At 48.3% G+C, this 71,026-nt stretch overlaps 1 protein-coding gene and 2 long non-coding RNA genes across 5 annotated transcripts; 1 reads left to right on the top strand and 2 right to left on the bottom strand.

Annotated features, from left to right (window-relative positions):
* Positions 1-13,069: 13,069 nt before the first annotated feature.
* On the bottom strand, positions 13,070-20,137 carry LOC139046272 (uncharacterized). Its single transcript, XR_011506115.1, has 2 exons — positions 19,931-20,137; positions 13,070-14,111 (listed from the first exon to the last, which is right to left on the bottom strand). It is a non-coding gene; the product is annotated as an uncharacterized lncRNA (long non-coding RNA).
* A 6,838-nt stretch (positions 20,138-26,975) lies between these two features.
* LOC106843138 (uncharacterized) lies at positions 26,976-49,398 on the bottom strand. Of its 3 annotated transcripts, XR_001401121.3 has the most exons (5): positions 49,290-49,398; positions 48,889-48,964; positions 34,588-34,765; positions 33,535-33,645; positions 26,976-33,100 (listed from the first exon to the last, which is right to left on the bottom strand). It is a non-coding gene; the product is annotated as an uncharacterized lncRNA (long non-coding RNA). The 3 variants fall into 3 exon arrangements; XR_011505717.1 differs by having other exon boundaries at positions 33,535-34,765; XR_011505716.1 differs by having other exon boundaries at positions 26,976-34,765.
* An 8,505-nt stretch (positions 49,399-57,903) lies between these two features.
* On the top strand, positions 57,904-63,696 carry MSX2 (msh homeobox 2). Its single transcript, XM_014860045.3, has 2 exons — positions 57,904-58,384; positions 62,290-63,696. The coding sequence occupies exons 1-2, from the start codon at positions 58,006-58,008 to the stop codon at positions 62,712-62,714; spliced, it is 804 nt and encodes a 267-aa protein (XP_014715531.1). The 5' UTR covers positions 57,904-58,005; the 3' UTR covers positions 62,715-63,696.
* The last annotated feature ends 7,330 nt before the right edge of the window (positions 63,697-71,026 follow it).

The raw sequence follows: 71,026 nt of genomic DNA, 5'->3' as shown, positions 1-71,026 counted from the left end.
CTCGGCATGTGTGGAAGGTAGATTGTCTGACATGGCTGAGGCTGGAGGCAGGGAGGCCGGTCAGGGTCCCCATCAGCCCAGGGGAGGGCAGAGGCGCGGGTTACAGCACTGCAACTCCAGAGAACAGAGGACAAGAGTTTCCAGACAGAAGAGAATCGACGTGTAGCGCATGTTAAGTGGAAGAAAGGGAGCAGCAGGCTACCTTGTGGAGGCTGACTCCCGGGTTTCTAAATCTAAGGCGGTGGAGGGAATGGGCTGGGGGCGTTCACTGAGAGTGATGCTCTGAGGGAGAAGAGTCAACAGCCTCTGCTTTCTGGAGACCTTGGAATGTGTTGCCTTCTTCCTGTTGGCCGTCTTTCTGACATAATGGTCTCTCTTTATTCTATGCAAAAAAGGGGCCACCTGTAGGACAGCTGGTTCTCATGGTCCAAAGGGAAGGGCTCCAAGGAGACAGGGGGTCTCTGGGGTGCCAGGGCAGACCCTCTGGCCTAGGAATCTCAATAGTGTCTCTTACCCAAGAGTTGTCCTCTCCGAGTAGTTCTATGAGCTGCCAACAGGTGACAGTCACCCGGCCTGTTCCCCTGGGAGGCACCCAGGCCGCCTCCCTGTAATTGACCTCTGGCTACTTCCCAGCTCTATGATACCCAATGCAAGGTGGTGCCTGCACCCCATGGTCACTCCTCCCAGTTGTTGGCATGTCCACAACTTAGCTCCCTGCCTGGGTCACTTGACCTCTAACTTTATGGACAAACTTTCTTAGGTGTGACCTAAGAGTGACAGTGCACCACTCAGCTCTTTAGCTGGCGCCTTATGCGGGAGGCTGCACGGTCACCTCCATGGAAGGGACAATGTAGAACACAGAGTGGCTAGTGGCTTTGCTTTTCTTAGTAATGTTTATAGGGTTCCCCCTTTAGTAACAAATGACATACATGTTCTTCTTTCCAGAAATAGTGATAGCTTTGTGATCAGTTTTCAAATTCCAGATATAGCCAGCCATTCACTGGTGTCTCTGTGGGAGAGCTTCTCAGATACAGCCCAGCCCAGGACAACAGATATCAGTTGAAGTGAATAACCCTTATTGCCGAAGTTGTCAAGTGTATGTTAATGTTGAGACTAACCTGCCCTGTGTCTTTTGAGTTCCCAGTCACATCATTGATCAACTCTAATATCTAGGCTGCAACCAAAGCTTTATCTTCTCTGAAAACCCACAGGCTATGAAGTTTTTGTTAAGCTGATGTGAAAGAAAGAAGGAAACCAATAATTCTGCAACCTCCAGCCCTGCTGAGTTGTGCTAGCTGCTTTTTACATGTTTTCTCATTTAATTAACACCACAGGCTTGTGATGGGGGTACTTCTGGTTCCATTTTATGGATGGGGAAACTGAGCCTCTGAGAGGGTGAAGTGACTAAGTCACATGGAAAGTTGGTGGCAGTAAAGTTGCAGGCCAGTCCATCTGACTCCCCACTTCCACCCACGGACTTGTGGGGTGGCAGGGAGAAGGGGGGGTGTGTGTGTGTACGCACGTGCGAGCACACGCGTGCTTACACAGACTTCTTGAGCATGCTGTCTCCCACTGGCCCACGGTGGCTGGCTCCTCCAGCCAGAGCTGCCTGGACATCAGCACACACTGCCCGCCACCACCCCGTGGGTTCACAGTGATGAAGTCTCTGTTGGCTAAATTTGCTGGAATACAGACCTGTACTTGGTCCTCTCATTCTGAGATTTTGACTAAGAGGCCTGGGGCTATGAAGGACATTCAGTCCTCCAAATGCCCCCCTCCAGGAGGACTATCTGCTGCCCAATCTGTGGCCAAAGCTGCCGTTGCCCTGCAGTATTCATTCTTCCCTTCTCCTGCGGTGTCAGAACTTCTGATTGCAGCTGGGCGCGTGGAATAAAGACAGTTCTCAGCTTCCCTGGCAGTGGAGTGTGACCATGTTACTAACTTACAGCTAATGGCACAAAAAGAGAAGTGTTTTCCCTTTCTCTTCTTCTCCTTGCTTCTGGCTGGAATGCAGACGTGATGGCAATAGCTCTAGAAGCCGTCTTGGACCATGAGATGGAAGCCACGTGGTGAGAATGGTAAAGAAGCAAGAGAGCAGGGGCTGAGGGCACTAAGAACCATGGAGTTGTCCAATGATTCTGAACTGTCTGCCTGCCTCCAGACTTCCCTTGTGAGAGAGAAAGAAACCTCTATCTTGTTTAAGCTACTGTGTTAGGGTTTTCTGCCATCTGTAGCCGATAAATGATAAACTGATAAATGATCTCGTGTCAAGAGCTCCTGGAGGGTAGGGTCCTGGCATTTAATACCTTGTGCTCCCAGATTCCAGCCCAGTGCCTGCCCTGCAATCGAGGCGCAAACAGTGATGGAGATGCAGAGTCGGAAGGGGCCTACAGGAAGCACCTAGACAATCTACTGCCGCGGCCTAAAGCTGCTCTGTCATCTCCCCCTTAGAATGTGCTGCCCACCCTGTGGACCCGAGCTGGTGAGTGGCTTCCCCATCCTCACCAAGGTACCAAGTCCTGGTGATTCTACCACCCAAATATCCTAGTGCCTACCTCCTCCTTTCATTCCTCACTCACTCCCTGCCTCCATCTCTCCCCAGAGAGATCTCCGAGGGGTCTCGTCACCTCTCAGGTCTGGACCAGTCCCTCCCCTCCTTAGGAATCCATCCATAGCCCAGTACACACACTGGCTGCCTGAGGGCCAGTTGGAAAAAGAAAAGTTTTAGCTTTCATAACTCTTTGAAATTTAAAATAGTTTCCAATATTTGCATATGCAGAGATTTCCCATGTGATTACAGATGTCTCAATTCCCTTGAAAATCAGAAGATGGCGTAAGTTAAGACCTGTACTTCCACTTGGTCGTGATCAGCTGGAACTGGGCCACGTGCCTGCTGCTGGAGCTGGACCCGAGCTCTCCACCTGCAGCATACTCCATGGCTCACCTCACACGTCCCACTGCCTGCTAAGCCCTGGCAGGCACTTTAGTGTGCCATCTCTCCCGGCAATAGTGACGCTCATTACGGTGGTGGTGGTGGTGGCGGGTGCAAGTTTGGGGATCCATTATATTCAAAGATGGCATTTAAGTTGCACCTAAAGGAGGCATGGAATTTTCCAAGTGGAGTCAAAGGGAGAGGCAGCAACATGAGCAATGGCATAGAGATATGAAAGGAAATGACATTTTCTGGGAATAGAAAGAAACCACTAACCCTGCTTACCTAGAGTCAGTGGGGTGTCACTGAATGGGTAGGACGTTGTCCTCTTGCTCATAACTTCCCATCCTGACTCGTCACTCATTTATGTTGCCTGCATGGTCCCTATAGGGAACTTGACATTTTGACCCCTCGGGCCACAAAGTCAATTCTAAATTCCTGAGATCAGCAGATGTATGCCAGGATGGGCCCATCATGCTGTGACAACAAACAAGCCCCAAATCTCCGTGAAGCCAACAGGCTCATTCTTACACATACTACTGGTCCATTGTAGGTTGACGAGGGTGTCTTCTCACAAGAGTCCTTCAGGGACCCAGGCTGACACAGCTCCATCTCCACAGACGCCACGTAATGCTGAGGCAGGAAAGCGAAACGTAGTGATTCGAGTACTGACTCAAAACTTTCACTCAGGGGTGACATGTGTCACTTCTACTCACATTTCACAGGCCAAAGAGAGCCCCATGACCACTCCTGTGTCAGAGAGGGCAGAGAGGAACAATCTTACCTGGAAGGAGGAGAGCCCCGGTACTTGTGAACATCCCTCATGACAACCCCGGCACACAGGGCCATTTGCCATTGTCTCTGCCCCTTTCTCCAGCCTCACTGTTGGTCTTCTCACCCTTGCCCTGGCCTCGGCCATACTAAACTAGTTGACGTTCTAGGAGCTTCTCATGTATGTTACTTCCATGTCTTTCACATGCTAGTGTGTCTGCTTGGGGGAGTTGTCCCCCAATTCTCCAGGAAAACCCCTTACATCTCTCAAGACTCCACTCAAGAAGGTCCTTATTTGGGAAGCCTGACACCACTCCCAAACCCTGCATGCACCTGGGTTGAGTTACGGACTTCCACAGCCCCGGCCATACTGTTGACATTGCTGAACTTATCTCCTGCCTTGTAACTGACTTCATGGGTCTGTCTCCCCAGCTAAACCGTGAAATTCTTGAGCGTGGCCTGGAACCTAGCTCAGGAAGACTAAATATTAGACACACGACGGAAGCAGCGCGGCACCTGCAGCAGAAAGACTGCTGAGGAAGCCCTGGCGAGCAGGAGGGAAAACGTCCCCCGAGGAGGACAGCAGCCTCTCAGTTTGAGCTGATTGTTGTCATGAAGGGGTGTGGCCCAGAACTGCTGCATCTTTCAGTTTTCCCAGAGAAACCAGACATCTGTATTTTCACTTGGAAACTCAATTTCTTGATGTCTGGATTTGCACCTCCGGGACACGTCCTGGAGCACTTTGCTAGGCTTTGGGGGGCAGGCAGCTCGCCTACTAATCCTGACTCTGCTACTAACTGGTTGTGCAACTTTGAGCCAGTTGGTTAACCCCTCTGAGACTCAGTTTCCTCTTCTGTGAAATGACAATAATAATAATACAATAGTACTTCATGGTATTGTCATGAGGATTAAATGATGGTGAACTCAGGATTAAAGCATCTAGCACCATACTGGGTGCCTAATAGGTACTTATGAAATGCAGATTATTAATATCATTAGATAATTGCATGTGTAACTGTATAATTACGGCTGTGATAAGTGCCAGGAGAGGATGAGTGCGTCTAGGGAGTTCTGAGAAGAGCTAACAGGAGACTTGACCTAATGGAGAGCATCAAGAGGAGTTCCCCAGAAAATCACATCGGAGGTGAGGAGATAGATAGAGTGTCAAATGGTCTGGGGGACCTGGGGTCCAGGTAGAATCTACGGCAAGTAGGAAAGCTCTAAGGTGGAAGAAATCAAAGCCGAGAAGGGAAATGACCTCTGTGGCAGGCACTAGGATGGGCCCTGTTGAACCCTCTACAAAGATATCGATCAACCCAAGGTCCAATATCTTCATTTCTCCACTTAGAAAGCATCTGTGCTTACTACACTGTCCGACACTGCCCTGGGTGCTAAACAGATGTGATGAAGAACCAGCCGACAGCAATTTGATATCAAATTGTGTAATGTCCAGACTCAGGGCCAGGAAGAGATGTAAACGGTACTTCAGTAGTTCTCCAGGGAGCTAAGCTGAGCTGTGTCCAGTTCTTAGCCTTCCAGTGACCTCACTGGGTCCACGGAGAGACCCCAGAAGGTCCAGATGGAGGATCTAGAATCTGACTGACGTTTGTCCCCATTCATTGTTTTGCCTCGGGCAGACCTTTCTGTCTCACACTGCTTTCTTGGACCAAGGGCTGCAGCTGGGGAGTCCTGAGCTGCTGCCTTAAGGGGAATCCAAATGATGTCAGCACCCAGAGAACGGGCAGAGAGCTGTCTCCTCGGTAAGGACCCGGGAGGCCGCTTACACCCTCACCAGAGGGAGGGCCTGGACCGCCATGAGCAGCCCTCACACCACCAGGAAACTGGCTGTCTCTTAGAAATCTTTGGTGGGAGGGTTCTTTCCAAATTTTTTAATTTCCCTATTTTAAATATGAAATTATATATGTTCCTTATAGAAAAACTGGAAAGTACAGATTAAACTAAAAGAGAAAGAAAGAGAGAGAGTGAGGGAGAGAGGGAGGGAAGGAGGAAAGAAGGAAGGATGGAAGGAAGAAAAGATGGAGGAAGGGAGGGAGGAAGAAACCCTTCAAATTCCCCAACCCAGCAATAACAGAGGCAGGTACAGCTCCAGGCCTCTCCTGAATGCATCTGCATATTGTACACTGAGTAGCCTGCTGTTTCCCTGTCCTCTGAACAGGTCATTATGTAAACCAATATGTATGTAAAAATTGTATGCATTGGCCATAAAGTGTTCCATTTTATGACTATACTATAATTTGCTTAACCAATCCTTGACTTTGAATTGTTAGTTTCTTCCCAGGTTCTCCCTATAATAAATAATGCCTATCTGGGGAGGTGCCATGGGCATAAAGTGGAGGCAAAGTCTATTCAGATCCTCTGCCCTTTTTTTGCAAAGTTAGGACCCTGGCTCTTGTTAGCAAATGAAATGTTGTCATCTCATTTCATGCTCAAGCATGCCTTCTCAACGACGACCCTGATATCACCCCCAAGGGGATGAATACTGGTTCTTGGAGCCAGAGAGTGAAGAAAATCTTACTGTTTTAGTGTGTAAAGCACAAATATATGTAGACTACATAAAATAGATGGACAGGATATCTGTGATATTAAAATTGCATGAGAGTTGCGGGGAGGATTGGAGATCAGGAAAAAAAATATCTAAAAGTCTCCTTAGGGGAACAATAATGAATAAAAGGTTGAGAAGCACGGTGCTACAGGGGTTCAAGTTCACTCAGACCAAACTGATGCTCCTCCTGAGTAGATGGATTCTTTCATCCTGACCAATGAACTCTAGCCTCCAGATGTCAGTGTGCAAGGGGCAAATTCTGGACTGAGGTAAGCGATGTGTACCTTTTCTCCTCATTTAATGATGAAGGATCAAGCTCGTCTATGTGAGACGAGACTCAGAAGACATGAAAGGTGTAATTCCTTCCCTCAACACATGCACGCCTGTCGGGCCGCTGCGTCTCCCCCGAGGCTGCAGCCCCAGCCCTTCCCCTGGAGAGCGTCAGGGCATCTGAACGGGGCCCAAGGCACCGCCACAGATTTAAGACCGGGACAGTCATGCTCCTTCTTATCTGGAACTACTCCGTAAACGAGCAAGTGAGGCGGTGAATTTATACTCATAATATCCTCATTAGCTCCTTTGAGTTATGATTAGGTTTTCCCATTTGGACTTTTTTCCCACAGATGATAGAAGTCTTAATATGCCAATAAAATACATCTAAGAGACTTTCAGAGGGAGATCTCAAAGCCCTTTATAAACATTAGCTCATTAACCCTCCTCACACCCTGAGAGACAGGCAGCTGTCACGTCTTATTTTCCCATTAGAAATGAGGGAAGCTGAGGCCAGGAGATGAAATGCTTCTCTCCAGGCCTGCGGGAGGGAGTGGCGAGAAGAAAGGCTTCGCCCTGACTTCTGTCCAGCTCACTTAACACGCCAAGGGAAGGAGATATGTGAGGACCTACTACGTGCCAGGCGTTGGCTTGCGTTAGTCAATGTTTAATCTTTTTCACATTCCTTTTCAGGTTCACAAAAACCCTGCGAGCTGGGCAGTTGAAGTGATTTGCCCAGAGTGACACATCTAGTCAGAGACAAAAGTGAGATTCAACCCCAGGTCTGCCTACATGGGGAAGACAGTTTGGCCTCAAGGCTGGTGTTTTGAACATGTGGGAGCCAACTCTGATTCAAAGAAGGAGGTGACATTGACCGCACACGCTTCACGTCGAGATCAGCTGCTTAGGGAGGTATACAAGATGTCAAATTGGCAGGGAGGCAGCTAGACTGGGCTCCAAGTAACCAAAGAAATGTCATTGCTTCTCAGTGAGCTTCAAGGAGGCTCAGCATCGTGAAATCTCCAGCTCCAAGACACCAGCCCTTCCTTTCGCCTTGGGGAAATGTCAACCCCTTTAGTGGAATTATTCTTACGATTACTGTTATTATTATTATTATTATTTTAGGCTTTTACATGAATGTTGTTGCATGATCCCTCCCTGTAAATAAGCTTTTTCACATTCTCATGGGGAAACGGGAGGAAAAGAAACCCACTTACCAATTGCCAGGCTGGGGTAGTTAGAGCAGCTTCCAGCAGGAAGACGTGCTCCAAGCACCTATGTAAACTGATCATCTCAAGTTACCTTGGTATTCATCTATAGAATTTTTCAATTATGTATGACTAATTTTGCACAAAGTTATTATTTAAAGCAATTTGTCTCTGTGTGAGAGGCAACACCTTCCCCTTCCGGAAAGGTGGGCGGGGAGACCGTCATAACCCGCCATGCTGCAGCTTGAGTTATTAAGCGGTTACAGGAGTTCAAAAGAGAAAAATAATGAACAGGTAAGTCATCACATGTAAAAATCCCTCCTCTATATTATCAAAATACAAATTAATTATAGATAAGATCAAACGGCTTCTCTTTAATGTATGGTTTTCCCGGAGAAGGAATGAAAACAGTGCACTTACTTGCCTGTGGGAGGGGAGTTGAGGGATATATAGAGGGATCTTTTATTAACGTTGGCGGCGTTTCATTGGAGACACGGTGCCTGTGAAGGCTGCAGAAGGGGCCTCTGGAGAGTTCTGGGACATGCAAATAAAACCTGCTTTATGGCACTAGGTGCTAACTCCCGTATGATCTCATCCCCATAGGGTCCCTCTCCAGGTAATGGTAAAACCACCGTGTACAATTACCCCGCCAGCCTGTGCAATCAACAGGTTGAGAAGCTGGCAGCCCACAGCCTTGCCAGTGGAGCTTGGCAAAGACCAAGCAATTGCGGTCATGGCCTTCACAGGGCTTTCATTCTTGATTTTCCAAGCAAGGACCACAGCTGAAGTAAGGCCATGATTCACCTTCCTTTGGGGGTGGGAGGGGGGTGGGGGGGAAAGAAGGAGAAGGGAAAAGAGGATCTCCTCCTCTCTACCTTCCCAGCCCCAGCCCCTTCCCAGTTGTATGTAATGCTAATATTCACATGACAGCAAACATTTTCAAAATAATAGTCCTATATACTTAAGGTTAATCAGAACGGGCGCCATCCAACTTGCAAAGGTAGCAATTTTCCTTCATTAAAGCCAAATCAAGAAAGAGAACTTTGGGATTCCTTAGGGCTAATTACAAGGTGTTAATAATAACAATATAATGGCAGCAATTTTCCAGCTTTGCTCAAACCCATAATCTGCTTGAGTGCCTTATAGGATTGTCTGTGAGTTTATATAAAGCCAAGTGTTAGTCCAAAAATGTTTTCAGTAATTTCATTTTTACATCATGTCTCTCCCGAGTGTTTACGATGATGTGGTAATTGTTGGTGAAGAAGGTTCTCTTTGGGCGAAGAGCAAGTCGCAACTTGACACTTCACAGGACCTTTCTTTTGTTTCTCTTGCAGTGCATCCTGGGAAGGAGTGATGGGTCAGCAAACAAACCTGGTAACTTCTGAAAGCTCAGAAACTAAGGAAGCGTGGATGTTGACATGTCCCCATGTGGTCACTCAGAGAGCTCCCTCTACTATGACCCTGTGAAAGAAATAAAAAGCCAACAATATCTTTGGAAATTAATGAGCAGGCAAGATTTAGGCAGCCGTCTGTGAGCAGGCGGGGACATGCCCCAATGTCTCAATGCTATGGGATTTCCTCAAAGCCCGTCCGCAGTTGGTGGGGATTGGCTGCTCCACAAAGGTTAATAAATGCTCGGTTTACTCAATGTGACCATTTGTTTCACTATCCCATTCTCCGTATTCACTGGGTGCACAAGACCTTTCTTCTTAGGATTTTGACTCCACAGACATGGGATCATTCATCCTAAAACTCAAAAAGCCAGGAAGATAAGTTGGTGAGGGCTGCTTTATTTTTTCCTTCTATTCACTTATTGGCCTCCTCTCAGTACCAGTGGAATGACCACATACTCATTTAGAAGAGAAAAACCTTTTAAAGGCCAAGAAATTTAGCCTCTCACTCATTTTCTTTCTCTCTTTAGACTGCCTAGGGGGGAATTCTTCTAACTTTTGGACAGGAAAGAACTAAATGGTCTGGTATTGCCAAGTTGGGGGTCTGAAGCCAGTTTTTTACAACCAGTTTCTAAATCTGATCATAAAAGTTGCTGATGGAAAAGCTGAAACAATATGAACTCCGTGTGGTTTTTGTTGACTGTGTAAGGATGCCCAGGAGACACATCAAACCAAAGAAATGATAATTTGTCCTAATTGGGTTAGAACCACAGATAAACAGGCACCATCTGGAATGCTGTTCTTTTGAGAGATTACGAGCAGGGACAGTAGGATCTCCACTATTTTGGAATGTATGACTTTCTTCTCTCTTGGTCCTCCAGGGTGGAGAGCCTGCAGGCAAGATGCGGCAAAAAATAGGGAGGCTGCTGAGTTTCAAAGTCCTCCTCTAGAAATTGGACATTAATTCTACGCTAAGGGGTCCTTCTGCGATTCAATGAGATCATCTAAATGTGCACAATTGGAACCATGAAAACTCAACACCCTTAAATATCAGAGAGGTCTTCTTGCCCCACGCAATCAGGTCGAGCTAGGGCTGCTGGGAGAACCATGGTCCAGAGAGAGGAACAGACTTGCTCAAGATCATCATTTACACATTAGAAGAAAATGGATAGAATTTTTTTCTCCAGGTCTAGAACATCCCTGGTTTGTTTTAAGAGTCTCTAAGGGAAACACACAAGCTTGAGAGGCCGCAGAGATGCCTGAGAGGGGAATGTTGAGTAATCCATCGCCCGCGGCAGTTCAGAGAGCTAAATACACAGAGCTTCAGAAAAGGAGATGTCCAATCTGGGCAGACACTGTTAGTTACCTCCCAACAGCCATTCCTTGTCTTCTTTATTAACAGAACCTTAATTTTGTTTGAGTAGCAATATGTCCATCCCCAGGGGATGAATCACAAATGGTCTAGGTCAAGGGTCAGCAAACTATTGACCAGATTTGACAGGTCGAATTTGGCCCACTGCCTGTTTTTGTACAGCCTGTGAGCTAAAAATGTTTTTCATATTTTGAAAAGGTTGGAAAAAATCAAAAGAAGAATAATTGTGAAATTAATGTGAAAACTACATGAAATTCAAATTGCAATATCCCCAACGTTTTATTGGTAGGGTGACCAACTGTCCTGGTTTGCCAGGGAACAAGAGGGTTTCCTGAACTCTGGACTTTTGGTGCTAAAAGCAGGAAGGCTTCCAGCAAATCAACATGAGCTGGTCGTCGTGACCTCTATGGTTGCCAGATACAATACAGGATGTCCAGCTAAATTTGAAGTTCAGATAAAAAAAATGAATATTTTTTTTAGTGTAAGTGTGCCCCAGATATTGTATGGAACATAGTTATACTCAAAAAAGCATTTGATGCACCATCCTATATTTTTGTTGGATAAATCTGATAGCCCTGGCCACACCTATTTGTTTACGTATTTTCTATGGCTGCTTTCTTGCTACAGCAGCAGAGTGAGTAGCTGCAACAAAAATTATGTGGCCCACATAGTCCAAAATATTTACTATCTGGCCCTTTACAGAAAAGCTTTGCTGACCCCTGGTCTAAGCCAATCATGGTAACTTAATTCCCTTTTTTTTTTTTTTTTTTTAAAGATTTTATTTTTTCCTTTTTCTCCCCAAAGTCCTCCGGTACATAGTTGTATCTTCTTCGTTGTGGGTCCTTCTAGTTGTGGCATGTGGGATGCTGCCTCAGCGTGGTTTGATGAGCAGTGCCATGTCCGCGCCCAGGATTCGAACCAATGAAACACTGGGCCACCTGCAGCAGAGCGCGCGAACTTAACCACTCGGCCACAGGGCCAGCCCCACTTAATTCCCTTTTGCTGGTGGTTACATACAAAGGTGACCACGTGACCAATGAGCGAAAAGAAAAGATCCCCTGGGTACTTCCAGGAAAGATTTCACCCCTGACAACAGGTAAAAGCAGTTCACAAAAAAACTTCTTTACATCTTGTTCTCCTTCTTTCTTTCCAGCTTGGGAGGCTGGCATATAAGAATGTGATGCTTGGGGTTGGAGTAACCATCTTGTGGCGGGAGGAAAACTCTGTCTACCCACCAAGGATGGGGTAGCAGATGGAACCTGTTGCCTCCCAGGGACAGCCTCCTCCTAGTCAGAGATTTTTTTTTTTAATTGGCACCTGAGCTAACAACTGTGGCCAATCTTTTTTTTTTTTTTTTCTGCTTTATCTCCCCCAGTCCCCCCGGTACATAGTTGTATATCTTAGTTGCAGTTCCTTCCAGTTGTGACATGTGGGATGCCACCTCAATGTGGCCTGATGAGCGGTACCATGTCCGCACCCAGGATCCAAACCGGTGAAACCCTGGGCCGCCGCAGTGGGGCTGGCCCCCTAGTCAGAGATTTTTAACCTGAGAGTTTGTGAAGTTGGCTGGGAAAAAAAGTTACATCATTTTCGTAAACTTCTCACTGAAATTTGGTATTTTCTTTAATGAGGAACATACGCAACAATCTACAGTAGCATTAGCAGTACCTGGAACTTTCTCACTGTATTGTCCATTCTCTGACCCCCAAAGATTCACCTCCATCCCACATGCATTCATTCAACCCATCCCAACATTTCCAAATGGCTCAACCCATTACAGAATCGACTCAAAGTTCAAAATCTCATCTCAATATTATCAGCTCAGAAGTCTCATCTAAATCAGGTAACGGTAGACTACTGGTATGATCTATCCTGGGACAAGATTCCTCTCCACTTCTGGAACTGTGAAACTAGAAAACAAGTTATCTGTTCCCAAAATGCAATGATGGGACAGGCATAGACCATTATAGACTTTTCTGCTCCAAATGGGAGAAAATGGAAGAGAAAAAGGAGTCACCAGTCCCAGGCAATTTTGAAATCTAGCTAGGAATACATTAGGTTTCAAGGTCTGCAAAGAATCCCCTATAGTTCATGGCTCTGCCCTCTGAACTTTGTGATTCTGCTTTCAGAATTACTTTTCCTTTTTCTTGAAGAGTGACAAGTATTTACAACTGAGCAGTTTTATCAGACTATATCCTGCCTCTAGAATTTTGGGAGTCTGACAGCCTTCTTTCATTTCATCCTTGCACTGCCAGTCCGAGATGGCAGTGTTTCTGCTGATATAAAATTTTCAAGACCCCTGTGGGTCTCCTGTGTATTTCACAGGGACTTACTCCATTAGACAAGAGGCTCCTTCAAAGATCCTTCTTGGATAATTTGATCTTTATTCCTGGCTTCTGCTGTGATAGTTCAGGGGGTCCATGAGTCACACACTTATTCTTTTCAAAGACCTCTCTGTACGACTGTATATGCTGATAGTTTGATACTTCAGAGGCACTAGCAAAAGGCTGGACATATCCTTGGCTTTCTCTTCAGAGCATGTTTTCCTGACAGCAAATCTAATTTTTTTTTTTTAAAGCTTTTTTTATTTTTTTCCTTTTTCTCCCCAAAGCCCCCCGGTACATAGTTGTGTATTCTTCGTTGTGGGTTCTTCTAGTTGTGGCATGTGGGACGCTGCCTCAGCGTGGTCTGATAAGCAGTGCCATGTCCACGCCCAGGATTCGAACTAACGAAACACTGGGCCGCCTGCAGCGGAGCGCGTGAACTTAACCACTCGGCCACGGGGCCAGCCCCCACAGCAAATCTAATTTTAGCATCTTTGGCAGTGTCTTTTGGCATCTAGATAAGCTGAGAATTTCCCAAATCATCAAGTCTTGGTTTCTTTTTTGCTTAACAGTTCTTCCCTTAATCTATCTGTTTCCTCTCACATTTTACTATAAGCAGCAAGGAGAAACCAAGACACGCCTTCAACACTTTACAAGGAAATCTCCTCAGCTAAATATCCAAATTCATCACTTGCTCGTTCGGCTTTCCACAGAAATGTAGGATGCAATTCTAAGCTTTCTGCCACTAAATGACAAGACTCGCCTTTCCTCTAGTTTCCAGTAATATGTTTCTCATTTCTCCCTGAGACCTCACCCAAAGTGCCTTTATCATCTACATTTCTACCAACTCTCTGTTTATGATGATCTAAATATTCCTAAGACAATCTAGTTTTTCTCTACCATGCTCTTCACTTCCTTCTGAGTCCCTCTTAATGTCCATATTTCTACTCACAGCCTTTCCAAGGCAATCTAGGCTTTTTCTAAAACTTCTCTTAGCCTCTGCCACTGCCCAGTCCCAAAGCCACTTTTTTAGACATTTTTACAGCAGAACCCCACTTCCAGGACTAAAATTTGTATCCGTTTTCTACTGATACTGTAACAAATTATCACAAACTTAATGGCTTAAAATAACACAAATCTTACAGTTCTGGAGGTCAGAAATCCAAAATGGGTCAGCAGAACTGTACTATTGAAGGTTCTAGAAGAGAATATAGCTCCTTGCTTTGTCCAGCTTCCAGAGGCTGCTACATTCCTCGGCCTGTGATCCTAAGAACTTCTTACTGAAAAAAAAAAAATTAAAAGCTAAAATGAAATGCATACAAATACAAAGAATATTAATTATATTGAAATAGAGTCACCAATATATTATATCAGATTGCCACAGTGTAAAAAAGGTCAAGAATGCCAGTGTGAAGTGTACAATAAATATCTTTATGATTTAAGCCACTTGTAGTCAATTTTTCTGTTACTTGCAGCCAAAGGCAATCCTAAATGTACACAGCTACAGGTTTCCTGACTCACAGGTCAGTATAGACCCTCCATCTGGTTTTCTGGGTGTGGATCTGGAACTCATAACAGCCCAGTTCATGAAGCTGGGATATCTCATTTTATTTAGCCAAGCCCATTATACTATGTGATTACATGATGTAATTATTATCTTTCTGTGTGTGCATGCATGTTCGTGTGTGTGTGTGTGTGTATGGTAAATGGTTCATACATCCATTTCTTTATTCTACAAATATTTCTTAATGCCTGGTTTGTGCCAGGACTACAAAATCCAGACCTTCCAGCAGACTGGTTCCTTCTGGTTACACGTTCCTTCCTCCAGCCGGTCTTCCTCACCACCCTTGCTAAATTAGTCCCCTCCTCCATTCCTATGTCATCATTTATCATAGCTTCCTGTTTTACGTTATTTACAGACCTTAACTCTCTCTGAAATAAATCTATCCATTTACTTGGTGACATTCCCCCACCAGAATATAAGCTCTAAGACAACAAGGACCCTGTCTTGTTCACCATCAGTGCCAACATCTGGGACCTACACATTGTAGGAACTCGACACATTTGTGGAATGAATGAAAAGCAATGTTCCTACCCTCAAAGGACTCACAGTCTAGGAGGGAAGTCAAACAAATCCTTATACTACAGTCGGAGAAATTAACACAGGGCCCTGGGAGGGAGATGTACAGAAGACGGGGGACGATAGTCTTCCAGGGGAGAGGTGAGCCTTGAAGCTGAGTTATTCACGAGTGCCGAGGAAGAAGGGGCCGAGGGAACAGCATAAGTAAAGGCATTCAGGCGCAGAAGAACACAGTGGTTCACGGAGAACAGGACCTAGACAGTGAACTGGGTGAGATGATGCTGAAAAAGTAAGTTGAAGTTAGGTTAGGTTAGGTTAGGGTCACCAACTCCAATACCTACAAGGATCCAGACGGGCAGCATAAATGAACAAAGGGCACCAGGTGTCAAGTGGTAAATAACATCTATATCCAGCACAGTGTCAGTGGACAAGGCTAATCAGCTCCAGCGAATTGTTACCATGCAGGAATGCTGGCCCAATTTTGCTAGATCTTAGAATTTTTTCAAACGAAGCTGGAAATCCAAACTTTTGGGTAACATCTTCCAATATGTAAATATTGGGAACTGATTCATATCTTAAATATCTTCTAGGCCAACATTATGCACACCAAACAAAATCTGTCTGTTGGAAGATGTAGGCCTGGGCCACCTGTTTTCACCATCTCTGATCATTGTAAAGGATTGATAATTTACACTTGGTTCCGTCGGTAAATAGGCAGGCATTGGCCATCTTAAACTGGGCTGTGATATCATCAGATTTGAATACCAGGAAGATCATTTTAGAGCTGTATGGAGGATAGATTGGAAGAGGAGCCCAAAGACCAGCTAGGAAGGATTACAATAGTCCAGATCAGGAAAGCAGAACTCTGATAATGGCATTAGAAATGGAAAGAAGAGAATTACTATGAAGCACATCTAGGAGGCAGAATAAGTAGAAGTTGTGTTTCTCCTCCTGGAATGTGAGTCCCACAGGGACAAGATCTTGTTCTGCCTTGTTCTCTACTGGATCCCTGATACCTAGAAATGGGTGCTCCACAAGCACTTGTCGGTCTCGTGGATGCTTCTGCTCCAGGTGATCAGATGGATGTTGGGGCCAATTAGTGAGACGAAAATGCTGGGGAGAGAAGATGATGAGCTCACCAGCCAGAGATGCCCAGGAGACCTCTGGATAAATCAGAAGAGAGATCAGATCTGACTAGACATTTGCCTTTGAATCCCATGGTTGTGGGTGATATCGTCTTCCTTTCTAGTCTTTCTGGAACTTGGGGGCTGCCAGGCAGGAATACGACCAAAGCTCATTCTTCTCCCAGAGCTGGTGGAGACATAGTGACGGGCTGAGCACTGTCAACAGCATCAGGATGGAGCTCCCCGGCTAAGGGCACCAGCAATGTTTCCATCAGACCCCACCAACTAACATATTCTCTACTCCACTGCACTTGACTCAATGCAAGTCTTACAACTCTTACTTAGAACCAGTGCTGGAGGGACTGTCTTGCCCTGACTGATATTTCCCAAAGACCAGAACTATGTAAACGTAAGGTGAATTGAGAATTGCCCTCTAATCAACCTGCAAACATTTAATAAACACCTATAATGGGCAAAACACTGTGAAAGGCCCCAGGACCCAAAGTGCTGCAAGGCAGCTGTGTTGTCATGGCCAGGAAGGGGAACACATTCATTTAAATGCCTGCCTTCTGCAAACTGGACCCAGAGCTAGGCACTCTATGCACATCCGTAAAGGACAACAACCCTGCATAATTCCTATCACCCGTGTTTTCCAGGAAAGAGAACTGAGCTTTGGGGAGATTCAGAAACTTACTGAAGGTCACTTAAATAGGTAGCTGCCGAGATTTGAACCTACATCTGCTTTACTCCAAATCCTTGGCGTCCTGCTACACTCTGCTTCTTCCCATCCATGGCATCTTCTAACTTAGGCGTGCTGTCCTCTGGGGTCTGTGATCAAAGCGTGTCAGTTTTTAGGCATTATTTCTCCTCTCTGGCCTCTTTCTCCCCTATTAGACTTGATCACAATCCTTTTCTTCCCAATAAACTCATGATCCCGACATTGATTTATGCTCCCTTTGTAGGAGTAGCTGGCGCATGAAGCCATCACTGCTAAAAGCCTTCTTTAAATGTCTCTTCCCGTCTTGGGGCTTCGGGAGGAAAATAGCAGAGGTGGTGCCCACCTCATCCGCCTCCCAGCCCCTGACTCAGACCATCCCCGAATCACTGACGTCAACACCAGAAGCTCTAAGAAGTTCACCCACGTTAGCACCAGGAATGGAAATCAAAGGTAGCTATTTTTGGACCCAACTTCAATCACTTTCCCTTGGAACCACCTCAAGGCCAAGAGAGCAAATAATTTAATATGATTAGATTGAAACAATCCCAGAAATTGGTCTGTTTATACACCTTGGCACCATTTTTGACAAAGGTATGAGAGTAATCGAAATAAATGGACCTGGCCGAGTGGGTGTGAAGTGTTCCATTTACTTGAGCCTGGAATGCCAGCCCAGGGTGGGGGACAAAGGCTCCATGCTGAGAAGAAACTGCAAAGGAAAATCTGGAGTGGGCAGAAGTGACAAGCCCCCACCACACTCTTCCCTCACCTGCTCTGAATCTGATTTGGGTGCAGAGGCCTGGAACCTGGTGGAGCCGCCTCCAAGATCTGGGCAATGGATGTGCTCCCTACTTGGTAGGTATTTTCTGGCTTTTTTGCTCACAGTGACTGCATCCCCACTGACCTCTCAAATCTCTTCTCACCTCCCCCTTCCCTGCCTCCAGGGTCACTGAGTGCATGGGGCCTCAGGAAGATTCAAGAGGGATTCTTCTGGGGATGGCCCCCACGCCTTTATGGTTAAGTTCTTGTGCTCCACTTTGGTGGAGTGGGGTTTCCCCAGTTTGGATCCTAGGCACAGACATGGCACCTCTCATCAGGCCATGCTGAGGCGGCATCCCACGTAGCACAACCAGAGGCACTCACAACTAGAATTTACAACTATGTACTGGGGGGGCTTTGGGGAGAAGAAGAAGAAGAAGAAGAAAAAAAATAGGTTGGTTGGCAACAGACGTTAGCTCAGGAGCCAATCTTTAAAAAAAAAAAAAGTGGGAAGATTCTTCTTTTCTGCTCCTGGTGCAGCTGCCACAGCTCTCGGCTCCACATCTCCAGCTTGGACCACTGTCATGACTTCCTCATCACAGCCCCACATGCCTCTCCCTTCCAATCCACCCCTCCCCAGAGAAATCATCTTCCCTCTGCTAAAGGCCAAGCTCCTTCCTCGTGGATCTGTGTATTCAAGCCCAGGAGCATCGTAAGACCTGGGGGTTGGGAGTCCGTGGGCGTTGAAGCTGCATTGAGACTCCTGCCTGTGTGTCTAGCCTGGGTCCCACGGTTCTCCAACCCCGCCCATCTCCCCATCAGAACCTGAACTCCACACTGAATGGTCTCTTGCGGTTCCCCAGATGTGCCAGCCCTGTGCTCAGGCAGTCCCGGCTTTGTCTTGGAAGATGTTTAAAAGTACAGTAAAACCGGGGCCGTCTCTGTGGCCGAGAGGTTAAGTTCACACGCTCCGCTGCAGAAGCCCAGGGTTCGGATCCTGGGTGTGGACATGGCACCACTCATCAGGCCACATTGAGGCGGCGTCCCACATCCTACAACTAGAAGGACCTGCAACTAAGATATACAACTGTGTACGGGGGGGGGGTTGGGGAGATAAAGCAGAAAAAAGAAAAAAAAAAGTACAGTAAAACCATGAAGAATAATATGGAAACATCCCATACTCCATAACCTTTTGTATTTGCTTCCAGTCTTTTTCTTAAAAGAAATAAATCATTCCAGATAAAACTAAATTCCCCTTAACCATCTACCACCCATTTCAATCTCTTCTTTCCCCTCAAGAAGCAAAAACCAGCCTTCCAGTTCACTTTTTAAATAATCACATACATGTGTATATAAATAGAATCCATTGCCACATACACATATATACAAGTGGTGTATTTTGTGTATTTGTAATGTGTATTTATGAAGTCATTTGCATGCATATCATCCAAAGTTTAAGACACAAAATGATAGAGAGAGGTGAGGAAGTCTTCCTCCCGCTCTGTCCCCAGGCAGCCAGCGCCCTGAGACCATCTACCTGCCACTTCCTTTTTGCCTGGACTCCTCAGCCTCCTTTAGAGCCGCCTCATCTGTCCAGCCCCCTGTGATATTTCCCTCATTACCCAGCTGACTCTCAGCCCCTCCTGAGTGTCCACACAGCACCCTGGACCCTGTGCAGGCTTCCACCCAGCCCCCATCACCCACACCGCTGTCTGGCAATGGAGACGGGCCGACAGCTGAACGCAGCGTAGGAAGCCGGAGCCTCTCCCAGCCAGGCCTCTACCCTGCCTCTAACTGAGCTCTTTCTGACACTGGCTTCCAACCCGTTTGCCAAAAGCCATTCATTAGTCTTAGCAAATTGCTTTGCTGACACTTTCTGAGTGTATCTCAAATCCAAATGGCATATGTCTGTATTTGTGCCTTCATTAAATCTGGATCAAAGATTAGTTTAATCCAGGCAAAGTTTTTGAGCTCAACTTGCAGCAAGCAAAGAAATCATTTTTAAGAAATTTGTTTGTGCTGCTGTTGCTGCCATCCAGGAACGAGCGGGCAGCCTCCACGGGGCACCCGTGGGAGTCTTTGCTGGAGATGGGACTTCTGGCATAAAAAACCTAGGGAACGTGTGAAAGTAAATCTCCTCCCGTCTCCCCCACCTCCTGGCCTCCTATGTTGCCCTGAATCTTGAGAGAGATTGATTTTCCACTCTAATGCCAAAAGAGAAAAAAATATCCCTTTATATTAGATTTGCCAGAGTAGAATTTGGTACTGTTGCCATGACTCCTTCGGTTAATGAGAATTGTTACTCGATCCAATGCAGCAACTTTTCATGCGCATCTACCATGTGCCACGTGCTGGGACGCATCCCTCATAACAACCTAAGGACAATATTGTTATTATCATGGTCATTATTATTACTATTACCGTGACTAGAGACCGACTGGTGTAGTCAAAAGAGTCTGGACCAATCTCTTCTTGTCTGTGCCTCTCCACGTCCTCCCCGGGGACAGACAACTGTGGGCATCACTCAGGTGGGCACACCTAGCCTTGTTCTCCTTTCTGGTCACAGCACCTTGATTTTCCTTTTGAACACTCTTGTCCACCTGCAGTCCACCGCTTTGGGTTGCAAGAGTGACTCAGGCCTGTCCAATCAGAGAACATATTATAATTACATATATAGAGAATCTATAATGCAATATGTAATATTATATATATAATTACCAGGGGCGAGAATTCTAGCCCTTCCCCTGGAAGCTTGGGCTCCTTCCTAGCCCGGCACAAGGGCTCACGTTGGGCCAATCCGGGCCGAGTGAGCCCATCTCCCACCTTCTCAGTGTCTGTTCCGGAAGCCGAACAGCTTGCTCAATCTCCATTCCTGCCACTGAGCTGCTGACGGTGGCAGTCACCTGGTGAGTGACTCTGATTTTCAATTCCCCTTTCTAAGAAAAAAACAAATAAAATGGAGGAAATAATCTCTCACCTGCAGCTGCCTAAGGCATCTGAGGCTCACTGTTAGCTGCTAGAGGCGTCGACTTTGTCAGACTCAGAACCATGTTCCTAGCTTGATCCCCCTTAACCTCCTGAGGCCTGGAGGAAGCTCATGGCGGGACTGAGGCAAGGCGGGCACCCTAATGGGGCTGGAGTTTATTGGTGAGAAAGCGGGCCAAAGGTCAGGCTTTGTGTATGTCAGGGTACCAGACAAACAACCCCAGAGGCGCCCAGGCATCCTAAGCAGTCTGCTGAAGGCAAATCCAACCTCCCCCGTGCTGGAATTCATGCATGGGTTGACTGTTTGTGCTCGTCCTGAACGTCACCGTGGAAGGGTTTTATGAAATGTGAGCCGACAGAGTCCTCTGTTGCCCTCGCAAAGGCCTGCCTCAGCTCACCCTAGAAATTAGCTCTCGAGAAAATGCCTGAGTCAGCTCTCAGCTTCCTCCCGGGAGGAAGGGGCCTGGGATTCGAGGGTCGTCCACGCATTCGAAGTGATGGTGGAGGGGAGCAATTATCTGGTGAATCTGATTAATGTGGACAGCTCGGGCAGAAATCCAGGCTCTCTGCCTAACGTGCTGGAGCGAGGACATGGTGAGGATGAAATGGACGTCACACCTGGACACCTCAGAGCGTGTTCTTTCCCATGGCCCCGTGGGACTGTCTTTCCTGTACACAATTTCATGGTGCACACTTGGCAGTTTCACCATCATTATCACTATGACCGAGAACCCCCCATGCCCCAGGCCCCGGGCTAGGCAATTTGCATTCATTATGGGATTTCCAGTCCTATTCCAAGCACACTGGGCAGGGAGGAACCAGCTCCCGCAGTCTCTGGATCAGGAAACTGAGGCCAACCCGCACTGCAAGCACGTCACAGAGCGCAGGTCTTTGTTTGGGGTTGCGCTTACACTGCGCTTTTATTTTGCTTTTTAAAAATCACGCACGCATAGGCTTTTTTTCCTCCTCCCCAAAGCCCCAGTACATAGTTATATATTCTAGTTGTATGTCCTAAGGCTTTTTTTTTTAAGTATAAAAGTACAGCTCCCCCTCTCTCCCGACCTTCCTTCCAAAAATATGCTGTGTCTATACCAGCATCTATACATACATATATCCCCTTTTTTTACACAAATGGCAGCATTCTTTAAAAACTGCTCACCTCTTGCATTTTCAAAAACGTGTTAGGGGCCGGCCCCATGGCCGAGTGGTTAAGTTTGCGCACTCCACTGCGGCGGCCCAGGGTTGCGCCGGTTTGGATCCACGGCACCGCTCGTCAGGCCACGTTGAGGTGGCGTCCCACATGTCACAACTGGAAGGACCTGCAGCTAAGATATACAACTATGTACTGGGGGAATTTGGGGAGATAAAGCAGAAAAAAAAAAAAAGTGTTAGTATTTGTCAAACCTGTGCAAAAGTAGACAGGGTAACAATGCGAATTCCCATGTGTCCATGGGCGAGCTTCAACAAACACCTATTCCTGGCCCATCTTGTTTATACCTCCACCCACTCCCTGCCCCAGACTATTTTGAGGCAACTATTTGAACTCCAAATAGTTCAGGTTGTGCATCTTAAAAATAAAGATTCTTTTTAAAGTGTACACGTAATACTATTATCATGCCTTTAAAACACAGCAAGTCCTTAATATGTCTTGGCGATAACGGTAGAGCCCGTGCACCTCCCGTGAAGCTGCTCATCCATATGGAGCCCACAGCGATCAGCTCGCTGTTGATCCCCGTAGGTCATGGCCAATTTTTGCTACTATTAAATTGAAGCATTTGAAATTATCAGTGTTTGACCATTTTTGACCCATAAAAATATCAATTTCATATGGTTCCATCCAATATAGGCAAGGTTCCAAAGAGTACTCATGTACATACCCCATATAGGAGTTTGGTTATAAGAAAAATGCCTGAAAATAGAATATCCTTGCCAGGATACTAGCTCTTCTCCTGAGGACAAGGATCACCAAGGAACAAACAAAATAAAACTCCCAGCACTCTTTGCCTTGGCTTAATCTGTCTTCCTGCTTCCAAACTCTCTCCATGTCCCGTCAATCTGTCTGTCAATGTGATCGTCTCTACAGGGCAAATCTGATTCTGTCACCTCCCTGCTTTACACCTTCCATGGCTCCTCATTTCCCTCAGATTAAAAAACCAAATCTCCTTAACCTGGCATTCAAGGACGTTCACAACCTGGCCCAACCTGTCTTTCTAGACTATTCTAGCCACTTCCCTATATTTCAGCCATACCAGTTGACTCACCATTGCTTAAATAAACAAACCTTACTTTAAAATGTTTGCGCCTTTGCCCAGGCTGTTCCATCTACTTAAAATGCCCTTCCCCTAGTCTTTGCCTGGAAAACTCCTATTCATCCTTCAAGACTCAACTCCACTGTGCCTTCCTCTGTGAAACCTGTTCTGAACTTCCAGGCAGAGTCAGGCCTGCTCCCCTCTGTGTGTCACTCTATGTTCAAGAGATGACTCTACATTAGCTCCTAGGTTTGCAGGTCTGTGATATCCACTAGAGCATTTATCTCTCTCCTAAACAGCAGATCCATACACCCAACACTTCTGTAAGAAGGTGGCGTATATCTGCAAGCCAAAAGATGAAGAGTTGTGTGTCCTGGATTCAAAGAGGAAATTGTGGAAATGTCATTGAACTGTTCCTTCGAGGGGTGTATGGGTTGGCAGTTATTAAGCACATCCTCATTCCCTCAGGATGGGCGCCCGGAGGGCTAGGACGCAGGGCCAGGCAGGAGCTCATCAAGGAGTGTTGGTTGGTTGAGTTTTGTTAATCAGTTGGCTGTTTGTGCCTTTCGCCATTCTCTGCTCTGTATCTCAATATCTCTCCCTAGTAATCCAGTCCCTGACTACCTACCATTCTGCTTTCCTGCATTCCTTCTTTTTCGTTATTCTTTAAATCACAGTATGACACTTGTTAACAGGAAAAGAACACTATCAATTGCCTAAGAGACCACTCGGAGGCGACTACTTAAATAAAGACATATCCATGCCACGGAGTTCAGTGTAAAAAGAATCAGGCAGCATGAAGCTCCAAATAAGTGTGTGTAGCATGATACTATTGTGTTAACACACACACATAAGGTATCCGTTTTTATTATGCTTTGAATTTTTTGAAGATAACACAGAAAAAACTGTCAAGCATATTTAGCTCTGGAGAATAGGAATGGTGGTTGTGAAGGGAGGAAAACTATCTTTCATTTAACACTCTTTGGGTATACACTTTGGATGTATGGGGAAAAGTACAATATATTTATTGCACTTTTTTTTTTTTTAAGGAATATTAGCCCTGAGCTAATTGCTGCCAATCCTCCTCTTTTTGCTGAGGAAGGCTGACCCTGAGCTAACATCCATGCCCATCTTCCTCTACTTTATATGTAGGACGCCTGCCACAGCATGGCTTGCCAAGCGTTGCCGTGTCCGCACCCGGGATCCGAACTATGAACCCAGGGCCGCCGAAGCGGAACGTGCGCACTTAACCGCTGTGCCACCGGTCCGGCCCCCTATTGTACTAACTTTTGAAAGCATAGAAAAATAAAAAGAAGGTAATAAAAATCTTCCGTAATTCCACTATTGATTGCCACTGTTAATATTTTGACAAATATCTTTCCAGACGTTTTCCTGGGTTTATATATTTTACTGAAATAATGAGCTTGCCCTGCCGTAACTTGCATTTTTCAATTACAAATGGCATGTGGACATCTTCCTATGTCACTCTGTGTTCTTCCACGGCATCATTTTTATTGGCTGCTAAGGATTCCATAGTTTCTTTCCTCCCTCCCTCCCTCGTCCCTGCCCCCCTCCCCCCAAAGCTTTCAGCCTTTATTCTTTCCCATATCTGTGACAATCTCTGAGTCTAGCTGCAGGCGGTACAGTCAGCTGACACACAAGGATGCTACTTGTAATCAGAAGAGTGTACCTTATGTGCTCGCACGCACACAAGCTCCCAAACCCCTCCCTGAACGAAGGGCTCAGTAACCACCCCCGTTTCATAAGGAAGCGTTGCCATGAGCACTCGTGGAGTACTGGGTTTCAGGGGGCTTACAGGGCTGACCGTGGAATTTTGCAGCCTGGCTGGACCAGGAGGTTTGTGAACAGTGTTCACCATGCAAACATAAGGAGTATCCTGAAAATACCAAATGACATTCAATCCATGAAAATCAGGGGGTCACTCCTGCTCTTCTGTTCAAAAATTAGCACCTCATAAGAAGGGTTCTCATAGTTGAGAGGAAGACCTCCACCTCTGCAGGCTTCTAAAAGGCTTGGGAAGCCTCAGTAGGAGAAGAGAGTTAGCGTTTCTCTCTACGGATCTTCGGGAAGACCTCAGCTTCAGAAGCTATAGAAGGATGGAGTCAGAAGAAAGAAAGGGGGGAACCCACGGGCAGGGGGTGGTCGGCTAGGATTAGCCAGGTATCGGACCCTTCCAGGTCTGCTGCCAGAGGCACATGAGCTTCTAAAACGGCCCAAGTCTTGATATCAAGCCCACAGAAAAGGGTGAGTCACATGACAGACACAAGCCTGAGGGTCTGGGGAGACAGCCCTGTTCACAGGATCCGCCAGTTCTTCTGGTGGAGTCTGGAACGTAAGTATGTTGATCCTTTAACCTCTTCCTTCGGCCTTCCAGACCAGGCACCCAAAAACCTTCCAGTGACCCCATTCTCCCTCAAATAGTGTTTGGACTGCATAAAAACCAGTCGCTGCTACCTCCTGGCCAAAGTGACTCCTTGTCACACCCATTTACTGAATACCTGTTGTATGGCTGGCACCTGTCCTTCTCCAAAGTGGCAAGTCTTTACTGTGTGTCTCCTGTATGCCTAGACCCTAATTACCAAGCAGAAATAATAGTTAATGAGCACCTACTGAATGCCTAAAATTAAGAAGCATCAACCAAGGAAATAAGCCTGAATTGAGTGTCTACAGTACGCCGGGCAATCTCTGATGAAACTGAGTCCTTTCATTCCTCACAGCCCACCCTGATCATGCCCACGTGAAAATAATGTCAGTGATAAGCAGCCCTCTCTCTGGGGCAGGGTTTTTCACTTTGGAGCTGGTTCTGTGGACCACCAGCATCAAAATCATCTGGCATACTTAAAAATGCAGACTCCTAGAGCCCCCCATAGTCCTGCTAACTCAGAATCTCAGGAGGTAGGGCCGGCCATCTTCCAGTTAAACAAGCTCTCGAGTGAATCTCATGCACAATGAAGTTTGGGAATCAGCACCTTGGGGCCTGGGGCGGAACACCTGATTCATCTCAGTAAGCACAGAGAGGTCGAGAATGCGGTACAGTCATTCACCCACCTTGGGCTCAGTAACTTTCCTACAAAAGGAGAATCTGAGATGCCAGATGATAAATGGGGAAGGTCAATGACTGCAATTACCAAAAGGAGAATACAACTGATGGACTAACATACGGGAAAATAGTCACTGTCTCAAAGAATCACAGAATATAACCAGAAAGGAAAGGTCATATCTGCCTATCCAAGTACCAAATATTTTTAAAAACTAAAACTTAGTCCTGGCAGTGTGATGAAACTGGAACTCACGTGCTGCTGCTGGTGACATACTGCAGTGCCCACTTTTTGGTGAACAAGTTGGCATTATGTATCAAGGGCCTTAAAAGCATTCCTATAGTGTAGTAATTCCTTTTTTAGGACTCTATCCTGAGGAAATTGTACTAATCTCTGGGAAAAAAATCTTTCTGAATGATAATAACCACTACAAAGTTACTCATAATGATGAAAAATGGACAACAGGAAGGAATGGTTAATGAGACCGGGCATGCTCTGTATGTATAAAACCTTAAATCGGCACTGGCAGAGAGTTTATAAAGGTGTGAAAAGTGTGTATGTCATAGTGTGAGCCCGACCATAGCAAGAATATATCTACACTCAGATAAGATTAGAAAGCAATCATTCAACTCTAACCGTGGTTGTTTTTGAAAAGCGGGAATCGAGGTGACTTTTTTCTTTCTACTTCTCTGTTTTCCAAATGCTTGCGAAAGAGCATATACCATTTTTATAATGAAAAACTATCAAACGGACAAAAACACACAACCAAATATGTTTTTAAGAGGATGGAAAACATGACCAGATCCCACAACATGATAGTTATTTGAAATCCAACCTCAAAATACCTTGCTGTGGGCCCCCAGGAAGAAAGGGGAGCCTGATTTGGGTGGGGGGTGACCGGTCCCCTCCCTGTGGCACCCGTCTCAAACTTCTCCCCACCCCAGCCTCCATGGCTCCTTTTGTCAAGTTCTCAGAACCAGCATCAAATTTGTCCCTACGTCACCAATTTAGGGAAGAGGAACATTTACCAGTTCATCAACTAACATCTTTTCAGTAACTTTCTATGTGTTTTTCTCTAATGATAGAAATAATATTTAAGAGGCACGTGCTAGTTAGTTTCCAATCAACCTGCAAAATGGGTATTTTTTTAAAGTAAACTTTATAGGAGTCAACATTACATACAATAAAACACACTCATTTTAAGCATACAGTTTGAGGAGTTTGATAAACGCATACCCCAGTGGGACTCACCAACACAATCAAGATCTAGAATGTTCCATTACCCCAGAATAATCCTTTGTGCTCCTTCTCAGTCAATTCCAGGCCCTTGCACACCAAAAGCAACCACTGCTCTGATTTCTTTTGCCATAGGCTGGTTTTGCCTGTTTTTGAGCTTTATGTAAACGGAGTCCTGCAGTGTGTACTCTTTTGAGTCTGGCTTCTTCTGCTCAATGTTATGTTGTGTGTAGTTGCATTTTGTTCATTCTCATTGCTGTATAGTATTCCAATGTATGACTATACCACAATCCACTTAGGCCTTCCACTGCAACTTCCATTTGGATAGTTTCGAGGCCGGAGCTATTACAAAGAGTGCCGCTGTATGTGTTCTTGCCTCTGTCTTTTAAAGGACATGTGGACTCATTTCTCTTGGGTGTATATCCAGGATGGAATTACTAGGTCACAAGGTGCGCAAGTGTTTAACTTTAGCAGATATTGTCAAACAATTTTCCAGAGGGGTTTTACCATCTACACCCCCACCAGCAGTGTGTGAGAGTTCCACTGCTCCTCATTGTCCGTCTTTTTCACCGTAGCCACTCTGGCTGAAGAGACGCATATTTTTGAATACTGACTCTGCCCAGGGCTCAGTTTAGGAGAAAGAATTTCCTGGGCAGCCAGCTTGAGTTGAATTGTAATTGATCTGCTTCCCTCTTTTCAACAAGGAGATAATATGTCTGATGATGTTTTGACATTACTTTATTGAGGTACAATTCATGTACATAAAATGCATAGATCTTCAGGATATAGCTCAATGGGTTTTTCATTTAATTTGTACACCATCCTGAGACCACCACCAAGACAGTATAGAGAACATCTTCCCAGAAAGTTCCTTCAGCTCCTTTCCAGACTCTCCCTGCCACCTCCCAAGAGAGAACCACTGATGTTGTTTCTTTCACCATACATTCACTTTGCCTCTTCTAGAACTTCACATAAATGAAACCGTATGGTCTGTACTCTTTTGTATGTGGCTTCTTTTGCTCGCCGTAGTGTTTTTGAGATTCATCCATGTTGTCGCCTGTATCACTTGTTCATTCCTCTTTCTGGCTGAGACGTATCCCATTGTATGGGTGTACCACAACTTATCCACTCACCTTCTGATGGCCATTCGGGTTGTTTCCAGTCTTTGGCTATTAGGAATAAAGCTGCTGTCAAGATTCATGTGCACATTTTCATTTTTTTCCCGAATAAATACTTAGGAGTAGAGAGTAGAATTGCTGTGTCATATAATAGATACATGTTTAATTTTATTTTTAAAAAACTGCCAAACTGCTTTTCTCAGGTTTGTACCATTATACATTTCCTTTTTTTTTTTTTTTTAGGAAGATTAGCCCTGAGCTAACATCTGCTGCCAATCCTCCTCTTTTTGCTGAGGAAGACTGGCCCTCAGCTAACATCCGTGCCCATCTTCATCTACTTTATATGTGGGACGCCTGCCACAGCATGGCTTGACAAACGGTGCCATGAGTGCTCCCGGGATCCAAACCAATGAACCCGGGGCTGCCAAAGCGGAACATGTGCACTTAACCGCTGTGCCACTGGGCCGGCCCCCATACATTTCCGAGTGCCATGTGTGGGTTCCCACTGCTTCCTGCCCTAGCCAGCAGAAGCGTTGTTGGTGTTTTTGATTTTAGCCCTTCTAATGGGTGTGGAGTGGTATCTCACTATGGTTTTAATTTGCAATTCTCTGATGATTAATCGTGTTGAGCATCTTGTATTGTGCTTACTGACCATTTGCATAAGTTCTTTGGTGAAGTGTCCAACTCTTTTGCTCATTTTTTAACTGGGCTATTTGATGTCTTATTATTGAGTTGAAAAAATTCTTTATATATTCTGATTACAAATACTATGTCAAATATATGTATTGCAACTATTTTCTCCTAGCCTCTGGCTGCCTTTTCATTGTCTTCACAGTGTATTGGTCTCTTTTTTTGGAGAGGAAGTTTCACCCTGAGCTAACATCCATTGCCAATTCTCTCTCTTTTTTTTTTTTTTTTTTTTTGCTTGAGGAAGATTAGCCCTGAGCTAACATCCGTGCCAATCTTCCTCTACTTTGTATGTGGGATGCCTCCACAGCATGGCTGATGAGTGGAGCAGATCTGCACTCGGGATCCAAACCTGCAAACCCTGGCCGCCAAACGGAGCACACAGAACTTCAACCACTCAGCCATGGGGCCGGCCCCTTAACAGTGTCTTTTGTCAAAGGCTTTTATTTGTTTGTTTGGAGGTTTTTTTGAGGCAGATGAGCCATGAGCTAACATCCGCTGCCAATCCTCCTCTTTTTGCTGAGGAAGACTGTCCCTGAGCTAACATCTGTGCCCATCTTCCTCCACTTTCTATGTGGGACACCTACCACAGCATGGCTTGATAAGCAGTGCATAGGTCCGCACACAGGATCTGAACCAGAGAAGCTGAAGCAGAACATGCAAACTTAACCGCTGTGCCACTGGGCGGGCCCCTGTTTGTTTGTTTTTTAAGGAAAGCTTATGGCTTTTTTTTTAACCTGCTCTCTGTATACATTTTTTCCTTCTTCTCCCCAAAGCCCCCCAGTACATAGTTGTATATTTTAGTCGTGAGTCATTCTAGTTGTAGCATGCGGGACGCTGCCTCAGCATGGCTTGATGAGCGGTGCTAGGTCCCCACCCAGGATCCCAACCAGCAAAACCCTGGGCCACCGAAGCAGAGTGCACGAACTTAACCACTAGGCCATGGGGCCGGCCCCTGCACTGTAGTTTTTTAAGAAATAGGTATATCGAGTCCCCATTTTACGGATAAGAAAAGCGAGACCCACGCAGAGAATGCAAGTGCCTTCCCAAACCCACACACCGGCTACGTGGCAGGACCAGGGTTCAATCCTACAACTCTGAAGTCCGGTGCTCTGTCCACTGCAGGATCAAATTCCGACCAAACCCAGAAAACCAAAGGCAATTGCACCAAGTAGTTTATAGTAAACATGTTATCTAAGATGAGAGTGACTGAGCCTGAGGGTCCAGGAATAACGAATCAGGGCCCCTTGTACATTGGGTTACAATATACACGGATAAACGGAGCTATTAAAGGAAGGGAAGCCCCTCCCCACTCTGCAGAAATAAAAATGTGATCGCTCTCTGCACTGTAATCTCTGATGAGAACATTTAATCAATTAGCATTGCTGTTGTCAAAACTTGCTCCCCACTGAGCTAGGAAGCCGCAGGCGGCGCCGCCTGCCTCCTCCCGGGCTGGGATTCGCCCTGGCAAGAAACGTCCTGCCTCCTCTCCCAGAGGACGTTCCTACAGCCCCAGATGTAAAACCAGAGGCCTCTTATCTGGCGTTATTTATCTCCATGCTAACAAAATGTGAGTCCCCAGCAGAAAGCTTAGAAAGAACCCAGCTGCCTTCTCTGCTCCTAAGGGGATGGGCCCCGTGTTCATGGCTCCATTCCTGGCTCTGTTGGCCAGGTTGAGGTTTCAGGGCTCCTCGTGGGGCTGGGCCTCCGCCCTGGGCCAGGCTAAGCTATGCTTTCCCTCTCACAGAAGCTCCCTGGGGTTCAAGGTGAACAAGTGGGAAGGAGACGGGAGTCAGCAGTGAGGCAGCACTGACCAAACGCTGGACACTTTACCCGCCACTCGGTAGCCCCAAATCCCCACAGGATTCAGGCAGGGAGGGTCAGCACTTCCATTTTATTTCTTTTTGGCACCTGAACTAACATCTGTTGCCAATCTTTTTTTGTGCTTTTTTTTTCTTCTTCTCCTCAAAGCCCTCCAGGACATAGTTGTATATTCAAGCTGCAGGTCCTCCTGGCTGTGCTATGTGGGACGCTGCTTCAGCATGGCCTGATGAGCAGTGCCATGTCCGTGCCCGGGATCCAAACCAGCGAAAACCCAGGCTGCCGAAGCCCAGCCCTTCGAATTGACCACTCAGCCACAGGGCAGGCCCTAACACATCCATTTTATTAATGAAGAAACTGAGGCCCAAGTATCACCTCTTGTCTAACCATGGGCATCACTTGTGAACCATTTTGTACTAAGAGCTTTACAGGGTCCCATTTAAGCCTCCTAACAGGCCCGTGAAATACAGACGGTAATCACCCACATGCTACACGGGGAGAAAGCCAGGGCACAGAGCAGATGACACCAGCCCCTACTCTTGGCAACTGTGTCCTCTTAAAAAGTCTGAGCAGAGCCAAATGAGACACGTCACAACTTGATGCCCCTTGTTTTGCGATTTGAGGAAAACAAATTCAGATAAAGGAATGAATAAATGTGTAACTTCCCCGCTGCACATGAACAGGAAAGATAAGACTGGTGATGTGATCATTGCCATCATTTGAGTTGATACTTACATTGTCAGGGACAATTAATAATCATTCCTTTATGTCACACTCCTGTATGACAGTAAATAATCCAGGCTGGTAAAAATGGAAAGAATCATCATCATGAAAGCTAATTATCAATGATAAAAAGAATCCATAGAATCAAAAACAATAACAAAAAATAAACCAATCGTTATAAGAAATGAAAAAAGGGGCACATGTGTATGGTGGTGGATGGAAACTAGACTTTTGGTGGCGAACTCCATGCAGTCTATAGAGAAGACGAAATCTAACGAGGTACACCTGAAATTTCCATGTGCTAAACCAACGTGATAAACCAGGGTCTTGTTTCTGGGCAGGACAAACCCAATTGGGCCCCATTTCTCAGGCCAGGAGAAGCCCAGGAAGGGCAGGACAAGGACTGAGTCCCTGCGGCTTGGCTGGGGACCTTCGTTTAGGGATCCTCTGAGGATGACTGGAAGCTCAAGGGAGGCCTGACGTCAAGCCAGCCAGAGCCTCTGCTGGGTTCCTAAATGCTCGAGGACAGAAAGGCCAATTACAGCCCAGTGAGACGTGGAGAGTGTCCACCAAACACTGAGGGACTGACTGGCTGCTCATTTGAGACAAATGAGATGTGGGTCTATTCATTTATTCGGAGTTAAAATAACCCAATACTCACAGATGAGCCCGTGGGAAAAAATAGTTACCCTGGAGGTCACATTACAAGAGCATTTAACTTATTCAAATTCTATTTTAACATGAGAGATGTAAATAGGGTGGGGCACCTCTGAGCATCTTGCCTTGAGGAGCAGGATTCTAGGGTTTAAAGGTACAAAATATTCATAAAACATGTCCTTCTCAACACCAGCCAGGTGCTTCATCTGATGTCCAAAGCAATAGGATTTATTCCAATCTGCCCCTTACTGTTTTTGTTATGTCTCTCTATGTTTATTACTATACAGTGTTATACACACATAATCCCATATACAGTGCTTTACGAATGATTTAAGGAACTCCGAAGGGTCATTTTGACTAAGAGCGCATGCACATGCATCAAGACTGCCTTTGCAACAGGCATTTTCAGATGAGGTATGATGCGGCCCTTAATTAATTCACAAAATATACAACAAATAAAAAGCAATATAACGACTACCTATAAACCCAGGAATGTCATCGAATCGATCGTGGCTAATGGATTAAAGATTAACGCGACCACAACCACCTGTTGGCCTCAGCTGTAAACTGCTGGGGCTGAGTAAACAATAAAGGAAATAAGATCATCATCATTGTTCCCATTAGAGTAATGGCCGATTATCTCTTTAAAGTGCTCCTCAGACCCTAATGAGGTCATCCAGGTCACTTCCCACTGGGCCCAGGACGCTGCCCGTTGTGTACGGATGAGGAAACTGAGTCATGGGGAGAACAGGCGACTGTGGAGGCTCCCAGCTGTTTGAGATCCAGCGCCCCCTCCTGTCTTTACAGAGGTCCCAGGCGGCCTTCACCCAAACTGAGGACAGAGAGAAGAGAGACGCCTCGGGAGTTTTTAGAACTGTTGAGACAGTCTTTAGGACGAGGATGAAACAAGACAAGTTTTCATGGGAACCCAAATCTAGTGACTTCTCAGAGCCGGGGCTTCACTGAGAAACTGCATCAAAAAGAAAAGAATCTGGTCCCAACCTTTATTTCTCCCCAAGCATGAAACTCCTGATTTCAAACCAGTTCTTCTCGCGTCTGAAAGAAAACAGGAAAAAGATGTTGCCATGTAGCCTTTCCACCAGTGAAAAAAGAAAGAAAAGAGAGAAGAAAATCGTTCGGGGATTCGAAACAGAAAGGATCTCCTTCCCCTTTATCGATAATTTTGAAAGGGTCGCGGTAAGACACTGACTAATGACACGTGACCTCTGGATTCTCCGCGAGGCAGCAGGCGCGGGCCCAGGCCCAGCGGGGACCCCTCTGCCAGTTCGGGGTCACTCTCTCCATTCAACGCTTTATTAGTTCGCTCCAGTCCCAGGGCGAGGCCCCGCTGCTCGCGGACTTTTACAGCTTTGATTGAGGAAAGCTATTCAGGGCCGCCGCGAGGATCTGTTTGTTTTCAGGAGGAAGCCTCTGAGAGTCCGCCCCCTCCCCCCATGCTTCCAGAGTTGCTGGAGAGATAAAAGCCATACCTCCTTTTGACCTTCATTGGACAGTAGAAGCCCCGACTCAGCGTGGAATAATAAAGGCATATCACGCTGCATAAATTATCCCGTGATTGACGCGCTTTCTTCCAGCTCCGACTGAAAGGGGAAAGTTGGGGGGGGTGGGGCGGGAACGGTGAAGGGCCCGGCGTACTTAGTCAAGCACCTACTATGGCGAAGGTGCCGGTGGGAACTGCAAGTGCCCGTCGCATTTCATTCTCACAAGCAGCCCCACGAGGCGGATGTTATTTATCCCTGTGACATGCATGAGGAGACAGGGTCGGAAAAGTGAAATGATTGTCCCCGTGAGCCACGGAAGGCAGTGGCGGGCACAACATTTTGCGGCAAGTGTATATTGACAAAGTTTTAAGTCAGCTTTTTAAAATCACCAAGTAAGTTACCAAATGGTCATCTTCACCGGGTCCCTGAGCCTGACTCTGAGCCCTGGGGGAGGGAGGCGAGACGCAGGAAAGATGGCACAAGGCCCCCACCTGCCACCTGTTTACTCAACAGCATCTGTTGAAAGCTCAGTGTCTAGGTATGCCGGACTTTGCCATCGTGAAGTCTGCGTGCTGTGGGGAGACCCATAGTAAACGAGTAAGTTAGGCACATAATTTTTGGATGAGAAGAAAGCAAGACAGCAAGATAGAAAGTGTCTGGATAGGGAGAAGGGGGACAGCTTCGGAAGGTGCTCAGGGAAGCCTCGCCGGAAGGCTGAGGAGTCGGGGAGCACGGAGGAGCTGGCGGGGGAGGGAGGGCCTGGGGCTCAGCACCTTCTCCAGACCCTGGACTTTATTCTTGGGGCAATGAGAAGCAATCGGAAGGTTTTCAGCAAGCGAGTGCAGTGAAGCAAGAAGCAAGATCAGGATTGGGAGACTGGGAGCTGCCCGTGGCTCTGGCTTTACCTCCGTTCTGACTGGTGAGGGGGGCTTGGTCAAAGCTTCCATGTTCAGATGTTCCCTCCTTAAGGGGGGCAGCTGGGATCAGCTCAGGGAATGGCCACTTGTTGTTAAGTTTGTGCCCCCCACACTGTTCCCCTACCTGGGGATCAAAATCTCAAGTGCCTTGGGAGTTCCTGGGAATGTACACCTGCAGCGGGGTTCCTGGGTGATGTGGCAAGCTGGAGAGTGGCGTTCTGTCCGTAGAGGTGGCCGCTACTTAACTCCAGCCATCACACCATGCGAGGTGGAGACTCCCAGAGTTGCTAGACCTTCTGATTCTGTAAGAGAAGCCAGAAATCCAGATGTGTGAGAAAACTCTCGGTTTTTAAATGTCAACATCAAATCCCAATTAAAATAACATTTCCTAAGCTCTATCCATAACCCCGAGGCTAAAGAGTTACACAAGATCAGACCTCAGCCTCCAGGAGCCTCCAGATTAGAGTCACTACCGCCTCTTAGCAAACCAAAGCTAAGTAAAGGTGAAAGATGCACAACAAACAGCTGGCTGCCATCCCGGAGGTCTAAACCCTTCTGGTGCAGGGGACCCCTCTGGCAGCTGTGCAAGTCTATGGGCCTCTTCTCAGAATAATGTTTTTAAATGCAGGAAACCAAATAACCAAGGCACCCAATTAAATTTAAATACGGTTATCAAAATGCTACAGTGTGCTAATACAAGTGTTACTGTATCAATAACAAGATCTGGTGCTGAGCCGATGACTTCCATAATTCCGAAGTAGTGATGGTAGAAACAAGGTTTCAAGATATCTACAACTGTAATGTGATCTGAAAACACAGCTGTCTAGTGGTGACAAAGTCACAGTTACTGGTAGGGCTGCTCTTGGTTGTTGCCTAGTTTATAAGGAAAGGAAATGATACATTTCAGTTAGAGGAAAGCAAAAATAAAGGTGCGATGTTTTCCCAGCCAGCTTCACAGACAATCCCCTCTCCTCACCCCTGCAGTAGTCCACGGACCCCAGTTTAAGAATTTTGACCCTAGATGGGATTTCTTTAACAGGCAGATTGGCAGCGAGGAAGCTTCCCCACCCTCACCCACCACCTCAGTAACTGGCATCCCCCTCATGCCTCCAGCTGCCCCGGAGCCCCCTAGATCCTCCCCTCCCTGTCCAGGCAGAGCGCCCCTCAGTGGAACGAACCTCTTGCTGTCTCGCCTCCACTTAAAACGCTCTGTGGTTTCCTACCGCCTGCAGGACGAAGCCCTAACTCTCAGCATGGCCTTCAAGTCCTTGAAGGGTCTGGTCTTCCCACTGGGCCGGCCGCACTCCCCTCCCTCCCTCCAGTCCGGCTGCACAACACAGTCTCCAGGCACCTCTGCGGAGTCTACACACAGAGCACGTGGGACGGGCAGGAGTGCAGGTTGGTGCCAGGCAGGGGCAGGTTCTGGTCTTAAAGCTGCAACCTGTTAGCTGTGAGACGGTGAACTGGCCACTTAACCCTCCAGGTTCAATTTCCCCCCACTGGGAGACTTCACATGGTTGTGAGGATTCCATGAAGCAACATTCTAAACTTCTGGGCACATTTTAAAGCCTCAAGATACAGAAGCTGCTCTCACTGGGGCTTTCGTTACCCTAGGGTTTCTCCTCTGCTTCCCACTGCAGCATCTCCGCTCTTACTCGTCCTTCAAGACCCACCCGAGGGCCCTCTCCGCTCACCTTATTCAGATGGCTACTCACGGTCACCATATCAGCCCAGCCTACCAGCCCTGAGCACCCTGTCTAAACTGACACCATCCACCTCTGTGTGGCCTCACCCGGCTTTATTCTTCTTCTGCGCGTTGAGTGCCATTTGGTACGGTATATCTCTGCTTGTTTATTTGTGGTCTGTTCCACCCACACCCAAAAGAATATAGGCTCAGTGAGGGCAAGGATTTCCTGTCATCCACTGCCGCGTTCCCTGTGCCTAGAACAGTATCAGATTCCATAGCAGGTGCTCTGTAAACATTTGCCAAATGAATGAATGAATGAATGAATGAAAACCCTTTGGAAACATTTTCCTGAGGGCTGTTAGGGTTCGGTGAGAGAACGTAGCTACAGGACCCAGCTCTCTGTCTGACAAACAAATGCTCGTTTCTCATCTTCTTTCTCAGTTTCTCCGAATCTTAGTTTACTCATGTGTAGCATAGGAATACTGAGAACACCACTGCTAGTAATAATAACAACAATAATAACACCAGGGCTCCTGACCTCATGGAGCTACTGTAACGTCCAAAACCAGAAAGCGTTTTGCAAGCTACAAATATTGATGCAGACGTGAGTTACTGTTGCCGCTCTAAGAACACAGGCAAGTGACTCCCTCCTCTCTGAGCCTCCATTTCCTCATCTGTAAAGTGGAGCTTGCTTGTTAGCTCCGGACTTCCTGCCTCGCCGAGTTCTTGTACGGAGTGAATAAAGTAACGCGTGTTTCAATGCTTTGTAATATCAAGTGCTTTGTAAACCATGAAGCTGGATGCAGATGTAAAGAATTGTCTGGAGCGGGCACAGGAGCAGTGAAGACACTGCGGCCTTGGAATCCTAAAACCTTTGAGTCCCTCCTCTGACACTTTCTGACCCGGAAGGAAACTCTGGATCTCAGTCTTGCCATCTGTAAACGTGGGTAATAACTGCACACGCCTCACGATGCACGTTACAGGCTCGGCGCCCGTCCAGCCTGGATTGAGAGCTTCGGACCGTCGTCCGGTGGTCTGGACAGCTCCCGGAGGGCCGACTCCTCACCAGGCCAGCGAGGCTTCCGTCTCCTCTTCAGTTGAATGGTGATGATTACACCAACCTCTCTGCGATGCTGCGTCTTTTAATTAATATTTATAAGGCAGCTGGAGATGCTCACTTGAAAGGGGTGGGTAATACACGCTGACTCCAGAGTGAGTCCAGCTGTCTCGGGACCCTACTGGTGGCTTCTCCGGGTGGGTCCCAGGGTCTAAATCTGGGCCTCATGTTTGGTGGTCAGAAAGATGCCATTTTTCTAGAAAAGCTAAGTTCCACTTCCCCAGCAGATGCGCCTGATCGCTCAGCTCTGAGTTGGTCTGAGACACGCTACAGGCCCGGTCCCAGGGCCCCTGGTTCTGTTGTGGAAGAAGTCAGGTGTAGGAGATAAAGCAACCAGTGTGGCTCCAGATTTGCCTTCACGTGTCCTAACTCGGGGCTGCACCTGGGAGGCGGGTTGAGGCCTCCGAGACGGGCTGACGGGGCGGGCTGGGCCAGGCCAGGGGGCTGCTGCTTGCTTGCATCGCTCAGGCAGGGAGGGCGTGAGGGGCGAGTGGGAAGGCCGATGCCACGCCGTCCACTCCAGGGCTTCTCTGAACCCCGGGCTGCGCCAGGCACAGGAGGCTCAAGCGCGTAATTTGTTACTGAGACTACTGCTGCATTACCAAAGTCACTGGATGGACACAAGGTTAGCTGGAAATCCTCCTTCCACTCGCTTACGTTGCCATGGGGTTTCTTGGCTGAGAGAGAAGACGAAGTCCTTCACCGCAGGGCACGGCTGAGCTCATCTTCGCCGTGAGCTGGGGAGTCTCTGGTAAGGCTGCCTCCGAGTCAGCGGCTCCCCGCACCAGCTGTGCTTGGGACTCACACAAGGAGACAGCTTTGTTTGTTCGTTTAATGAATTAGGAGTTTCTCAACAGGTGAACAAAATTAGCCACAATCCTTCCAGTCAGGTGACACCTTTGACATTAGTATAAATATAAGTAATAATAATACATTCATGAAGCAAGGAAATGCAGTGTTGCAGCAAAGTATAAAGCAAAAAATACACCTCTCTTCCCACTATGCTAGGCTCTGTCTCACCAATGTAAATTATGAAGTTTCCCATATATCCTTTGGAAAATAAATTTGATTCATTCTCCAGCATCTCTTTGCCCCGATCTGACTCAGGCCGTCTGCTCTTATCTCCTTCCCCAGCTCTGTCACTTTCAGCTTTCCAACTATCTGCCCTTCTTGCTATTTCTTCAACAAGCCAAGCCAGTTCTGCTGCAGGGCCTTTGCACATACTGTTCCACCTGCCTGAAACACTCTTTCCACAGATACAACATAGGGCTCACTTCCCCACTTCTTTCACATGTCACCTCCTCAGAAGGGCCTTCTTGAACCACATTTTTTAGAGCCCCCCCACCCCTCCTTCACCTCCTATTCCCTCACTCTGCTCCAAGTGCCTTCATAGCACTTCCCACTGCTTAACGTAATATTGTAAGTGTATTGTTTGTTAGTGGGCTTCCTCCACTAGACTGTTGGTTCCAAGGACTTGATCTATGTGATGATCTTCTTGTTTCTTAGCACCTAGATGGGTACCAAGTACCTAAGAGGCAGTCAATAACAGCTATTTTATTTGTAACAGAGATCACTTCCTGCTCTTTGTTGACTTATTTTTCATTTAATCCTGGGATTCCGTTGTACAGCTGGGTCATCATTTACTTAACACGTTCCTACTAATGGACAGCTAAATTGTTTATACTTTTGTTGTCACCAACATGCTGCTAGGAATATCCTTGGGCATACATCTTCAGATTCTTTTGTGAGTAGACCCTTCAGGTAAGAGATGCCCAACAGGAAAGCTGCTGGATCGAAGAGCAGGTGCCGTTCACATCCTAGTGGATACGGCCTGACTGCCCTCTAGTTGCATCCGTGTGGACTCCCACCAGGAGATTAAGAAAGCAGCTGTTCCTCAATGCTTTACGATCATTGATGGTATGTTGGGGGAATAACACTATCGTAGTTTTGTTTCCCTTTACATTTAATCACAAAAGAGAAGGAACATCCTTTCATGTGCTTTAGCTCTTTATCTTTCTATTTCTGCAAACTGCCAGATTACATTCTTATCCTATTTTTTTTTAAAGTATACTTGTTTGTTGAGGAAGATTGGCCCTGAGCTAACATCTGTTGCCAATCTTCCTCTTCCTCTTTTTTTTCCTCCCCAAAGCCCCAGTACATAGTTGTATATGCTAGTTGTAGGTCATTCCAGTTCTTCTATGTGGAAGGCTGCCACAGCATGGCCTGACGAGCAGTGTGTAGGTCTGTGCCCAGGATCCGAACCAGTCAACCCCGGACCATGGAAGTGGAGTGTGCAAACTTAACCACTATGCCACCGGGCCAGCCCCTCTTTTCCTATTTTTCTATCAGGCTGTTCTGTTATTTCAGTCTCTTGTAAAGCAAAATAAAGAAAGTGTCCCTTTGGCATTTACGTGGCAAATTGTCTTTGCAGTTCTGTGGTTGGCGTTTTGAGTATTTTTTTCCCAAGGAGTTTTTCATTTAAATGTAACTAGGTTCTTAACCTTTTCCATTATGGCCTCGGGTTTTGTGTTTTTTAAAAGGCCCTTCTCAGGAAGCTTTTAAAAGCGCAGATTGGTGAACTCTACCCCCGTGACTCGGATTCATCTCCGGTTGGGGTGGGAGCAGGACTGTCCCTGCAGGTGTGTCAGAGCCAGTCACACCCACACCACAGTAAGCAGTGCTCCCAGCAGACACACGGGTGCATCCCAGTTCCCCACGCAGCGTGGTAGGCTGGAGACCAAGACTCTCAGACGAGCGTGAGCTGTAGGGAGGCCAGCAGGGCCTCAGGAAGGGTTGCCTTCAAGCTGGGCATCCCGAGGGCCAGACAGAGGTGACAAAGTGGAGCCCGGTCTTGGGGCTGAGATCCAGGGGCACTTACTCTGCAGGGCCGAGTCTCCCTAGTACACTCGTGCCAATGAGCTGGAGCCCACTGACAGCCCAGCCTGCTCTGACAAGCACCGACCAAGGACGGGCTGCACAGGGTCTGGCCGGGCTACATTTAAAGGCTTCCAGGGCCGTGGCTGAGAAAGGTTGAGCTGGGCTGGAACTGATCCTGATCTTACTCTGCCTTCACATTGCCATTTGAGAAATGAGAAGCATAGGGACAAATACAATTCTGTTTCTTCTTGTCTTGCCTATGGGTTTGTGGGATTATAGGTTGGGTTCTGAAGAGCGGCCAAGCCTCCAACTGGTGAAGCACCACCTCCCTACCAGTTCAAGAGAAGGTGAGACTGAAGGGCTGGGGGAAGGAAGGACCCAGGCCCTACCAGAGGACAACGGACTGTTACCAGGACAGTGCATTAATCTTCTCAGGCTGCTATAGCAAAATACATAGATGGGTGGCTTAAATAGCAGAAATTTATTTTCTCGATTACAGAGTCTGCGAAGTCCCAGATCAAGGGGCCGCTGACTCAGTGCGTGGTAAGGACCCTCTTCTTGGCTTGCAGGTGGCTGCCTTCTGAGAGTCATGTCTCCTCCTCTTCTTTTAAAGCCACTAATCTCATCATGTGGGTCCCACCCTTATGACCTCATCTAATCCTAATCACCTCCCAAAGGCCACATTTCCAAATACTATCACCTTGTGGGTTATGGCTTCAATGTATGAATTTGAGGGGACACAGTTCAGTCTGCAGCAGGCAGGCACCCCGATTCTTCCCTTGGCTAGGAATGTCCCGCCTTCAGTGTAACCAGCCTGAGCGCACGGGGAGGGGCACTCAGGCCTGGTGGACAGAGGGTGGGCTTGGCCTTCCATCAGACCCGGGACTGAACCCCACCAATTACTGAGTGACCTTGAGCAAGTCATGTCACCTCTCGGAGCCTCAGTGTCCTCACGTGCCATGTCTCCCTCACAGGCTTGTTGTGACAATTTGACGAGATAAGGTGAGTGAAGCACCGTCCCTGAGGATGTCCTCAATCAGACATTAGCTCTCCTCTCCCCCAGCCCAGCTAGCTAAGGGCAGCCAGCATGAGTTGGGAAAACAGAAATTGACTACAGAGGGCTTTCAGATTACTCGTGCGTCGCTTAAAGATGGGACGCGTGCTGAGAAATACGTCGTTAGGCGATGTCGTCATGTGAACATCACAGAGTGCACTTACACAAACCTACGTGGTGGAGCCTGCTGCACACCTAGGCTATATGCTACTAATCTTATGCGACCACTGTTGTGTATGTGGTCCATCGTTGACTGAAATGTCGTTACGTGGTGCACAACTGTACTGCATCTATTAGAAAACTACATTGATCCATTTAGTTGGGCACAAGTAGGGCTTATCCAACTTCTCATTTCATTAACTGCAGTGGCACATGTAGATCTCCAGCCAGTAGGGAGGGGACTAAGATTGACATCAGAAAGAGGGCGGCACGGAGGGTGGGGTTGGGGCCTGGAGAGGGATGACAAATTTCCAGAAGGGTGAACAGCAGCTGCAAAGCCCTATTGAGGGAAGGAATAAAGTGTAATCTGAGAGCTAAGAGAAGGCCAAGATTCCCCAGCACAGAGACAAGGGGCAGAAGAGTGCCAGCTATCATAGGGAGAGCCAGGGTTGACTAGGCAGCCACTGCAACAGATTTGAGCATCATCCTAAGAACACTGGGGAGCCATTGAAGGTATTTAAGGAGAGGAGTGACTAGATTGAATTTGCATTTTTCTTTTTTTGGAGGAAGACTGGCCCTCAGCTAACATCTGTGCCCATCTTCCTCTATTTTATATGTGGGATGCTACCACAGCATGGCTTGATAAGCAGTGCTAGGTCTGTGCCTGGGTTCTGAATCTGCAAACCCCAGGCCACCAAAACAGAGTGTGCAAACTTAACCACTATGCCACTGGGCCAGCCCCACAAATTTGCATTTTTAATGAATTCCTACCGCCACCTTGGAGAGAAAGAATTGGTTCACCTTTGAGATTTTTCTTGGGCATGTCCACTTCTCTCCATCTGTGTAATTGCTACCCTGGTCCAAGCCACCGTCATATCTTGGAGAGTCACAGCCTCAGCCACTTTCTACATCATCTCTCTAAATCTGTTGGTGTTAGCCTCCCTGCCTCCCAACATTCACCCAATTCATCTGGCAGCCAAAGTGATCTCTTAAAAATGTAAGTCAGATTTTCTCTCTTCCTGCCTGAAACATGTCAATCACGTCTCTATTCCATTTAGAATAAAACCTCAACTCCTGACCATGGCGAGTGGCCCCTGGGCCGTCTGGGCCTGCCGCCTCTCCAGCCATGCTCTCCCTTGCTTGGTCTGCTGCAAACCACTCTCCTACCCTCAGTTTCTTGAACACATCACGTCCCATTCTAACATCACAACCTCCAACACAACAGTCCTATTCCGCTGTTCCCTACATCTGGAATGACCCCCAACTATTCTCCTTGTTAAGCCTACTTGGCTGATAGGTGGCTTCCCCAGAGGTGCCCTCCTGACCACCCACCACAATCTAATTTCTGTTCCCTCCATCGTTTTTCTCTGGTAGATCCCTGCTCCTTTCCTCAGAAGCCCTTATTTCAGCGTGTTATCATATATCTGGTTATCTAATGTCTGCGTCCTCTGGCAGAGAGCATGCCCCAGGAGGGCAGGCATGATTCCATCTGCACATGGCCCTCATGGCATTCTGTCCACGGAGTACAGGCACAGGGGCTATTCTGAGCGCACTGATGGACGCGTCTGACCCAAACAATGGCCCCATGAGGCAGATTACAGGATTATTCCCATTTTGTAGGGCAGGAAACTGAGGCACACAGAGGGAGGGTAACTTACCCAGGGTTTCCCAGCTGGAAAGTGGTAGAGCGTGGACTGGACCCAGGCTGGGTGATTGCAGAGTCTGAACCACATGACTGCACAGCTGCTCAAACTGCCCTTCTTCATGTGGTTCCACCCAGCGGGCCAGCCCAGAAGCCAAGGAGCCTTCCTCGGATCCCGCCCCCTTCCTGCTCCTTCCCTCCCTTGGATCATGGTACCACATTCAACCCTGGCTCCAGCGGCACAGCTCCACCTGCAGTCACCCCAGGCCCTCCTTCCCCTTGCCAGCAGCAGGTCGTGTCCCGTTCTCCCTCAAACTACCCTCGAGTCCACACCCTTCCCTCCATCTCCACTGCCGCTTTCCCCGATCAGCTCACATCTGGGCACTGCAGCCACCTCCTGCTTCCTCGGTGCCCTGTCCACTCTCTCCTCCACACGGAGGCCAGAAAGAGCTTCCAGAAGTAGAGTTACCCCATATCGTGTGTACTGAGCATCTTGCCACAGCTTCCCCTTGCACTTAGGATAAAAGCTGAAAGCCCTCCGCGCGATCTGCCCCACAGATGTCAGACGCCATCTCCTCCCACACTCCCGGACCCCGTAGTCCAGAAATGAGGCCTTCTTCATGCTCTTCAAACACACTGAGCTCTTTCCAGGCTTCACGCATGCTTTTCTCTCTTCCTGACTTCTCTTCTCCCCAGACCTGCATGAGGCTCCTGTTAGCCTCAAAGTCTTGGAGTAAATGTTGACTCCTTGGAGGGCCCGGCCAATGCCTGACCCCGTCACTGTTTTTCCTCTACTCCTGCAAATTGACACCCTTTCTGTCTCGTGACATGTGGGGTTTGTGTGTGTGTGTGTGTGCATGCATGCGTGCACGTGTGCCTGTGTGTGCGTGTGTGTGCGCATCAGCGCCATGAGAACCCAGACCACATGGGTGTTTTTTCCCGCCATTGGATCTCCAGAGCCTGGAGCGGTGTCTGGCACATAGTAGGCACTCAGTCGATATTTGTTGAAGGAAGAATGAGTGGATGTCTGGGATTACAGCTTCTAGAACTTTGCCTCCAAATATCTGGTTAGAGGAGATCAAAAATAATGCAGAACAAACCAAACCAAAGAGGAAAACCCACAGGGGCAAAATCCATAGTTTCCAACAGTAAATTCTTGACCTTTTTGTTTCCCTCTCCGAGATTGTCTGTAAAAAGAAAAAAGGTTTTTAAAAAAATCCCCACCAATTACCTCTGAGATGAGACTTAATATGCCAAGTTTTTGCCTAGAGCACATTTTTACAGCTGAGTAATAAACCCCAGACAAACACGCCTGACGACGGAAACACTGAAGGTTGTCTGTTCCAACAGGGCCACTGCAGCTGCCGAGGTGGAGAACATTCTTGTCAAAGGAAGAGGGGAAGGAAGAAGAAGTGAATTAGGTAAATATTTATCCAAAGAAGCAGCGTTGTTGATAATGAGGAATTTTGGCTTTCCTTCCCAAACCAGATCTTTATTTGTTTTCTATCCAAATTACTTTTATGACACTTGGGTTTTCTCAACAATGAAAATGCTTGGTTGACAAAGAGTATGAGAGAGATTGAGAGAAACTGAGTTGTTTTTTTTTTAATGTGTTTGCCTCCTTTGCAAGCTGTTAGAGGGTCCCACAAATTCACTTTAGAGACAAGAGCGTAAATACTGCTGTCTTAATCCCCGTATTCCCAGGGACACTCTTGAAGGAGACATTTTCCAAGAAAGGGAATTATTTTGGGCTGCAAGAGAACTTGACTTGAACTCAGGAGACTGAAGTTTGAAACCTACTTGATCCTCATAACAGCTGGTTAAGCTTGGAAAAATGGCTTGCTGCCTCTTAGCCTCAGTTTCCCCATCTGGAAATAGGGATGATAAAGTCAAGGCTGTGAGATGGTGGCACGAGGCCTCCACGCTTTACCACTATGTACACGCAACCAGCTGCAGAGGGGTCCTTTCTGAAATGGGTACCAGATTCTAACTAAACTTGATCATGCAGGATAGATAGGAAATGGATTTTAGAAAAATAGAGGAATAAAAATAAAAACCACCATGGTTCTTTCCTGGAGTAAATGGATGGACACATCACACAGGAAATCACGCCAACAGACTAAGTGAGTTCCAGCTGAATTTAACTTAGAGTTGATTTAAAAAAAATGTTTTTTAAGTGTAAAAGTAAGAGAACATTCAAGGATATTCTGAAAACAAACTCACAGATTATCCCACGACCCCGACACCCCCAATTATTCTCCCGTCTGCATATTTTCTTTCTGCCCATGTGTGGCCTGCATTTCCCCTTGGTAATGGGAAACATGCTCATGAAGAACAGAGGAGGTCAGCCCAAAACACTCTGGCTGCTTCCCCTTTCCCCCCCTTTATTTATTTATTTTACTCTGTTTATAAACAAAGCTGAGGGACTCCCCTCCCCTTGATACCGAATCGTTTATGTTGCTTTTTAACTTAATTTAGCTTTTAAAAATGTATTTATTTATTTATGTTTTCATGTGACACCAACTGTTTTTGAGCTCCCTTGCACTGTGAGGGCTAAGCCCCTTGTCCCAATAACCTCTGCCAGCCATGAGCGCTGACATGGCCAGTGTCAGCAAATGGCCAAGTTGGCTCTTCCTGCATCGCCCACGTTGCCCAGAACCTTCAAGGTGGGGCACGTTCTGGCAGCTTGCCCTGCATCACGGCCAGACATTGCCTGGGTAACCAATAGCCAGCTGCAGAAATGGAGCAGGGTGGGAGGGGGAAAGCAATTCCTATCACCCCTCCTCCTCCAAGAGTCATTGTCATTTCGGTCAATGGTTTTCAAAAACTGTCACCTCCCTTTATTAAGAGCCTACTCTGCGCCAGGAACTGTGACAGATGCTAGCTCTCCTTCATCTTGGATGTTGGTGTTATTACCACCCTGTTCGACAGAGGAAGAAACTGAGGTTTAGAGAGGTTAAGCGACCTGCCTGACGTCACACAGCCCCACACTTTGGTCTGAGTGACCCTGAAGCCTGTACTCTTCCCCTGAAACCATGCAGCTGTGTCCAGGTCAGAGCTGATGAACTAGAAGATGGGGTCTGATTCTTCCAAGAGGAGAGCCAGGTGGTGGTTTGAGGACCCATTGTCAAAGCCAGCAAGGATCATTAATTTCCATTCCACCCCTCACCTTTTCATCCACACCCAGGCTTGCTAAAGACTTCTGTTTGATGCCTGTGAGCTTGGAGATCCATATGACTGCTCAAGAATCAGTTATGAGGTCATGCCAAGGGCAGAAATCTCAGCGATTAGGCCCAAGCTGGCCCACATTCTGTCCGTGTAGAATGGGGCTAATTATGAAGTCAGAGGGACCCATTGTTAAGGAAAACTTACCACACTCTTGGCCCATTGAAGGGCTGAGCAAACATGCAGGCTGGACAGGCTGTCCTGTACAGATGACAATCTCTGGTTCTCCTGAGGCCCTGACGGCTGCCTCAGCTTCCCTCCCAGTTGGGGAAACCCTTTAGAACATAAGGACCCCATCCCTGGGCTTCAGGGCTTCCCAGGGGCCTTACGGGCACTATAGGGGCTGTGAGAAAATAAGTCTGCTGTTCAACTCCAGCAGTGGGGAGAAAGACAGAGCCAGAGAAACAAAGAGAGTCAAAGTGACAGAGCAAAAGAGAGAGGGGCAGAGGGAACCAGAGAAAACCCCTGAAGGGCACCCAGGGACATTAGCAAGAATCCCACCCCCATCTCAGCAGCCTGGGCCTGCCTGGCCCTTTTCTAGGCATCCAAGCCTTTGAATTTTGTTGTCATTTTTGCTGCTTCTAACACACTTGTTGCCAGGTGCTGCACAGGTTAAAAAGCAAATCAGTGAGGATTAGAGGAAACAATGCTGTTAATTTTCAAGCTATGTTGTGACGTCACCAGTGACTTAATTGGCAAGGCTGTCTCCCAGGCTGGCCCTGCACAGAAGCATGTCTGTCCACCTGCCCTGCCCACTCACCCAGGCCCAGAGCGGATGGAGCGAGACAGTGCCTCTGTTCTAAGTAGCCTGCTGCCTTGGCCCAGGGCTCCTGACATGTGAGGCTATTGAAGTAGAGCCTGGAGGACAGGAGGCTTGGGGTGGCTGGCCACTGAGGAACATAATAAAGAGCAGGAGGATGGCAGGAGGCTGGCCATGCTCCTGACTGTGCAGTCAGGCCTGGGATGCCAGCAGGGCATCCGTCCTGCCCCAGGATCTGTGAACTAGCATCTCTGCTGCTTCCTGGTTAACTTCTCACTCAATTCCCTCCCCACCTCTCCATTCCCAATGCTGCCCCTCTCTCTACAGACGCCTCCTCCCTCGACCTATCGCTCCCAGCATTGTCCCTCCCTCTTTTCCTCAGTGCTCCCCCCAGGAGCCTCCCAAATGAGTATGGAGCTCTATGACTCCCCTGCTCAAAACTGTCCGTGGCAGAAATGAAACCAGAGCGATGACATTCAGTGCTGGCAGAGCTGGGGAGAAAGGGAAGCTGCCAGTGGAAATGTACACCTGGTAATATCTGTTCGGATTAAAAATATACACACTTGGCTCCAGCAATCTCAGTTTTAGAAATTAAGCCTTTAAAAATAGAAGTTTGAGGATAAAGGTTTGCAAGGATTTTTTTTTTCAAGAATTGTTGGTAGTAGTAAAAATTTGAAAAAAGAATAATGTTATTAATAAGGAAATGGTTAAATAAATTGTAATACATCCTACTACAAAATATAAAAAGAAGGGATTAGATTTATGCCTACTGACACGATAAGATGTCTATGATATGAATCAGACAAGAGAGCAAGTTACACAGATAGTGACATAGCTACCTAGAGGCACACACAAACACAGACACCATCAATTCCCACATTTCAGTATTTATAGATGCTATTTTGTGTTTGTTTCTAATCAGGAGTGTTTAACGATTTACAAGAGATTGTTAATCCTGCTTATGTTGGATGGCAAAATGGAAAGAGACTGAGCGAGATTAATAATTGCTTACATATCTTTGATTTGTTTCATTGCTTATGGTGAATATCTACTGCTTCTGAAATTCTAAAAGAAGAATTTAATAAAGGGTGACAGAAAGAAAAGGAAGGAAAGGAAAGGAAGAAAGATGCTGCGGGTTCTCACTGTCGCTCTCTGAGTCCTGGCTCTCGGCGCCACCCAGCCTTTGCCATGGCCTGTTTGTACCCTCGCTTCCTCCTTACTCTCTCCACATTCCAACACACAGACCAGGGCATTTCAATTCTTATCCCTTTGCACATTCTGCCCCTTTTGCCAGAAACTCTCACCCCCTTCCTAACCTGGCAAGATCCTTCACGGCTCAGTCCAAAGGCCCCCTCCTCCAGCGGCCTTCCCTAGCCACCCAAGGCTGAGTGGTGGGTCCCCCTCTGGGCTACCCCACACATTTCCTGTACCCTTGGGAACCACATCCCATTATATCACACTGGTGGGGCCTGGAGAAGGCACGTCCCATCTAAAGGAAGCCCACCCTTGAGAACACGCCTGGGGCCACTGACCTACAGGTTGATGCGGAGAAGCCAGAATGCCAGGTTTCTATGGAAAGCCTCCTGATTTTTAAATGTTGGCCACTTATTCAGATGTTTAACCAACTATCTCCAGGCCAACACCGTGAGAGTGAAAGAAAAGGACTCTGGGAGGTAAGCGTGGCTCAGGGCTGTCCCTCTCAAGTCTGTGTGGGGTAACCCGGCTCTTCCGACATGCCTGGGTGGGTGTAGCACTAACCCAGCACACAGCTGCCTGAGGGAAAGAGGGAGAAATGGAGGGAGGATGGAGGGGTTCAGGGAGGGGGATGAAAGAGAGGAGAAAAGGACAGATCAGGCAATGCGTTTAATCATCTCTGGAAAGGACGAGTCTCATTTGCCACTTACCCGCATCTGAACTTTGCCTACAGAGTAGAGCGGAGTTCTGTGAATATTCGGGAAGTGTCCTCTGGGAAACGACAGTCTGCCTGTCAGACACAGAAGATGATCTTGTCAAACAAGAGCAGGTGATTTTTAAGCAGAACTCAGCTTTCAAAGAATTCTTCCCTCTTTTACAATTACTACTAAGCCAGTAGATAACCAGGTCCAGGGTAAATAAGCTTGTGTTTTGACCAAATCCTCTGCTCATTGTTTACTAATAATGCTAACAACCCATGCATCCAATGTGGTGTGGTCTTCTATCTATTATCTCTGTAGTAGATTCTTCCTGCAAACTTAGAAGATTGGAATGATCACTATCCGTCTAGCTTGACAGATAAGGAATCCAAGGTCCAAAATGGGGAAGTAACTTGCCCAAGGCCACTCAGCTAAGAGGGGCTCCAGCAGGATTCCAGCCAGATCTGGTGCCATTGGATAGGCAGTGTCCTCTCCTGTAAATCAGTGCTAACCTGAATTTCGGGCATCCACCTACATGATTGTTCCCTTCTTGAAGAACAATCGTAATGATTTGGCCTTATCCCAGCACCAGGAGTGGCATTATTTCATTAATATTTAACTTTAAATAAACTCTCATTCTAAAACAAAAAAAAAATTATTTGTAAGGAGAAACTTATGTCACAGTATATTTATCAACCATAGATGGGCTAACTCTTGAAAATAAGTAGAATGGAATCAAGGCTGTGTTGTTATTTTCATGCTACAGGCTGTCGCCTCCTGGAACTGGCAGGCTGGCGCTCTCTCCACAGGACATTAGCAGTCATTGTCAAGGTGTTAAAGTTGTACCAGACAGTCTCCTGAGTATAATGGGAGGATTAACAGATCAGTGAAAATGGAATAACTTTCTTGTCATGTGCCTAGATGTCCCTCTGAGCCTGGTCCAGGGCCTCTCTGAAGTCATTTCTCTGAGAAGGGCTGTGTCACCACTTGGGCAAAGCTTCCTTGTGCTGCCCAAAGGCCCCCAGGATTTTTAGCAAACATAATTTTCATAAGCCTCTTTGCAATTGTCCACACCAACAGTGTTAGCTCTAATTGTAGCATTAACAATTATCCACAAGGTTCCCTCCCAGGCCTCTCGTCTGCTGAGTCAGAGACTTGCCTCCTTTCTCACACAGGAGACCAGCACGAGAGGACAGGAGGGGACTAACTGCTCCTCTAGTGAGTTTTACATCCATAAGACCATTTAATCCTCCTGACACCCAGAAATAGGGATGGTTAGCTCCAATTTTCTGATGGGGTGAGGCCCGGCTCAGAGAAGGGGAGAACTTGCCCCAGGACACACAGCTGATCCAGCATAAAACTGGGGTTCCCACCAGCCCCGCCTACTAGCTGTGATCTTTCCAGTCTAGCCCCCACCTTCCAGGGGACCTCTGTCGGCCTAGTGGGGGACAGAACCAGGAGCAGAATGAAGTTTTCACTCACTCACTCACTCACTCACTCACTGCTTTATCACAGAACCAGAAGAGACAGGAAATGCAACCCCATCCCCCTTCATTTTGCCAGTGAGGGGACAGAAGGACCCTGAGAGGGGAGGGACCTGCTCAAAGTCACCTAGCAAGTGAGCGACATGGGGCTCAGAACGCTTGCTTCTTGGCAGGGGTCCAGGTCCTTTCCCTTCATTCTACCACCCTCCCCACAAGATTGCAAATCCATTTGCAAAAAGCCCAGAGCTGTGGAAAGCTGGAAAAGGGAAAAATATCAATTTTATCAAGCTACTATACATACGGGCTACTAAAGTTATCATTACAAGGAAGGTCTAACTATATTTAAAGTCTGTGGATAGAATAAAAATTTTTTTCCTATTTAAATGGTAGTGACTATTATTTTCCAGGGCTGGAGGATGGGTAGAGGAGGGGAGAGAATGACGTCTTTGCAAATGCACAATTAAAAAGAGGTTCTATTTGTTGCGATTTTCCATGTCTGAGAATCAGAGTCCCCTGCAGTACAATGAATGTAATAACAGCATCTACTAAATAGGGTCTTCAGGAGGATTAAATGAGTTGGTACATGGCAGGTCTGGTACACAGTAAGTAGTTAATAAGCATTGCCTGCTATTATTAGGGAACGTTTAGATTTTTCTAAATGCATTTAGGTCTTTTTTTCCTATTCTATAAACACACACTCTTGTTTTAGAAAACCTGAGAAATGCAGCAAAATCAAGATATTTCCAAAGTGATCGGGGGAAGAGAAACAGTGCGATGCTGAATTTCTCTGGCTGCTTCATGCCAGAGAGGAGAGAAATGTGATCCAGAGGATGACAAGCCAAAAGCGGCTTGGGGTTTGGAGTCAGATTCATCTGGGGTCAGATTTGACTGGGTCACTTAGTTGCTGCATGACCTTGGGCAGGCGACAACCTCCCCAGTCCTTTCTCCATCTGTGAAAGAGTAACTATTTATGGGGCCACGTGAAGATTAAATGAAAGGCTGGTGAGCTGGGGGTCTGGGATGCTCAGCTTTTCCTGGTGGACAATTTAAAGATCTGTCTCCTCCCCCAAGAATCCCGTGTCAGTTCCAGTTGTAAAGACAGGGAGACCACCCCTCACAGCTCAACATTCAGTCCAAGCCACTGGGGAAGGCGACCTTCAGAGCCAGCGAGCAGCCCCTTCGTTCTGTGCCACTATGTCCGTTCCCGGATTTAGTCCTTTACTCAGCCAATATTTATTGAGCCCCTCTCTGTGCCAGAGGCTCTTCCAGGCATCGGACACAGTTCTCATGGGCTCATGACAAATCCCAGGGACCCGGAGATCAGACGTCCGGGGATCCAGGCCCCGGGGGATGCCAGATCTCCGCATCAGAGGGTCCCTGAGACTGGAAGGGGCAGGGCGGCTCCGGGACCTGAGCCGAAGCGCCATCCTGCCCGACTCCCCTTGTGACCTTGGGCAAGCGGCCATGCCTCTCTGAGTTGCTGTTACTTCTTAGGTGAAATAGGGTGATGGACAAGAAGGGGCGGGGGCCCTGAGAGGGAGTAGGAGAGAGCGGAAATCTCCGCGCCGCTGGGCGATGCTGAGCAGCCAGGTGTAGTCTCGGAGTGAGATCACTTTGCACTGCCTAAAGCTCAAGCTGACCGTGAGGGACGGGACGGGGAAGGGGTCTTCCTGTCCACGGGGATGGGCAGCTGCCTCCCAAGGCTGACCTAAGCCTGGTGCTCAGCTCCAAGGCCCCAGCCTCTCTCCTAGAAACGACTAACAAAACTCGGAATAATTGCTTCTAACTGTCTTCATCCACCAGGTAAAGCAAACCTTGCCTCACCAGGCAGCTGAGAGTGGAGCAACTGGAAGAGATTCTGTTTTCCTTAAGTAAAAAATATAATTATGTCCATTAAGTAACTCCCCAAATTTCCTTTTTCCCTCCTCCCTATGCCCAGTCGGCTGTGTTTTGAAACTGCAACAATTTGGAGGCTGCCAAGTAAGAGAGATTTCAGATTCCTGCCCACCCAACTATTTGGAAATCCATACTGCACGGTGCCCTCACTAGTCATGTAGCCCACACCAGACTCCACAGTCCCATCTGTCAAGTTGGAAGAAAATGGAAATAGTTCATACTTTATTGCTGTGAGCTATCCCAGATGCCTCTCCTCCCACCTTCACAGCAACTTCTGCCTCTGGCAAAATACATAAATTCTAGAATCAGCCAAACCCTGATTTGCATCTCTGCCAGGTATTTACTAGTTGTGAAAAACTCTTATCAAGCCTTAAGCTTCAATTTTCTCCTGAAGGAGGAGTTATGGCCCCTGCATCACAGGGCTGCTTGAGGAATAGGGGAGCTGACAGTTACTGAACCCTGTTTAAACTCATCTCAGCCCAAACCAGAATGGGTGGTTTTTCTGGTTTTACAGATGGGCAAACTGAGAAGGGGCAGGCAGAGATTTGTGAATGGCAGGGCAAGAGCCCCTCGGTGCTGTCCTGGATGGCTGGCTGGTTCCACAGGACTGCGGCCACCCAGCTTCCTGGAACCACCTCTTGCTGGGAGCCCTTTGGGTCCTTCTGTGCAGACAGATCAGACCTGGGCCTGCTCCTGGAAACCTGACGGAGTGCAGGCTAGGGCTGGGAGGGGGCCAGCAAGCTGTGCCCAGGGACTGGGAAACAGCGCTACTCCTGCTCTCTGTCTAAACCACATCTTCTTCCCTTAATCTCCACCCCACTGCACAGAGTGGCCAATCTGCCTCCTTCTCAAGAGGTGGGGACTTACTCACGTTTTACAGAGAACGAGGGGGAAAGGGGTCAAAAAAGTTGCAGTGTTGTGCCTCAAATCATCCAGGTGTGAAAGGGGAGGTAACAAGTATCAATAATGATTTAAGAAATGATAATATCCAGCATTTCCTGAATGCCAGACACTCCCCTATTACAGATGAGGAAACCGAGGCGCAGAGAGGTGAAGTGACTTAGAGTGCAGCAGGAGATGAGTGGCTCAGCCCTGTCTGAAGCCGGGCAGCTCCGAGAGGCTGGAGGCAGAGCGGCGCAGCCACTCAGGAGCTGTGGGCGCCGGCTGCAGCTACACTCTGTGCTACTTGTTTCGTAAGGGTTCCCATCTAGTCCTCGCCAGCAACCCGCAGGCTGCCATGCCCACGCTCTGAAAGAGGTGAGGAGGCCCGGCACCGGATGGAGGCGGATGGTAAGAAGCGGGGCCTGGATTTGAATACAGAACTGCAGGAGTGAGGGGCTCGGTCCCCTTTCCCAACCACCACATCTGCTGTGACGAGGAACCATCCCTCTCCAGGCGGCGGCCCGCCGAGAGGCACAGCGTCTGTCCCATTCCTTCTCTCCCCCGAGGGTGTCCTTGTCGTAGGCTTCTTCAGGGGGACTGTGTCGAATTAGGCTTGGCCCACATCAGGTCTCAGGCCAGCGTCCCTCCTGTGTGTGCCTCGACTTCCTCATCCGTAAACCGGGGATGAAGTGAGAATGGGGAGCCAGTGAAAGCGCGGGCCTCAGGCAGCCGCGCGGTCTGCCCAGCGCTTGGCCAAGGCCCCTTCTCTCCAGTCCCAGCTCGGACGGGTCCTGACCTCAGTGGGTGGAGGCCATAAAAAGCTGGTTTGGGGGTCCGGAATCTCACAAGCAAGGGATTTGTGCCCCCTGCCCCCAAGAACCTCAAGCAGCGCCCCTGAATGCCCATCTACCCCTTTCCCATTCGGTAGCCCGGGAGTGATCTCTCCAATGTCTGGAAATACGCCCGCCCCACGGAAGTCTGATCGGTCTCTTTCCTACTCCGCACTGCACAGGTAAGAAGACTGAGCTCAGAGAGGAGCAGTCTTTTGCCCCAGGTCACACAGCGAAAGACTTGGGGGGTTGGGGGAGACGGGGGAGCGGTGTTGTGGAATTCCAGGCGGACACTGGCGCCCGCTTGTCTGCCCGCTTCTGATACCCGGGTTCGGCAAAATAGGCCGCTAACGAGCGGCCCATTAGGAGGAATTGTCACTCCTCTGGGAGCGAGGTTGTCCCATTAGGGCGAATTGTCATTCCTCCTGGAGCGAGGTTGTCCCGGCTCCGCGCAGGCTGAGTGCCGGGGCCGAGAGCAATTAACGCGGCTCCGGCGCGGGCAGCCGCCTCTGCCCCGGGCAGCGGGGGCGGGGCGGGGCGGGGGCGGAGCGCCCGGCGCGGCTGGAGTCGGTCACCCGGCGCAGCCCCTTCCCCTGGAGCCCGCCTTTCATCTCCCCGCGCCTGGCGCCTGCCCGCAACCCTGGCCCGTCTACAGCCCCCTCCTCCGCCCCTCCCCCGCCTCCTCCTAAATGCCAGGATCCAGCGATCGGTCTTGGGGGTTGCAATCGTTGCTGTCCGCGCGCAGTCCTCCACAGTTTGCAAGGAGTGTCTTCACCCTGGGATTTGCGGTGCGCGTGCGCGGCCGCTCCACGCAGGGCCCGGGCGCGTGCGAAATGCCTCGGGGAGCGCGGGAACCTGAACGGCTGCGTGGCCGCGCGCCGGGGCCTGTGAGACGCGTGGGGGGATCCCCGGGTCCTCCACTTCCTACCTGCGTGACCTTGGGCAGCACACTTAGCGCTTTCTAGCCTTAGGCTTTTCATCTGTAAAATACGGAAAATAATCTCCACCCGGAGCGGCGTGTTGGAAGAAACAAATGAGATCCTGGAGGACAGGTCCAGGTACTGAAGCATCATGCAGAGTTGACGCTTAGTGGTGACTGAGTTCCGATTGGAACCCCACTTTTCTGCGTGCGAATATGCACCGGGAACTAACCTTTATGGAATGACCCTAAGTGCCAAAGCCAGTCCTCGCTAAAGGACTACACACTTTTCAGGCCCAGCCAAATTCTCAGCCCCCAAGATTTTGCAAACAACCTACCTACCGTGAACTCCGTGAAGGCGGGCAATGCGCCTCCTGTGGGATACGTGGCAGAGAGAAAGCATTCGATACTTGTTACTGCTTTAAGAAATGAGTATTTTTATTTTGATATTTTTTTATTGATCCCCTACACCTTCTGGTTACTTTATGTAGCTTACTGAATTTGATTACCACAAGAGCCATCCTAGGTAGGGCTTATTATCTCTCATTTTAGAGATAAGAAGTGGGCTGAGGAAGGCAAGTAAGGAGCCCAAGGTCACGCGGCCAGGAAGAGGTGAAGAAAATATTCTGAAAATGCAGCCAACTGGAGGAGCAAATGCATAGATGGGACTTTGCATAAAGGGTTAGAGTTGTGTGGAAGTCCCACTCTTTTCCCAGCAGAAGTGAGACCCTTTCCTGAATTGTCTCCTCCCCGGCAGGGAGCTGGCAGAAGACAAGGTGGGCAGGCTGGTCGCCCCCTGGGCACCTCTGGTGCTCTTAGCCGAGCTTGGCACCCTGACTTTGAACACTAGTCGTTTATTTTTTATCTCAACTATTTTCCTATTTCTGGCTTCATTATATTTATTTCTTTACCTGAACATCAGGACCCGAGAGTAGTGAGGGGAACCTGGCTTCTCCTCTCCCAGAAATTTCATCAAAATAAAAGAACTCAAGTAGTATTGATTTCTTTAATTTCCCAGGAGTGAGCCCGTGTGCCTCTAAACTAACCAATATTAACAAGGAATTTTCAGGAGCAGTTATAAAACAGTGGCTGGGTACAGCCCAACTGAAAGCCGAACCCTTTTGTACACTTTGGCAGCTGAAGGCTAAACGAATTTCAGGTTTGCTTCCAAAATATATAGCCTGCACCTAGCTGGGTCCAGAAGGCACAGAACTGAACCTGGATTTACCTGTACTGTATTTGAGATGCATATCAAGCTGACTATCATCAAGAATGACTCAAGGGGAAAATGCATACATCTCCAGATAGCTTTCATAGTTGCTGTTTTTTTTTTTTTCTCTTCCTTTTAAACTTTCTCTGAGCTTTCACTTTATGGGGAAAAATAAAAAGAATGTGTTTGTCCCTAGTGGTGGGAGAGGGACCCAGAGGTTTTAGAAGACTATGGTTAGGACTGCTTTACTTTTTAACTTTTTCAGGACCATTTCTAATCAAACTGAATTAACTGGCCAGTGCAGACTGTTTTTAACCTCTAAGATTCAGATAATGCCTATTCTGGTTGCCCTGGGCCAGCACAGTTTCATTCCAGGCAGAGGTTTGGGGTGAAGGAAACAGAGCCTCAGAAAGGTGGTCTGGAAGTAGGTCTGGGAGTCCAGTTTCTGCCTCTTGAGCTGGGAGGCATTCTCCAAGCCGTGGTCATTTCAGTAATGAAAACAATGCCCCCTCCTTCCAAGGCTCTGGGGACTGTTTAGCAAGCATCTGCTCTGTGCAAGGCCCCGAACCAGGGGACTTCTGTTTGCCTCATCACTCGCAGGATAATCGGGCAGGTAGAGAAAAAGCAGTTGCAGCCTGGAGAGAGTCATTTGAAGCAGTCGCTCTTGGCCCCGCGGCCTAAGGAGAGATGCGAGGCCTCTGCTCGCTGGAAGCTCGCTCTCCTCTTCTCTGGACTAAGACAGTCATCGCTAAGCCTTTGAGATGTAATTACTTAAGGTATAATTTGGGATAGGGTGGAGATATCTTTTTTTTTTTAAACCAGGTGCAATGAATAAAAATGTGCTTCCCGAAAAGGTGCCCAGGCCTCGGGTGTGCAAACTTGGAACCCGGTATTTCTGAGATTTGCAAGGGGGAGGGAAGCACTAGATTTTATCGGTGCCTTTTCCTCTCTTCCTCCTCCTTAAAGGTAAACACTGGCACCCAAGCACACATGACAAACATGGGCTCAAACAAACGCACGAACACACAATGCACGCAGTCTTGAGAAAAAGGTCGGATCCGGATGTCGCCCAGAAAAGAGATTCAGGCAAAAGAAAACACGCGGATTCCAGGTCTCTAGGAGGGCGCTGGTTTTGTTTTTGAGTGGAAGAGATGGGGACGACTGGTTTACATTGTCTAGTCGACACTATTTGGGAGTGGGCAGTGCCCTGACCACCTCTCGGGCTCCCTCCAGCCCCTGTTCTTTCGGCGGAGTTACAGTAATAGCGGACGCTGTTGGGCACTTGCTAACAGCGAAATACTCTTCTAAGCGCTGTGCACGGATTACTTCCTTTAGCAGGGATACTGGCCCGTGTGTTTCAGGGCTGACTCTTAAAGTTGTAAAGTTAGCCTAGTCTCGGCGCATAGTAGGAGCTTCATAAATGTTTCTGCAATGTCAGTTGCAGATTTTAAAGGTGTTCTGGCGGGCGGGTGGGAGTGGTAGAGGTGCGGGGTACCTTTTAAAAAGAGGGGTCAAAAGACAGAAGAAATGGAACTAGGCGAACTTCCTCTTTAAATAATCGGCCTTAATTACGCCTTGGACTTTTCAGTTTTGGCGTGATTATAACCCTTGAGGGATCGCCTAATAACCACTCTGCTGACTGCTCCTGTAATTAACTCCTAATTTATTTCAAACAGAAAAAAAAAAAAAAGGTCCCAGCCTCTTCCAGAAGAGCCAATCGGAGGCGAGCGTCTGTGGCGTCAGCGCCAGGCCCGGCGCGGATTGGCTGGGCCGAGGCTCCCACTTCCCCTTGGAGGCAAGGCACGGCTCCCGGCGCGCCCCTCCCGTCTCCCCCCAAAAAAGTTTGAGTCGCCGCGGCCGGGTTGCCAGCGGAGTCGCGCGCCGGGAGCTACGTAGGGCAGAGAAGTCATGGCTTCTCCGTCCAAAGGCAATGACCTGTTTTCTTCTGATGAGGAGGGCCCGGCGATGGTGGCCGGGCCCGGCCCGGGGCCTGGGGGCGCCGAGGGGGCCGCCGAAGAGCGCCGCGTCAAGGTCTCCAGCCTGCCCTTCAGCGTGGAGGCGCTCATGTCGGACAAGAAGCCGCCCAAGGAGGCGTCCCCGCTGCCGGCCGAAAGCGCCTCCGCCGGGGCCACTCTGCGGCCACTGCTGCTGCCGGGACACGGCGCCCGGGAAGCGCACAGCCCCGGGTCCCTGGTCAAGCCCTTCGAGACCGCCTCGGTCAAGTCGGAAAATTCAGAAGACGGAGCGGCGTGGATGCAGGAGCCCGGCAGATACTCGCCGCCGCCAAGTGAGTGCGCGGCCGGGCCGGGGCGAGGGGTAGACCGGTGCGTGGGGGTACTGGAGGGAACTGGGGGCCGGTATTCCAGGCTGCGGGTACGCAGACCTCTCTGCACTGTGGCCCCGGAAACAAGCATCGTAGTGCCTGACGCCTCGCTATCCCCAGAGGCAGCGCCCCGGCTGCATCCGAGACACCCTCTGGGTAATACCCGCGCAGCGCCTGTTCGGAATCCCGCAGCGATACAGGGTGTTCGACACGATTGCGGGCTCCCTGATCTCTGAAGGGCGACCCCCGGCTCGGTTTGCGGGGTCGCTTGCTCATCGGTTTCTTTAGCCCAGAGCGCTGCGCTCCGGCCCCTTCGCTTATTTTTGCTTCTGTGTCCGCTGGGGTCTCTGGAGAGTGAAGGGGGTCCACGTTTACTGAGCGCTCGAATATGTGCCAGGCAGAGGCGGGGGGTCTTACCTCCTTTCAAAGTTCACAACTCTGCGCGGTGCGCCCTCATTTTAACGACGAGCTAACTGAAATCTAACCCGACATTGGGTAGAAATAATTGTCTCCCGTGGGTCCCTGGGGTGTCGTAGCAGGATCCCACGAAGGGTGGTGGCAGAGACTGATGCGGCGAGGAAATGTCGCCCGGTCGTCGCCGCTGCCAGCACCTCGCTGGCGAGGTTCTAAGCTTCGCCGGGAGCGGGCTGGGGTCAGAAGCGCGCGGGCTCCTTTTGGCTCACAGTAATAATTAACAGCATTCCAGCAGCGCTTGACAGTTTACAGAGTGATGCTCATTAGTTCACCTGATCCAGATCATCGCTGGAACCCCAAAGTGTGGGCAAAGGCACGTGACCTGTGGTTCTCCCCATTTTCGGTTGTCCACACTTTGAGGCCTGAACTTGCTTGAGCCAGGTCACCAACCATGGCTGAGTTGGCCAAGGGGCCTGGTGTCCAAGCCCTGCTCCTCTGTATGGTGCCCTAGCAACCTTTGATCCCTTGCCCCCGAGAGACCAAGCAGAAGTCCTCACACCTGTACCTGTTTCCTGCCAATGAGGCAGGAGGGCAGAGAGGCCCATAAGAGCTGTTTGCGCCTCCAGCTTTAGCGTCCATTTTTGGGCCGTGGGTCCTTTTGCAATTTGGAGAAGTCATTCCCTATAGTTCCTTTTCCTTCTGTTTTCTGGCCTTTAAGATTTCTCTACCTGCACTGTACCTCTGGGAAAGGTGAGAAAGAGGGGCCTGTGCGGCAACTTTTTCCACACCCAGGAGAACCATATCTTTCTACCTTTCTCCAGTAAGCCCTCAAGATTCAAGCCGCACAGTATTTTGTGAACAAAACAAGGCCATCCACCCCGGCGTCAGTGGCTATCCCCTCTGGCATCTCTCTCCACCCTGTTAGAAACTCCAAAAGATTCAAAGGGCGTGGAGATTAAGGACTCAAGGAATTTAAACTAAAGTTTGCACAGTGTTTTACAGCACTTTTCCCCGGATTATCTTATCTGATTTGTGTGTGGCAGCAGCCGGCCTCCTGGTAACAGATGAGGACATTTCTGCAGAGTTCAGAGGAATCAGCACACACCGAGTTCAGGCTTGACAGAAAAACCTTGGGGACGTTTGATGATCACCTGCCTGATGGCAGATAGGGCTGTGGGCTTTCTAAACTTTAGCTCTCTGAACCACACTGCCAGATCTATATTTACCCATTTTATTGCTGGTGAAATAGAGGCTCAGAAACCTCAAGGGACTTAATTTGTTTGACAAATTTTGAGTGCCCATGTACTCCTAGGCCTGGGTCAATGCCCAGGGGCATATCAAGGATGGAGACCTTACAGGTAGTGATGTCCCGAGGTCAGAAATCTCCACTTCCTTAGGCCTCGAGGTTCTGGGATGGCAATTCCCAACTTGCTCTGTAAACATCCCTGCCACAGTGTCCTGGAGTGATCTGCTCGGTCAGGCAGCCTTGGGCCTGGATACGACCTTCCCGTGAGAAAAATCGGAGATTCTGAGAAAATTTCATTTTAAAACAAAAAGCGGGTCTTAGGTTCTTGGGGCCTGGAGATGGCAGCAGGAGCCCTGTGGTTGGAGTAGTGGGTCCAGGGAGTGCCTAGCGACGGAGCCTGGGGCGAGAGGGAGCCACCCGCCCGGGCCTGGTTTTGTTATTTGGAGGAAGTAGGATAAATGCTGTTTTGCTTTGTATAATCGCATCCTTCCTCTGGCTGGTTTAAAATGGGGTGGGGGTTGGGGGAGGAGTGGTGTGCTGGGAGGAAGCCCCGTAGCTCTGTGACTTTGATACACATGTGCGATCCCTGTCGCCTGGATTTCATAATTCAAATGCAGCCTCTAGGAGCAGCTGCAATGCCGGTTCCCAGGCACGGAGTTGCTTCCAAACATAGAGGAGGATTGGGTAGACGCTAGGAGCTTGGTATCTGAGCAGAAACAGCTGGGTCCTCTTGAGAACCAGGCCGGGTTTGTGAAGGGTGAGCATTCCACAGGTCTCTGAGTCTCAGACGGTGTGGTTAGTTTATTTGTAAAGTAAGAATTAGGCACCCCAGTTCCCTGGCCTCTTTAGGGATTAGCATATGTAAAAGCCTAGACTTCTGTGGTCATTTCCTACCCGTCCTTCTCCCAGATTTCTGTTTTTTCATGGGTTGCAGAACGAACTATCTCCTTCTTTTTCATCACTAAAGTGATGGTGAATAATGTCACACTAGGACAAATCCATTTCTTGTTGGAAATGGAGGCCGGGTTGGGACTTGTGCTGTGTCACCCTCAACTGTGAAGTGTAAACTCTTCCTTGGGCCACCGAAGTTACTAAACAAGAAATGCGACATTCTCCCCGTGAGTGCTTTGGAGTTACTACATTTGGAAAATTAGCGTAGCTCATAAAAGCCAAATGCAGAAAATTAATTGTTTAGTATTCTGTCCCACAACTTCACACTCCTCCCCCGCCTCTCCTTGCGGAAAAGAAGCCCAAGTTAGCTGTGGAAGCACGAGGATGCTCAGTCCTGTGACTTCCTACAGTTGAATCCATTTTCAGTATGGAGCCTGGATGCTGTTGGCATACCTTTATTTTGCTTGTTATTTCCCTCTTTGTGAATTCCCGAGACAAACTAATCATTTACACATTTGCTCTAAACCATAGAATGGGTAGAGGAGATGACTAAGATGTCATCACATGCTCTTAATTCAGAGGCAGCATTATTTCCCCTGACATTTACATTTATGGGCAAGCTAATTTTTCCCTCCTTCTTAGTAAAGTTTATATTACAGAAGCACCCAGCCAAGAAACTTAGCCCACATCCAGATCTGTCAAATGATGTTCAGGTTTTATAATCTGTGGACTGGATAGAATGACAGCTGTGTGGTTGTTTATTGCATGGGGCTGCTCCCAAATCCAAAGATGCTATTAATTTACTACAGACCTTATCTGCACAGTTATCCTTCATAAGTAACACTGATGCAATCCAACTTTTCCTGGTGCAGAGAAGGGACCAACCCAGTTTATAAGACACTTCTCATTTTTCTTCTCATTTGTGATTATCTCATCATCTTAGGGAAATGAGGATTATCATGAACCTAACGCCTCATTTTAAAGATGAGAAATTAAGCTCAGAAGAGAAGGGGTTTTGTTTCTCAGAACACTCAGCTGATGACGTATTTCCATTATCTCTAATGATGTTTGTTTCCCATATAGAAAGTTCTGTTCCATCATTAAATTTCCAATTTTTTTGTAAAAAGACTCAAATTTTTTAATAAAGCAGTTTAGCTGTTTAAATACGGTCTTTTACTTCCCTCTCAAAAAGATACCACCACACACACAGAGTTTTGAGAGGAGGACCTTTCTGAAAGATGAAGAGGAGAGGCCTGCACAGACACACCTGGAGAGAAAGCCACTTTCTTTTGCTAATTCACCCCTCTCTGTTCTCTAGGACATATGAGCCCCACCACCTGCACCCTGCGGAAACACAAGACCAATCGGAAGCCACGCACACCCTTCACCACGTCCCAGCTCCTCGCCCTGGAGCGAAAGTTCCGCCAGAAACAGTACCTCTCCATCGCAGAGCGTGCAGAGTTCTCCAGCTCTCTGAACCTCACAGAGACCCAGGTCAAAATCTGGTTCCAGAACCGCAGGGCCAAGGCGAAAAGACTGCAGGAGGCAGAACTGGAAAAGCTGAAAATGGCTGCAAAACCTATGCTGCCCTCTGGCTTCAGCCTCCCTTTCCCCATCAACTCGCCCCTGCAAGCAGCATCCATCTACGGAGCATCCTATCCTTTTCATAGACCTGTGCTCCCCATCCCGCCCGTCGGACTCTACGCGACTCCAGTGGGGTACGGCATGTACCATCTATCCTAAGGACCAGCTCAATAGACTCCGTGTTGGATGTTTGTTTAAACGCGTTCCCTCTCTCTCTCCAAGAAAGCGGTCCCAGGCCAGTGATCCTGTCCTGGAAACCTTGCTTACACCACCCTAAGCGACCAGGCTGGCAGGGCTGCAGGTAGAGTTCGAACTTGTTCTTTAGACTGGAGACACCAACCCCTGTTTTCTTGGTGTAATCTTCCAGATGTCCCCTACTCCTTCCACACAGATTGGCTCTGATGGTTTTTATATATAAATATATATATATAATAAAATATAACATTTTTATACAGCATACATAAAAATTTGAATTATTTTGAAAGGCAAAATTTGTATACATATATATCCTCTTTTCTATATATCATCTTCCTAAAAGAGACTGCTTAAATCTATTTGTTGTCTTTTCTTATAGTGGGAGACAAATTATTTGCTAAAATTGCTGAAATTTGGTGATTTTTGTCAGGATAATTGACTTTTGCTTATGGAAAACAAATACTAGAATTAGACACCATATGCATAGACGGTGGTTATGGAGAGATTCCTTCAAGTGACGGGGACACATGTTTTGCATTTTTACATGCTTTAAAAAACTCATTAGATATTACTATATTTGGCCCTGTTTTTTTCCCCTCTACACATTGTTACACATTGCTAAAGTTTTACCTTTTCCTTTTTTTTTTTGTAAGATCAATAAAAGGGGGATGAGAAGAATCCTGAGAGTGCCTGGGGTAAGGTGGAAAATGGAAGTTCTTCCTAATTCCTCTGGAGGCTGTTGCTTAACTCTCTTTCAGATAATTGGAGAGTGCAAAGTTAAAGCATGCCTGGAGGAATTGATGGTTTCTGTGAAATACTAGGTACGTCAATCCTCACACGTTGCAAAGGTGATTTTTTTTGGGGGGGGGGATAGTTCTCTGCTTAAAAAAAATGAATTATCTTGTAGCCATTACCTATATGCTAAATATTCTTGAACAATGAATAGATCCAGAAAGAAAAAAAAAATCATGCTTTCTCTGTGTGTACCTATTGTATGTGTTAAACTTATTAGAAAAATTTATATACTTTGTAACATGTTGGGGGCAGAGGGTAAAGCCATGTTGTGACTTGCTAAAAATGGTGTTGTCAGACAGCCCATTTAGCTCCTTGGTATTTCATCTTCCCATCCATCTCTCCCCTCCCCCAACCCCCCATCAGTATACTTCCATCCCTTTGAAAGGGTGCCTTGTATAATTTTATATATTTTATTGAAGAGTTATTTCTTATCTCTTATTCTGAATTAAATTAAACGTTTGTTTTATTGCAGTAAAGTTTGTCCAAACTCAAAATTATTTTAAGAGGTGCTGCTCTCCGTTCTTAGCTGGGTTTAGCTCGAAAATGCCACTCAGATTTGGGGAGGGGGGATGGTGAATTGTATTATGATTTTAATGTGAAGCAATCAAGAGTTGTGGCCAGATTCAGCGTGGGGTGAGGGAGTCGATTGAAAATAGGGAAATCCTTTGAAATGTTTCCTCTGGCAGCTTGTGTTACTCATGGAAAAGAAGCAGAATTGCTTTTAGATTTTCAAACTCCAGTGAAAGATGAGCTTAGAAGAAGTGGTGGAGCCGGGGGATGGGCCAGAATCTGAGTGGTTTGTAGATGATCAAGGGAAAAATCTTGAACTTGAAATCTCCCAGCTACCAAAACAACAACAAACTTAAAGCGGAGGGAGAGCGACCCATAGCTCTTTGCAAGTAGAGATGGTAACGAGATGCATTCGCTGGGGTGGGGGATGCTTGCCTGCTGCCCTTTGAGGACTGTGTCAAATCGCATTCCCTTTCCCATTCCTATCCCCTTCCAAGGAGATGGACCCCGAACAAATGCTCTTTTCGGTTTGAAGGCGGAAGGTGGTTCATTCAAGTCCCTTTTGCTTTGCAGCCTCCCTTTCCACTGGGTACAGAACAGGGGTCGGGCTTTGGGTTTGAGGGATCGCCATTAAAATAAATTGGTAATGGGTGAGGGGGGCGGAGAAGGAGCTTAACCTCCGCTCTCTGCCGCACGAATAAGCAGCCACTGACGACACCTTTCCGGGGTCGGTTATCGGATGAGAAGCTCCGGTGACCCTGGGAACCAGGCCGAAGGGGATGGAGAACTCTGACGCAAAGCTGCGTGGTGGGGAGACCGGCATCTGGCACCTACCAGGACTAGTGCTTTCGTCCCACGTTCCCTTTGGGCCGACAGCCTGTTTGAAAGTGGGCGCCGGAAACTGTCTTGCGGGCGGGCGGAGGCTCCCAGGGGTCGGGCGACAGCCTGCGGTCTCAGCTCCGGTGCGGACCGTGCTCCCAACCCACGGGGTCTCCGAAGCTGGGGACCGATATCGCCCAGCTCGGCCGCTGCCCTCCCGAGCTGGAGCGAGCCGCAGGAGCATCCCAAAGCGCCCCAAGCGTGCGCCCGAACTCCTAGTCCCAGCGCGGCATCCAGCCATCTCCCTTTATGAGAGACGTTTTCCAAAGGCCAAAGCCCTTCCCGGTTTCGTGTCGTCATCAGCCGCCAAGCTGGGTCCCTAATTAGCCTGTCCACTGAGCTTCCTTCCCGGCGCCGCGCGGACCCCGCAGCCTCGGGCCATCTCAGCCCGTTGGGGGATCCGGAGACGCGGCTCCGGGTGAAGACTCAGTTCGCCCCGGGGAGGAAGGGGTCGGGAACCGGAGTCCGATTCGGAGAACAGGGCAGCGTCCTGCGTGGCCAGCAGGGTGGATTGGAAACCGTCTGGGCGACTGCGCGTTACCCCAATCGCCCCAAACCCCAAAGGAAGACTGAGGCCCGGAGAGCGAAAAAGAGTTGCTTATGCTCAGACATCCGCACCGCAGCGCTGCTAGGTGGATGGGGTGGCCGAGTTGAGGACGGGGCCGGTTGCGGGGCCCAGACCACCGCCTGAGGTCCGCGTCCGGCGGGCGCTTGGCTCCGGGGCTCCGTCCGAACCTGCTGCCCCGCGTTCGGTTCGGCCCCTGTCCCCGCCTTGGTCAGGTTCGGTACGCCAGGCCTTTCAGAGATCAGACTAACGACCTGCGGCGGCAGAAGGACCCTGAGTCACCAAGAACCCGCGCGGCCTCGCCTTGGAATTAAAGCCCAAGACGCCAGTGTGCCGGCTTTAGACATGCTCGCCGGGGCGGACGGAGCCTGGCGCACAGGTTCGCCCCCTCCCACACTTGTCAAGGCCTTCATCCCAAACTTTCCAGAAAGACAGCTCTGCTTTCAGAAGGAGGGGAAGAAAGGAGAGGAAATGACACTAATTGAGATCCTGCTAAGTGCTGAAAGAGGCATTTTCTCACGTCTCATTTAGTCGTTGCACACCCCTGGGGAGGTATTATTGATGCCATCTTAGAGTTGAGGAAACTGAGGCTCAGAGAGGTGGCTGACTACCGGTCACAGAGTAAGTGGCAGCAGCAGAATTCGGGCCTAGGTGTGAGCCTGGCGGTGGGCATGAGATGCTGGCAAAGGCAGGCTGTGCAGGACCTGCCTCAGACATGACCCGGGGCCTGTCGAGCTCTCCAGACCCCCAACCCTGAGAGCCCAGCTCTGGGGCCTCTCTGCAGCCCTGTCACCACCCCTCATTGCTCTCAGGGGCTTCCCACCTGAGGGCCCAGTTTCTCCTTCACCCAGGCATGGGGCTCAGCCTGGCGGCTCTCCCCTCTGCGGCCCTGGGGAGGCGAGGCTGGGGCAGGGCCGGCAGGAGGTAGGCAGAGAAGGCCTGGCTGAGAGCGGGCACTGGCAAGACGTCTGCCTGACCCGACTGAAAAGAGTATCCTGCCTTTGAGCGGAACCTTGTCTGACCGAAGGAAAACTCCCACGGCCATTCTTTGCTATAAAAGCTGCTCATTTGCCACGGGTTGGAGAGGCCATTCCCCCACCCCCACTCCCTCTCCACTGCTGGGTTTGGAATAAACATAAACCTCATTTATAAAAGAACCCACGTCACACACACACACACACACACACACACACACACACACACCCCTCTGAAATCACAGGCCCGGGTGGTGGAATTGATTGTGCCCGTTTTCCCCTTCAACATAAGTCAAACAATTTTTTCCAGATTGGTGATGCTGCGGGCCTCGCTAATGAAATTGGTCAGAGAGCAAGGAGGAAAGTCGGCTGTCAACTTCTGGACCCCTTCACCCCCTCCCACCCCCCTACCCCTCTCACCTCCTCCCTGCTAGGAACTAAATAAAAAGCAGTAAAATTACTTTCCGAAATAGCCCGCTTCAAAGCCCAACAGAGTACCAGGCTGCGGGAATCCTGAATCCTGCCCTGATAAGGCTCGTAATAATCAAATCCAAACTCCATCCACCTCCTCTGACTCTTTCCAGGCTCCTCCGGACCCCTCTGCATTTGTTGATGAAAACACTTTGATGTCCTGAGTCCTCCAAACAATTATTATTATAATTTTAAACAACCTGGTATTTTCCATTACTAACGGCTCGGGCTTTGAAGTTACACCTCATAATTTCCTAAATTAAATAAATCATTTTAAGTTTGCACTGGGAGGCTTTTAATAGCAGAGAAAGGAATATCATTATCTTATTGAGACCCAATTGTGGTGGCTCCAGTTTGGCTGTAGCTGGGGGCAAAGTACACTCACTCTGGCAGACATACTTTATTAACCTCCATAACTCTTGAAAGAACATTTTTATATTTTCTTTGATTTCCCCCCTCCCTCTCTTGTTTTAAAGCTGTCCCAACCTTTAATTAGTGCCTAATATGAAAAGCATTATTTTTTTAATGCTATGTAATTTACCAGCGGCAACAGGCCAACTTAACAATTGTTTATTAGACTTGGTTTTTCACACAGGGCAAAGAATGCCGCTCCAAACCTAACTTTTCATGGGTGGTTGCACTAATTAATACAGTGTCTGAGGCTCCTAGGGGGTTTTTTTAATATTGAAGCCTATGGGGGCGGAAGGGGGTTTTAGAAGTCCAGCTCCTGCCGACGTTCTCGCTCTGATTTCTTTCATGCTGTTTTGATCCTGTCTGTGGAGTCAGCACAGACAGAAACTGTTCCCTGGCTCCAGGACTCCGGGGATCCCGAGGCAACGGCCCCAGGAACCCCCAGCACGTCCACTTGTGATTTATGGCTCCTGGGGCCCAGGCTTGGGGTGCAGGGAGCCCACTACCGGCTCTGGGCTTGGAGGGGTCGCCCCTCATGCAGCCTGGAGGGGGAGGAGCTGGCCTGGGGCTTGGCTGGGCAGGAGTCAGGCTGGTGGGGGCAAATGCCAGGTCTCGCAGGCACCAGGCAGGGCTTGGCTCCGGGCATAGAATTGGCCCAGATCGAGGCAGGGCCTGGGATGGGGGTGGGGGAAAAGCAGGCAGGGACTCAGGCCAGCTCTGCCTCCCTCTTACTTCTTTCTTCTCCATTTCCCCATTCTTTTGTCTCTAATTTTCCCTTCTCATCTTTAGTTTCTCTGCCCCACCCCTTTCTTATCCTTTTTTTGCTGTCTCTCCTTTCATTCTTTCTCGGGTCTGTCCCACTTTATATCTTTTAGCTTTCTCTTTCTCTGTCTTCTTACTATCTGCTCCTTTTCATGCTGTCATTCTTAATTTTCTCTTACTGCTTTTCCCTTCTCACTTTCTTTCCCGTCACTTTGCTCCTCCATTGCGTCTTCCAATGTTTTTCCGTTTTCTTTTTATTCTTGTTCCCACTGTCACCTATTTCCCCCGCCCTCCTTCCCAGTGCCTGTTCTTTCTTCCCCGGTTCCAGCGATTTCGTGCGGGATTCCGGGAGCCCAGGCCCGGCGGGCCGACCTCGCTCCTCTGGGCGCCGGAGCTGCGCCCTCGCGCAGGGGACTCCTCCTCGCCACCACGTCCCTTCCGACCCCTTCCCTCCCCTGCCGCACCTGGCAGGCGAGCCAGGGAGAGACCCTGAGCAGGAGGGGGGCGCGTCACTGGTTTTCTCCCTTGAACCGTGGGCGTCGCGGGCTAGAAGGGCAGCGCCGGGCGGAGCAGGGCCGGTCCCCGCGCGGCCCCTTCTGCCCCGCCCGCCGCCGGCCGCCCGTTTGATGTCGCGGGCCCGGCAGGAATGCGGCCGGGTTATCAATCACCCAGCTGGATCCCGAAGGTCTCGGCCTAATCACATTTAATTGCTCGTGGAGGCCCACTCTCGCCCCGGGCCGGCCGCCGCGCTCAATTACTCCCCAAATACCTGCCATCAATAAACGCGCGCTGACACCGGCCCGGCCCGCTCCGCCGGCCCGAGAGATCTCAGCCGGCCAGGCGCCCGCATCCCACCCCGCCCCCACCCCCCATCATTAAACTTACACCTCGACGCCCAGAGGAGCAAGCCAAGCAGATAATAGCAGTCCCTTTTATTGAGCGCTTCCCAAGAGCCAGACGCTGGTGCTCAGCGATTTACACGCATCAGCTCCTTGGAGTCGCACCGCCATCCGGGAGATGGTGTTACCATCTCCATTTGAGTTAAAGGAACTTAGGTTCCTTCATTAATGTGCCCAAGGTGGCAAAGGTAGGCAGTGGCCCTCCTGGGATCAGACCTTGTGACCCGGCAACTCCAAAGGCCATGGGTGAAAGCACGAGGCAATAGTGCCTCCCAGAGGTGGGAGATTTACCTGGGGCCCCGCACCGAGGTGTGCTGACCTGCGCCTTAAGCCAGATATTTCCGATAGGAGCTTCTTTATTCCTTGCGCCAACTTTGTGAAGTATCCCCATTTCCTTACCCCCATTTTCCAGGTGAGAATACTGGGGCCTGAGCAGCCCTGATGTAAGCAGGAGGGAGCTCCCCCTCAAACGGAGGCCCTGGCCTGAATGCCATCCTTCACTCTCATCTTCTCTCTGTACCTTCATAGCAACCCTGAAAGCCACAAACCGTGTGTTCTCCGATTTTCACAGAGGAGAAAAGTAAACCTCAGAGGGCAAACTGCCCAGAGAGGTGACACGGCAGGGCTGAAATCACACAGCTGGTGAGCTCAGAGCCCAGAAATCCATGTCAGTTCCAGCTGTTTCCATTACACTATCCGGCTTCTACCCAAAGGCCTTTGCTTTAAAAAGAGCACATCGTGTCTACATTTTATATAGTTTACCACTCATGGGGAGCTAATAATTATACATCTAAACAAAGATGAAGAGGGTGACACTAACTTTTCACAGAATGAGGCCAAATAGCCAGATTGGCTTAAATCAGTTTGCAATAATATCGACATAAAATGTCAAGTGAAAAAAGCAGGATATGACCTACATATATATAGTGAGAGTCAGTTAGCTTAAATATATATGTAATGTATTTCATCTAATTGAAGATACTATCAAATATGCATTTTATATTCCACTAAAAAGAAAAAAGTGCCAATTATGATGTGATACTTAATTATCTCTAATTTTACTTTGTACTTATTACCATCAGCTTTTATTATTAAGAGGTCTTCTAAATTAAAAAAAAATGAAAAGGATAAGAATCATGTAAAGTCAGAACTTAACTTCCTTTATTCCATACCCATTCTTAATCCCTTATACTTATTTATAGAATATACTCCAGTGTCCAAAATACTTTCATTCTTATTTAGCCCTCAAGGCAATAGATGGGGCATTATTATTATTCCCATGCCATAGAAAATAAAAAAGGTGCTCAGAGAGGTGAGGTAATTTCTGTAAGCTCACACAACAAGGAAGCAGAGCCGGGTTTGACATTACCTGTGCAGTTTCCTCCCACCTGGGTAAGATCAAGTCCTCACTGGACCGAAAGTCTGTCTGGCTTTTTTGTTTTTCTGTGGACTAAAGAAAGTGTGCGGGTCCCTGAAAGAGGTTTCTGAGTTGCAGGGCCTGATATGAAAAGAGCTATTTCAGTAGCAAAGCTTTGCCTATTTTTATTTCAATGCTAAGAATGCTTGATGATGGAAAAACTGACTTTGTAAAGAAATCGTGTAGAAGACCTCTAAGTACCTCCTGAAATCCCATCATAGAAAATCACCTGAAAGGTGGTGGTGATGGATGAGCCACTTATTGATGTGAAATTGGTCAATTTAGAGAGAGCCTGAGTGCGCAAAGTGTTCATCTTCCTCTTCCCACTGCATCACTGGGCACCCTGTCTAGGCTTTGCGGTTGAATTTCTCTTTGTTTAGCAATGGGAACAGAGAGGAGCCAAAAAGACAATGTAAAAATCCCCAGGGGTGCGTGTGGGGAATATGATCTCGGACTTGAGAATTCCAGGAAAGCAACTGGGCAGTGAAGTCATCCTGAAAGGGTGGGGGGTGGGGGCGGGCCATGTGCCTGCCACGTCAGTGCCCTCCAGGGTGCTGGCACCGGGCGGAGCGAGGCGGCCCCGCCTTTGGAAC

This window comes from Equus asinus, chromosome 9, assembly GCF_041296235.1.
Source record: "Equus asinus isolate D_3611 breed Donkey chromosome 9, EquAss-T2T_v2, whole genome shotgun sequence".
NCBI classification, from domain to species: Eukaryota; Metazoa; Chordata; class Mammalia; order Perissodactyla; family Equidae; genus Equus; species Equus asinus.
The sequence above is the reverse complement of the archived record's forward strand: the minus strand, read 5'-3'. Positions and strand labels throughout refer to the sequence as shown.

What these genes read in the sequence shown, in the direction of transcription:
- MSX2 (XM_014860045.3), top strand. Translation starts at nt 58,006, where the DNA reads ATGGCTTCTCCGTCCAAAGGCAATGACCTGTTTTCTTCTGATGAGGAG. An exon ending in CAGATACTCGCCGCCGCCAA is followed by an intron (nt 58,385 to 62,289) that starts GTGAGTGCGCGG and finishes TCTGTTCTCTAG; the next exon opens with GACATATGAGCCCCACCACC.